The sequence below is a fragment of the Euphorbia lathyris genome, chromosome 1 (assembly GCF_963576675.1).
Source record: "Euphorbia lathyris chromosome 1, ddEupLath1.1, whole genome shotgun sequence".
NCBI classification, from domain to species: domain Eukaryota; kingdom Viridiplantae; phylum Streptophyta; class Magnoliopsida; order Malpighiales; family Euphorbiaceae; genus Euphorbia; species Euphorbia lathyris.
The window spans coordinates 93529182-93601270 of record NC_088910.1 but is presented as its reverse complement, the minus strand read 5'-3'; the positions used below and the strand labels follow the sequence as shown (position 1 = coordinate 93601270).

General features: G+C 37.0%; 3 protein-coding genes across 5 annotated transcripts; 1 reads left to right on the top strand and 2 right to left on the bottom strand.

The window, feature by feature from the left end:
• The first annotated feature begins 17414 nt into the window (after positions 1-17414).
• LOC136207059 (histone acetyltransferase HAC1-like) lies at positions 17415-27277 on the top strand. 3 transcript variants are annotated; one of them, XM_065998338.1, is made up of 16 exons: positions 17415-17536; positions 18514-18729; positions 18823-19092; positions 19916-20482; positions 20585-20841; positions 21336-21632; positions 21720-22001; positions 23471-23599; positions 23795-23995; positions 24086-24228; positions 24424-24727; positions 25432-25571; positions 25741-25819; positions 25907-26326; positions 26537-26763; positions 26870-27277. In XM_065998338.1, exons 1-16 carry the CDS (start codon positions 17473-17475, stop codon positions 26883-26885), a joined length of 3612 nt encoding a protein of 1203 aa, XP_065854410.1. In that variant the 5' UTR covers positions 17415-17472; the 3' UTR covers positions 26886-27277. The 3 variants fall into 3 exon arrangements, with proteins under 3 accessions (XP_065854410.1, XP_065854396.1, XP_065854402.1); XM_065998324.1 differs by having other exon boundaries at positions 19916-20841; XM_065998330.1 differs by lacking the exon at positions 17415-17536 and adding an exon at positions 17741-18041 and having other exon boundaries at positions 19916-20841.
• Positions 27278-28901: 1624 nt separating this feature from the next.
• On the bottom strand, positions 28902-35055 carry LOC136207052 (nuclear matrix constituent protein 1). Its single transcript, XM_065998314.1, has 8 exons — positions 34509-35055; positions 33257-33466; positions 32775-33028; positions 32390-32660; positions 32235-32318; positions 30041-32094; positions 29691-29814; positions 28902-29563 (listed from the first exon to the last, which is right to left on the bottom strand). The coding sequence occupies exons 1-8, from the start codon at positions 34743-34745 to the stop codon at positions 29324-29326; spliced, it is 3474 nt and encodes a 1157-aa protein (XP_065854386.1). The 5' UTR covers positions 34746-35055; the 3' UTR covers positions 28902-29323.
• Positions 35056-70182: 35127 nt separating this feature from the next.
• LOC136211497 (stress-induced protein KIN2-like) lies at positions 70183-70733 on the bottom strand. The gene is made up of 3 exons (XM_066002723.1): positions 70633-70733; positions 70480-70548; positions 70183-70392 (listed from the first exon to the last, which is right to left on the bottom strand). The coding sequence occupies exons 1-3, from the start codon at positions 70687-70689 to the stop codon at positions 70318-70320; spliced, it is 201 nt and encodes a 66-aa protein (XP_065858795.1). The 5' UTR covers positions 70690-70733; the 3' UTR covers positions 70183-70317.
• Between the last annotated feature and the right edge of the window lie 1356 nt (positions 70734-72089).

The window sequence follows — 72089 nt, the reverse complement described above, 5'->3', positions numbered from 1 at the left end:
TTCAATCACATTAAAGCTTCTAATTAATATTATCAGATAATTCTTTAATTTAATTTATAATCATAATCTAATTACAATTATTAAATCAAATTAATTATCCCTAATATAATTACAAATTTTGGCCCCCCTATGTTAGTGTCTCACTAATTACATTTTCGTCCTCTGGTTCCAAGTCTCATATGCGACCCATTAGGTTCTTTATTGCCACTAGCCATATATATCCTTTGAGATTAATTCAACAAATATATAACGGAATACCGTCGCGAGCTGTTACTAGCAGAACCTATGATATTCCCCCAGAGCAATTAAGAAGTCAGGTTGATAACTGACGTTAACCTTTCTGCATTAGGTATAGTATAATACGATCCTTCATCAACTATACCCTGTCGGTCAATTCCTTATAACCATAGAACGTGTCAAGGTTACATATAATGAAGTTCGGTTTTACTTGTACAGATTGAATTCACTCTGAAAGATAAGTTAAGTGAAATATTTATTTCTACTCTTAACTATATCACCTTCCAAGGATTTCAGTTAATTCACCACAAGCGGCCAGTTGGATATATCTCCCACTTATCGGGAGTGACGAATGCTCCATCCGACATTAACTATTCTGCAATTACTTTATGTGATACCCAACCCTGCTCTCACACACCATAGGCTATCACCTGTAGTGGATCGTGCTCGCACAGAATCAAAGCATCAGACTCCATAATCCAGAATCACTAATTAACGAATGTTTGAGTCTGATGATTAGTTATACCTACTAATACCAATGAGATAAACAGTTAACACATTAGATAAATCAATCCATGCTGTTATCTCAAGTCGGGTCCCAATCCTAATGAACTCCTTCACCGGATCCATGTAACTGTCTAGATATCTGAATATCTAAAGCTTGTGAGATCAGCTTTTTGTCTCGACAGAAAACAATGTCACATGCAAGTCTCAACAGTAATACGCCAACCCCTATAACATATTACTTGACTTGGGTTTACTTTAAGTTTATTGATCTTGTTATAAAGTATAGTCTCACTTCATGGTTGTATGAACACTCTATAACTGCTTAAACAAACTTAGGATTACTTTGTTTATGAAAAATTTGTGTCTTTATATATAGTTACATTTTAATGCAATATATCTGATTAAACAAATGATTAAATAAACAATTTATTCATTAATATTAATATCATAAAACAATTGTCTTTAGGACACTAAACTCCAACAGCGCCTAGCGTCTTTTACAATCTTAGATTTAAGTTAATAAAACTTGGTATTATTTCAAAAAAAAAAATCAATAGTAATACTAAAAATTATCTCTAACTTTAAAAGTGTATTAAAAGATTTTTTATAATATAAAAAACTATAAATATAATTTTGTCATAAGGGAGTGAAGAAGCAATATCAAATGCATTCGTTTTTCGAACTTTCCCTTAAAAAACTTGTAAGGTACACGTAGCAAACTGGATAACGGATCCCACCAAATTGTCTACTGCATAAGAGCAGCTCTACTAGTAGTAAAGAAGTTTGTTACTTTGCACCATTAAATGGTAAACAACCACTACATGTATTGTAACTTTTTGTGATAAGTTACTAATTTTAGTAGCAAACTTTTTCTCTGAACCATAATAATACATTGAGCCCAGCTTATTTAATAAGAATAAAATATTTCAAGCGTGAGTCCAATCCTTTTAATGAAAAAACTCTTAATTGTGAAAAAGCTTGAGGTTACAAGTCATGTACCCAAAATTGAGTTGTTTGATTTGATTATATGGGTGCAAATATTGGATCTGCCAGTAGGCTTTCAGACTGAAGCTACATGTAAAGTGCTGGGGAACCAAATTGGCAAGTACATAGAATCAAACCCAAAAATACTTGAAGGCTCAAGACGCAGCTATCTTCGAATTAAGGTCACTACGCGATGTACGCCACCCGATTAAAAGGGGGCAGAAGTTGAAGCGAAGTGGGGGAGACTGGTTGTGGATCAGTTTCCAATATGAAAAACTATCAGGGTTCTGTTTCTATTACGGTATCATCGGTCACTCAGACAAGTTCTATAGCTTGTTGTTTTATAATCTAGAGAATCTTACAGCAAGGTCATTTGGCAGCCATTTATGTGCAAAACTCCATAAATTCGGTCCCTGATTTGGTAGTAGATGGCTTCGTGAGTCGATAGAGCACAGTGATGGAGGCACGGTAGGAAATTCTCAACTTCATAAGGCATATGGAAAACCTCATACATCAGACACCAATAGTGCTCAGAACAAAGAGAACGTCAATATTAACTTTATGGGGACTCTGACCAGACTGGAAGATGGATTGGTCATGGATCCTAAAAGGCCACGGATTGAAGAGAGAAGTATAGAGGTTGATAGCAACATCACTTTAAAAAACGAATATGGGTGGGTCTTGGAAACCAGACCCACCTAGGATTATGAGTTTCCTCAGTTGGAATTGTCGTGGATTGGGCAATCCACGGACAGTTAATGTCCTATTAGACGTGGTCCAAGTTCATAAGCCCGATATAGTTTTCTTAATGGAAACTAAGATTGGTTCAGAAAGAGTTCGTAAAGTTAGCAAAGTTATAGGGTCGATAATGTATTTACAATGGACGGTGTTAGACGCGGGGGCGGTCTAACACTGCTTTGGAAGAGTTCTGTCGCCAGTTTGTTTCTTTTGCTGCCTCTCATATTGCTCGCAGCGGCTATTCGTGACCAGGCATTCTGGACTGTTAGCTCATCGTAAATGAGAAGAATCTCCCACTGGCGGAAACCTGCTCCTGGTCAATATGTTTGCAATATCGACGTCGGTCAGTTCGAGGTGAGAGGTTACAGCTCATATGGTTTTATTTTACGGGATCAGAAGGGCGAGTGCTTATTTGCATCACATGGTGCACTTCCGAGTCTCTTTGATCTTGCTCAATCCGAGGCTCTTGCATTCAAAGAGGCCCTTAGCTGGATCAAATCTACATGTCGAAGCGGTATCGAATTCCAATTAGACTGTTTATCACTTGTGCAAGCCATCTGACACCATGTGGTAACTAGTTCCTATCTCTCGAATACTATATCCGAATGTGTGAATTTATTTAGAGATTTAGCCAATTATTATATCTCCTTTGTTCGACGTTCAGCGAATATGGCAGCTCACTCTTTAGCGAGAGTAATCACATCTAAGTTTGTTCAGAGTGTGTGGGCATGTCCACCACCTTTCATTATTGACGTCCTTTCTTCTAATTCTTAATTCTTCTTAATAAAAGTTTGTTTAAGTAAAAAAAGAATGTTACTATATTGTATAATATAAAAAAAAACGTTATTTTGTATCAATTGATATATTAAGAGGGTGCTTGTTTCAGCTTTTCGGAGGAGCGTTTAGCGTTTCATTCCAAACTGCAGGAAATATAGTGTTTGGTTAGGTTTATATAACCGCAGCGTTTAGCATTTTCTCTGGAACCTGCAGCATTTTGGAGCTTTTCATAAACAGATGTTTGTAATTATTTGTTATTGACAAAATTATCCTTTTTATTTCCACAAAATATGTTTATTCTTTAACATTATTTATATTTCTACAACATAATTATATAATTACCGGAAGAACAAGGTTTTGTTGCGTTCAATAAATTTTTATTTCTTATATAGATTATTTTTATTAATTTGTGTAACACATTTTTTATTTTATAATAGGATAAGATACAAAAATACCCTTAATATTTATAATCATGAGCAATTTTATCCTTAACGTCTAAAATTGTGCAATTATACCCTTAATGTTGGCAGCCAAAAACAATTTTACCCCTAACAATTGCACCATTTTAGACGTTAAAAGTAAAATTATTCCTAGTTGTAAACGTTATGGACATTTTTTCACATTTTCCCTTTTATAATTTCATCATTGATTAATTTAAAACATGTCCATTTTAGACATTTTAAATCCGAACAACAACAGTTCAATATAATTTTACCAAACACTAGTAATTAAACTGCTAATAACAAACCGCTAATAGTTTACTGCAACTACAAACAGCTAACAGCAACCGCAACAGCTATTAGCGAACAGCTGAACCAAACAGGCCCTTAAAATTCTTTTAATATCAGAAATAATTAATTAATTTTCTTTAAAATTTATTTTAATAGTCATCTAGAATTTTAATTGAACAAAATTTTAAATTTATTTTGGAGAAATGAAGTTTCTATATAAAACTAGAAAGATGCCCTTGCTTCGCTTCGGGAAAGAAATAACGTATTAATTTTTATTAAATTGATTTGTATTTTAACCACTTGAACCACGTGATTGGTAGTAGTATAGTTATGTTTCTAGTTACAATAGATATATAATAACTAAAAATACAAAGGTTTTCTATACTGAAGGCCTACTTAACCAAATCAATATCCGAACTTAAAAACGTGACAGTCTAAAAATTAAAAACAGCTAGCGCAAAAATTAAATTACGTAAATAATTTTGTTTTTGGTTGAAGGATTGGGCTGGGTTGAGAAAACTTTTAAAGTATAAATTTTTAATAAGATCAGAAAACTCGAAGTAGTAATAATAATAAAAAAATCCAATTCGAGTTATAAAATTATGATAAAATTAAGGAATGCATTTATGTAAAAGTAAATTATTAATATTAGTAGTAGTGTTTATTGGATATTGCATAACCAAATAAATGATTTTGGTTATTCATCTTTATACTCTGACTTATTAAATCTAAGTCTTAGAATGCTTAGAATTTTCACCTTAAAATTTTAGTAAGTTTGGATCCAATAGTGAATATTCAAAAATAAGATAAAGGCTTAGAATGCGTAATGGTATGATTACTGAACTTTACACTTTTTAACATCGGGAGTCACTCAATTTTAACCAACTCCTCAAAATGACCGTTAATGACCTCAAAATGAAAATATTCAAGAATTAAAGTTGTTCAGAACGAAATTTACCATAAAAGCACATTTTTTATTTTCCGAAATCATATTTTTTTGAGCTTTCCTTTTCTAAAAATTTACTTTCTCTCCTAACCAAACAACACCTAAATGACTTCAAAACGAAAAATTTTAAGAGCTAAAGTTCCTTTGAATATCATTAACTCTTCAAATTATTTATTTTGAGACCATCAACAATCGTTTTGAGGTGTTGAGTGGCCACCAGTGTTAAAATAGTAAAGTTCGGTGGTCATACTGTTAAAAATTGAAGTTTAGTGGTCACAATATTAAAATGATAAAGTTCAGTGGCCATGGATGTAATTAACCCTTTTGCAAAGAAAAAAACGTCGTGGTTTTCTTGTAGGTGGGTGGATGTAATTAGGGGCAAAATTGGAAAGATGCCTGTCAAATTAAGTGGAAGGGTGAGATGGGAATAAATTAAAAAAAATGGATAAAATTGGAAAGTGAATTAAAGGGTACTATAAGAACAAATTGAAAAAAATTTGGAATTGGCTTCATGCCTTCCACTTTTTATAAGTATATATAATACTAGAAAGATACTCTTGCTTCGCTTCGTGAAAAAAATAATGTGTTAATTTTTATTATATTGATTTGTATTTTAACCACTTGAACCGCGTGATTGGTGGTAGTTTAGTTATTTTTCTAGTTACAATAGATATATAATAACTAAAAATACAAAGTTTTTCTCCACTAAACACCTACTTCACCAAATCAATATCCGAACTTAAAAACCTGATAGTCCAAAAATTAGAAGCAGCCAATTCAAAAATAATTCAAGTGGTCTAAGCTTTATATAATGAAATATTTTTATATTCTTATAGAATACTCCATCTGTTCCACAATACATCTCTTTTAAGATTAATGCATACTAATTAAGAAATGCAATTAATTTTAAGTAAAAGACTTTGTTACCATTGTATTAATTGCATCCACTGATAAATTTATATATTCTCAAGGTAAAAAGTCAATTTAAATATGATTATATTTGGTAAAAGTTAATTAATGTGCATAGATTGAAACAAAATGATATATATTATGGAACAAAAAATTCTCTAGAAAGAGATGTATTATGAAACGGAGGGAGTATGTGATTCCTTAAAGCATAAATAAGGTGTAAAAAATAAATTGGACTTAGAAATTCAATAAATAATAGTTGTCTTCAATCGTGAACTTTCTTGAAAAAAAAAAGGAACTGCTTATATATAAAAGGAGAACAAATATGAGAGCATGTAAGGGATTAATGAGGAAAGAAATGAAGTTTTTAACAGCCAAAAAAAAGATACTGCTAAATGGATAGAAAAAATGGAGATAGAATGGATAGAATCAGTTAAAATATCATAATTACCTTTCATAAAATTAGATTTTTCTTTATTTATTTTTAGTCCTGGGAACTTACAAATTAAAATAGCATTTAATGTATTCATAATATTGAATCATTAATGATTTGCCCTTCACCCTATGCATTCTGCAATTGTTGGACACGAATTCATCAAGTGAATTAGAAAAAAAATATTAATTATATCTTTTGAATTCTTAGAATTATATAAGTATTTAATCTGATGGCTCGTGTCTTGGGGATGGCAGAATTGCAGCTGGAGGGGTCATGAGAGATGCAGGGGGCAATTGGGTGTCTGGCTTTACTCAGAATCTGGGGATGGGATCTTCCTTTTCTGCAGAATTCTGGGGCGTCTTCTCTGGTCTTAGATTGGCCATTGACCTGGGGCTTAAAAGGATGCTCATGGAGTCTGACAATCTTGAAGCAGTTAATATGATTGCTAGCAACAAGGCTATGTGCTTGAGCAGCCAAAACCTTGTTAAAGAGATCAGAAGATTGTGTTCTTCTTTCGACACCATCTCTTTTTGTCATGTGTACAGGGAGCAAAATAGAGTGGCTGACCGCCTTGCTGCGGAGGGCCATGATAGGATGCCGGGAATTTCAACCTTCTCTTCTCCTCCGAACTTCCTTTGTTCGTTTCTGTCGGATGATCGGGTGGGGGTTAGCTTCCCTAGGCTAATCCCGAGTTAGGTGTTGTTTGTTGTTTTTTCTTTCCCTTTCCTACCAAAAAAAAAATATAAGTATTTAATAATTACTTAATTTTAATAAAAAAAACTACAAAAAATTATAGAAGCCACATCAATTAATTCGAGAACAATCAATAAAAACTCATTTATTTTAATCATATTTTCTAAGCATCAATTAACAATCAATAAAAACTCATTTGGTCTAATTTGACGATTCACACTAATAGAATGACTCTCAAGAGTAATTTATTCAATTGTACCGGATTTATATTTATATTATCGAGTAATGTTTAAGTATTTAAAATTAAGATTTAAAGCATTATGATGTAATTAGGATTGTCAACGAGGCATATATTCCATGTTATCGCTTTCTCTAGAGGATTCATCTTATATAGATGGATAATATATATTGTTTTGATAAAAGTTTGATTAGTTTTGGCTCAATTTATAAACAATATGATCTTCAACACGACGAATCTCGGCTCAAAAGCTTATAAGTAAGCTCGATTATAGAGTCATGAATAGACTTATGAGAAAACTAACGAGCTAGTGGTAACAAAGCTCGTGAACAAGCTCATTAAAAGTTTGTGATCAGCTCACAAACATAATGTTGAGCTCGAACTTGTCAATATTCTGATGAGTCGAACATGATCAGACCAAAGCTCGACATCATTACAGCTAGGGCTGTAATCGAGCCGATCCGAGCCAAGCCGAGTTTTGGCCTGCTCAAGCTCGGGCTCATCATAATATTAACAAGCTCAAGTCGAGCTTCGAGCTTTGATCGAGCTCAAATTTGTGTTTCAACTTAGTTCATTCAGAAGATCGTTTGTTCATGAGCTGCTCACGAGCCAACTCGTTTATCTTGTAAATGAGTTTAGCTCGCGAGCTGCTCATTTATTTTAATCACGACGCGAGCAGCTCGTTTCTTTTGTTCCCGAACGAAATGATATCAAATAAAATAATAGAATGTTTAGCAAATGAAATAATACAAATTTACATGAATAAACATTAAAACCCCATTTTAGTCATTAAATAAAAAATATTGCAAGGCGAGGGAGGCGAAAATGATAAGAGGTATGGGAGGAGGAGAAGTGAATATGATGAATATATGAAGTGATAGATGATTCACAAAAAAAAACCCCTAAAGCAATGTTGTTCGTGAACAATATAATCGAGTTTGCTTATGAACTTGTGCAAGAGCCTATAACCCAGCCTGCTCGTGAGCTATTGAGCCGAGTTTTGTCATGCTCAAGTTCGGTTCGTTTACGAATCGAGTCTCTAAACCATGTTCACGAGCGACTTGTTTATAAATCAAACCGAGTAGAGACGAGCTTTCATCGATCCGACCGCCGAGCTGATTATGAGAGGCTCGGCTCATTTAAAGCCCTAATTACAACACTATATAAAATATATAGAAAAGTACAAAACTGATTTGATAGATTTGCAAAGACAATATACATGGTTTAAAAGTTTGCAAGTAGGAGTATGTGCTTTTTATGGTTTATAAACTCAATCATTAATGTAAAAATTCTTGTCGTGACTATTTACCCCAAAAGAGAGAAATTTTAGGCAATTAGAAGACATGGGCTTTGCAAATTATCCGAAATTTAAGGTCTAACTTTGTAAATTAACTAAACCACAAGTATTATTTAGCCCAATTATATGATTTAACTGCAAAATTCATACAAATACAGATTATTATTTACAAACTTTTAAACCATGAGGACTGTCTTACAAATCGACTAAACCACAAAGTTTATTTTTATATTTTGTCCCAAAATATAATTGAAGGAGTAAAATTTTGATAAAGAATACAATATTAGAAAAAGAGATAGTCTTAAAATATTAAAGTCATAAAACTCATTTGAATCTTAAACTAAAATTTCAAAGTCAATTAGGATTTTAAACTATCAAAATCTTCAATTAGGTTCGTGAGTTAAGCAAAAATCATCAATTGAGTCTTCATCATATCCTAAAATAAAAAAAACTGTGATTATTTGATATTGATTATAATTATCTCTGTGTTGGCTCAAAATGGATTTGGGGAAAAAAGTCTAAAACTGTTCAACCGAATAATTTTCGATAAAAATTTAATTAATTATTTTTGCTTAGAATGAGAATTCAATTAATACATTTTTAATAATTTTAGGATTAGATTGATGATTTTGATAATTTGAAATACTTTAATTGGAAATCTTATTTTGCAAATACTATTTAATTTAATTCTATACGCATTTGTTTTCATAGAATTAAAGTTTGATAAAAGAAAATCTTCAAAAATGGAATTTAATCTTAAAAGATGAAAGTAGCAGTACAATTGCCACAATCCATTAGTTAAAACGAAAATCCAATCATTTAATAAAAAATAAAAAGATGCTAATAATTAATCACTATATATAAATAATACGATATTAACTCTTCTGTTCTCAATATACAAGTGATAGAATATAAAATAAAAGAAAATATAAATATTCAAAAGGGTATTTTGGTACGATTTTTTTTTCTTTTCATTTTATCCGGATAGCTTTTCCCAATCAAATAATTAGAATCTTTCCTTGATAATTGCAAATTAAAAGGATGATTAAATAGACACTGCTAAATGGCTAGAAAAATTGGGGATAAAATGGATAGAATCCATTGAAATATCATGATTGCCCTTTGCATAATCAGATTTTTTTTTTCTTTAGTCATTGGAACTTGAAGTTAAAATATATTTAATGTTTTATTGAAAATAATGTTGAATTAATCCTCATTTCCCATCATACTCTACATTGAATATAGGAATTTGTAAACTCCATTTACTTGTACCGGATTTCTAAGTGAATTACAAAAGAAAATGTATTAATTATTTTTTAATTATTGAAATTAGTAATAATTAGTTAATCATCTCTCTAAACAATCAATAAAAATTCATTTATTTCGTTCCGTTATCGAGGTATAAATTGGTATCATTTTTTAAATGTTAAGCCTATTTTAGTGCTATTTTGTACGACGAGCCTAAATTGATACTTTCCCAAAAATCGTAAGTCTATTTTAGTACCTTATCCCTTAAAATTATTATAAAAATATATTAAAAAATTGATGAGATGATAAAATTAGGAGATAAAATTTACATAAAATTATAAATGTAAATTAATGAAAGGACTAAAGAGTAATAATGTTATTTTAAATTTTATTTGGTCTATTTTGACAATTCACACTAACAGAATGACTCAAAAGCAATTTATTCAATTGTACATGACTTACATTTATATTATCGAGTAACGTTCAAGTTAGGGGTGCAAACGAGCCTGTCTAGTTCGCAAACTGTTCGAGTTAGGCTCGGTCAAAGTTCAGATCGATTAGGCTCGGTTCGAGTTCGAGATCGGCTCGAGCTTTAATGAGCCCAAGTTTGAGCTTCTTTAGGTTCGGCTCGAAAGCTCGTGAGTAGGCTCGAGAGTTTTTTTATTAATATTATTATTTTTTATTTTTTTTATTTAAATACATTTTAATTTTGTAATTTTTTATTAGTTATTTTAATTAGTAATTTTGAAATCTAGGAAAGCCTGGATCAAATATGGGGATCGGAATACCAGGTATTTTCATCTCTCTACCGTCATTAGAAGACAGAGCAATAGGATTGATGCTATTAAAGACTCTAATGGTGATTGGGTCTATGAGGATGAATATATTCGTCACTTGGCCCTAGACTTCTATAAAGACCTTTTTAAAGAGGAACCTGTTGATCTGGATAAGGCTCAAACCGTTGCTACCTTTCCCATGGTGGGAGAGGATAGAATTCTGGAAGCCTTCCACCCTATTTCTCTAAAAGAAATTGATCAAGCCATTTTTAGTATTGGGGCTACTAAAGCTCTTGGGGTTGATGGACTGCCTGCTGGTTTTACCATAAACAATGGGAGGTTGTGAAGGAAGGCATCTATAACTTTATCAAAGGTGTTTTTAATGGCTTTCATGATATTGGGCTTGTGAACAGAACTCTTCTAGTTCTGATTCCTAAAGTTGAGAAGCCTTCTTCTTTCCTACATATAAGGTCTATTAGTCTTTGTAATGTTCTCTATAAGACTATTACAAAGATTGTGGAAAATAGACTCTGTTGCATTCTTCCTGAGATCATTAGTCAGAATCAGGGAAGCTTTGTGCCTGGTAAACAAATGATGGATAATGTGGTTATTGCCCAAGAGATGGTCCACACAATGAAAATCAAAAAGAGAAAGAGAGGTATTGTGGCTCTTAAGTTGGATCTGGAGAAAGCCTATGATCGTATTAATTGGAGTTTTCTTCTTGAGAGTCTGGAGAGAGCAAGGATCCCGGACAATTGGAGGAGGTTAATTAAGGTTTGTATCTCTTCTCCTGTTTTTCAAGTTTTGATCAATTGGGATATATCGAAGGAATTTTCTCCTTACCGGGGTATCCGTCAAGGGGACCTAATGAGTCATTTCTTATTTGTTATTGCAATGGAAAGATTGTCTCACCTAATCCAAGATGTCGTTGATAATGGGAAATTCCACCCGGTGGCCATCAATAAGTTCTGTCCCCAGGTTACTCATTTGTTCTTTGCAGATGATGTTCTGATCTTTCTGGAAGGTAATGAGGAGCAGTTAAGTGTGATTATGGATATTCTTGAGTGTTTCTGTTCTGCCTCTGGTCAGAAGCTCAATATTCAGAAGTCCAGGATGATGTGCTCTAAGAATATGAACCAGAGAGCCTGCAAAAGGTTGAGTAATTTGTCTGGAATTCCTCTGACTATTTCTCTTGGGAAGTATCTGGGTATTCACCTCCATAGTGAGAGAGTGTCGAAAGTGTCTTTTAAGGATACTTTGGATAAAGCCAATAAGAAGTGTGCCACTTGGAAAGCTAAGACTCTCTCTCTCGCTGGCCGCCTTACTTTTGTTCAATCTGTCAATTGTGCAACTCCCAATCACATTATGTAGGCTTGTCTTCTTCCTGAGCCTGTTCTCAAGGATCTTGATAAAATTAATCGTCGGTTCCTGTGGGGAGAAGTTGAGGAAGGGAGGAAGATTCACCTTGTTCCTTGGAATGAGGTTTGTCAACCTAAGGATATAGGAGGGTTGGGCATTAGGAAAGCCAGAGATAATAATAAAGTTTTATTAATGAAACTTCTGTGGCGAATGTGGCAACTTCCTTCAGCCCTTTGGGTTCAACTGTTATGCGGGAAATATCGAAAGGATAAGGTCTTCGGGGGTCCTAAGGATAGAGTGGTTAATTGTTCCTTTCTTTAGAAAGGCATTAGTGCGGTTTTTGCTGAGTTTTGTTCAGGGATTGGGTGTGGGGAATGGTAGATCCATCAGCTTCTGGAATGATATTTGGATTGGTAAAAAGCCATTATTGGAAGTTTGTGAGTCTTTACCGCCTTTCGAAATTCAGAACTGGAGGATTGCAGATGTGGTGGATTCTAAGGGTGATTGGATTTGGTCTAAATTTGATTCTTACCTCAGTCTGGAATCGCTCCTGAGAATTAGAGGAGTTCAGATTAGTAGTAAAATGGAAGACAGTGATAGTTACTGTTGGTCTTTGACGAACAACGGGGCCTATTCTTGTAAATCGACTTTTCAGGCTTTCTATCAGGAGTTGGATACTTCGCACCCAGGGGTGTGGAAGACGATTTGGGCCTTAAAAGTGTTGTACCGTATTAGAAGCTTCCTATGGCTAGGGATTAAAGATAGGTTGCTTACTAATTCTGATAGGAAAATGAGGCATTTGGTGGAGTCTGGAGCTTGTGGCAGATGCAGAGGTCATGAAGAAACTTTGTGCCATGCTCTCAGAGACTGTGAGAAAAGCAAAGAGGTTTGGAGGAAAGTTCTCCCTATAAAGGTGCTATCTTCTTTTTTAGCCCACTTTGAGCATGATTGGTTTGTGGATGGGATTAATGGGAAACTTTTGGCTGAGTTGAATCAGGGTTTTCTCTTATTTGTGGTGGTATGCCATCAGATTTGGAGATGGAGAAATGAGGAGATTTTTGGAGGAGAAACGGTTGTTTTGCCTAATGTCTTGGATTTCTTTTCCAAAAAGATTTGCACCTTGGTTGATAGCTTCGTTGAGGATCCCTTGGCTAGGGCTATTCAGAGGAATGAGGTCCATCTCTTAGGCTGGTGTAAGCCTAGTGAAGGTGTGGTTAAGCTTAACACTGATGGCTCTTGTCTAAAGGACGGGAGAATTGTCGCAGGAGGGGGTTCTGAGAGATGATGGTGGCAGTTGGGTTTCTGGTTTCTCTCAGAATTTGGGAATAGGTTCGTCTTTTTCTGCAGAGCTTTGGGGGATTTTTTCTGGCCTTAAGCTAGCAAAGAATCTGGGGGTGAAGAAGCTTCTAGTGGAGTCTAATAACCTTGAAGCGGTCAAAATGATATCAGAAAACAATGTTATTTGCCTGAATAGCCAAAATTTAATTAAAGGCATTAGAAGGATTGGCTCCTCCTTTGATTTTCTTAGCTTCGCTCATATTTATAGGGAGCAAAATCGAGTAGCGGACCGTCTTGCGGTTGAAGGTCATTCAAGGATGTTGGGTCTCTCAACATTTTCTTCTCCTCCGTTGTTCATTTCGTCTCTAATCTTGGATGATTTGGTGGGGGTCAGTTTTCATAGGCTAATCCGGGGCTAAGCGGCTTTGTTTGTTTTTCTTTCCTTTCCTACCAAAAAAAAATTAGTAATTTTGAACCACACATAAATGTTTGGTCCAAAACTCAATTTGAAACTATATGGTTATAGACTACATATTAAATTAAAATTTGTTAGATTCTATATTTGTTTAATCTTATTACTTTGTTTATATTTGTTGTACATTGTATGTTATGTTTGTTTTTTGGAGTTTAAATTTGGTATTCCTTCAAGGCTGCTTTTGGATAATAAAATGTTAATAAAATACAATTAAGTATATTTAAAACTTAAAAAAAAATAAAAAACGAGCCATCCGACGAACTTCGAGCTCGAACCGAACCCAATATCGAGCTCGAGTCGAACCTATACCGAGCTTGAGTCGAGCTCCAAAATTCCAGGCTCGACGAGCTTCGAGCTCGAGCCGAGCCTACCCCTATTCGGTCTCCATTCGGCTCGTGTGCATCCCTAGTTCAAGTATTTGAAATTATGGTTTAAAGCAATATGATGTAATTAGGAGTGTCAACGAGACAGATATTCCATGCTATCGTTTTCTCTAGAAGATTCAATTTAATTTTTAAACAAGACGAGCTTGCGCATGACGAATCTCAACTCAAAAACTCATGAGTAAGCTCGATTACAAAGTCATGAATAAACTTATGAGAAAACTAACGAGCTAGTGGTAACAAAGCTCGTAAACAAGCTCGTTAAAAGTTTGTGATCAGCTCACAAATAGAATATTGAGCTCGAACTTGTCAATATTCTAATGACCTGAACATGGGTATGCCAAAGTTCGGCTCCATTACAACTAGGACTGTAATCGAGCCGATCCAAGCCGAGTTTTTTCCTTCTCAAGCTCGCCTCATCATAATGTTAACGAGCTCGAGCCGAGATTCGAGCTCAAATTTGTGTTTCAACTTAGCTCGTTTAAAAGATCGTTTGTTCACGAGATGCTCACGAGCCAGCTCGTTTACCTTGTCAACGAGTTTAGCTCGCGAGCTGCTCATTTATTTTAATCACGAGCTTTATTGCGAGCAGCTCTTTTCTTTTGTTCACAACGAAATAATATCAAATAAAATAATAGAATATTTAACAAATGAAATAATACAATTTTACATGAATAAACATTAAAAACCTCATTCTAGTCATTAAATAAAAAACATACTGCAAGACGAGGGAAATTTTGGGCAGTTAAAAAACACTGGCTTTGTAAATTATCCGAAATTTAAGGTCTAACTTTATAAATTAACGAGACCACATGTGTTTTTTGACTCAAATTGACTCATATATGATTTAACTGCAAAATTCATAAAAATACATATTATTATTTGCAAACTTTTAAACGGGGAGTACTATCTTACCAATGAACTAAACCACAAAGTTTATTTTTATATTTTGTCAAAAAATATAATTAAATGAATAACATTTTGATAAAGAATAAAATATTATAAAAAGAGATAGTCTTAAAATTTAAAGTCATAAAACTCATTTGACTCCTAAACTAAAATTTCAAAGTCAATTAGGACTTTAAACTATCAAAATCTTTAATTAGGTTCGTGAATTCAGTAAAAATCATCAATTGACTCTTCATCGTATCCTAAAATCAGAAATTATGACTATTTGATATTAATTGTGATGATTTTTTGTGTTGGCTCAAAATAGATTTGAAAAAAAAGGTCTAAAACTATTCAACCAAATGATTTTCGACGAGAATTCAATTAATGATTTTTTGCTTAGCATGAGGATTCAATTAATAATTTTTCAATAATTTAATGATCAAATTGATGATTTTGATAATTTAAACGACTTTAATTTGAAATCCTATTATGCAAATATTAAATAAGAGTTGTTGTACACATTTATTTTCATAGAATTAAAAGTGAAATTTGATACTTAAAAATTAGGCAAAAAGTATAATTAAGCCCATGAACTTTATTTGTTTTAAAGATCAAGCTCTGGATCAATTATTTTTCCAGAGCCCTTGGTCATTGATTCTGTTATGGATTTGGCCCTTATTGAACTTTTTCATTGAGTTTGGACGGCACGCATTGTTATGACGATTCGACCTATTGACGTGGACAAATAAAAAATAAGAATTTATTAACTATGATAGATAGAGAGTAAAAAGTAAAAGGAAATTACAGAAATCAATATCCAGTAGGTTATTCCAAACTCGATCTTCTCCTCTCTCATTTTGCGATTTTCAGCATTAGAATCGTCATATCGATCTTCTCTTTTCTCAAATTCGATGAAAAAGTTAAATAAGGGTCAAATCCATAATAAAATCAATAATAAAATGCTCAATGTGAAAAAATAATTGATCAAAGGCTTGATCCTTAAAAGTTTAGGTGCTTAATTATGTTTTCTTTTTTGTCTAAAAATTTAAAAAAAAAGATTCTAGTAAATATTATATTTAATAGTATACTGTTTCAAAAAAAATTATTATTTATTTAATAAAAGAAAAAAGATTACAATGCATAGTATTTATGGTGTTAATGAAAATCGAAAACCCACTAATTTGGTGTTTACAATGCATAGCATATAGGAGTAGATTACCATACATAGCATTTATGGTGTTAATGAAAATTGAAAATTTCATACCAAAAAATACCTTTATAAAATATAAATATTTTATAAGAGTATTTTGGTATGAAATATTTTTTTCTCTCATTTTATCCAGATAACTTTATTGAAAAAAAAGCATCGTTTTATTAAGAGGATGTGCAAATGAATTATATTATTATATATATAAGTGGAAGGGTAAGATTGTGTCAATTTGAAAAAATAAATTCGACAAATGGAAAGGAAATGGAAAGGAGTAGAAGGATAAGAGTGGAATGAATTGAAAAAAAATTAAAATTGGTACTGTTCACAACAATTTTATATGTATATATAATATATAATATATTAATTTTTTTTTTTTTAGTAAAAACATGAAAAGAAAAAACAACCAACAAAAGAAAACTTATCCTGGGATCAGCTTAGGAAAACTGATCCCAATCTTATCTTCTAAAAGAAGGGAAGAGAGAAAGGTATGAGGATCAGAAAGGGTAGTGACTCCCAGCATCCCCTCACGACCAGCCGCTGCCAAGCGATCAGCAACCCGGTTCTGCTCTCTGAAAATGTGGCTGAACTTTATGACCTCAAAGGAAGAGCAGAGTCTTTTAATAGCTTTGATAAGGTTTCGGCTATTAAGACAAATAGCATGATTATCAGAAATCATTTTGATAGCCTCCATGTTATCAGACTCCACAGATAACAACTTAAAACCCAGACTCTTAGCAAGCTTGATACCAGAGAGAATACCCCAAAGCTCCGCAGAAAAGGAAGAGTCTAACCCCAGATTCTGGGTGAACCCAGACAGCCAGGCGCTCCCCGTATCTCTAAGAACACCTCCGGCAGCAATCTTCCCATCATTGAGGCAGGAGCCATCCGTATTCAATTTCACCACCCCTTCTCTTGGCCTGCTCCAACCAAGGAGGTGGACATCTCTCTTCTGAGTAGACCTGGCAAGGGAATCCCCTTTGAAGCTCTCAGTAGTAATAAAGAGTTTTTTTCGAAAAGAACTCAGCTAAGTTAGGAATAAAGACAGTTTTATCACCAAAAATCTCCTCGTTCCTCCACTTCCAAATTTGGTGACAGATGATAGCAAAGAAGATATCGTCATGCTCCATGTTCGCCAGTAACTTTCCACTAACACCATCAGAGAACCAGTCACGCTCAGAGTGGGCAAGGAAGGAAGAAAGAATGTGGTGAAGGTTACCGTTACTAGTTAAAAAGTTTAAACATCCCAATTCCAACTCTATAAAAGATTAAAAAGTTCCCTCAAAAAAAAAAAGATTAAAAAGTTTACTCCTATATACACGTTTGTTAGATAAATTAAAATACGGAATAGTTTAAGGTAATATGTCTTACCGGAAACCCCCAAACGGCCAAAATTCTAATTCGAGGAGAGAAAAATTTTCCACAGGTAGATTTATTGTCTAAATCCCTTAGCTACTGTCATACCTTCTCTTATTTTTGTTGCTTTTCCCTCTTTCTTGGGTACGAATTTGGCGGTAATTTATGTCCGAGCTTATCTAGCAACCGCATTGTGATTTTATAATATCATGATTTTGAATTTGATGTGATTTTGTTCTGAATTTTACGTGTTTCTTCTTCTTCTTTTTTTGCTTTCTGTTTCCAGTTTTTGCGTGTCTTTTGTTATCTTTCTTCTTGTACTGATATTGTTAGGCCATCGGAATTTAGATTCGCTGAAACGATGCCGTTTTGTTTTGAGTACCCTAATGCGCACGTGCGTCTTGCTCCTATTTGTTTATTCTTCATTCTTAGAAAGATCTGCGCTTACCGTCTGAGATAAGATAAATTTTGGCGGGTCGATGATGGTGGTTGACTGGTTGCGCGATTTGGGTAATTTTTGTGAATACGATTTCGACAATAGGTTTCGAAGATTTTTTTGCAATTACAAAGAGAATGTAAGGATTTTTGTTATTATTATTATTTTTACGCAGTCATTTTTTGGTGTAATGACGAAATGGAAAGCGATTTCGAATATGTGTTTTACCAATTTTGGTACTTAAATGTGCTTGTTTATATATGTTGTAATGCCACTGTGTTCAGGTGACTTGTTTGGTGTTGTTTTGTATACCAATCCGGTTACAGTTGGTTTTAGTTTGACTGTAAAAATGTCGAGTGAACAATCAGTTACCATGCTGCTATTTCTTAGATGGGTATACAGTATTTGATGGTCACCAGTGTGTCAATTGATAGCTTTGACCTTTTATTGCATCTGTGAACTTATTCATTGCATAGAGAGGGGAATAGGCTTGATAATTTTATACCTAAACATTGAAGACCCATTGGTTTCACCTTACTAATTGTTCAGTTGAAGCTTCATTAAAGCATGTTTCAAGCATTTATTCCTTTTGTGTTCTGAATCTTTTTCAGGAGGAGTCAATAGAAATTTAATCCAAAAGAAGATGGCTGACTTTAACTGCAAGCAACTAATGTATAGTTACACTGGATCCACCTGCGAAGTGATGCCAACTTTGACTCAAGGTTATAATCCAGATACAACATATCCTTATAATCACTCCAATAATTCTACTGCTGAACATAAGCCTCTGGTTACTGACTATAGTGATCAATTTAGCTTCCTGAAAGGTGAGCGTTTGAACCATTTGAACTTGATTATCTTTTACATTTTTTACTCTCATCTCTTCTTACATTCTTATATTTGTATTTTGCTTTTCAAAGGATTACTTGATAATGGGAGCATGCCAGTTGGTTCAAGTTTGAACACTGATTCGCATACAAGGCAGGTTTCTTATGAGATGCTTCTTTCTCCTGAAAGGGGTTCAGCAACTGCATTTTCTGAAAGGGGTTCTACCATTACTTCAAATTCCAACAGTGATGGCTTTTCTGAATTTGGAGCTTTTGATAAAAGATCATTCTTTTCCAAAAGAGACTATCTATGTAATTTTGTCTCCGCTGAGAAAGATAGTTTTCAGCATCAGTTTAATCAGGGTAAATCAATTTAGATGTTGACTAGAGGCTCCCAATATTTTGAAATTTTCAGAATGTCATTTGTATGATTTGTTTTAACCAGCTTTATGCATAGCAACTCTATAATGCTCAATCTATTACTAAATTGCAAATATTGACTAATTGACAATTGATTGAAGCTTTGCATTTGTTTATTGTGGATTTAAGAAAAAAAATTATGTGTGCTTTCTTAATGAATCTAATGTGTAATGTTTATTTACATTTTGTTTTCTCTATCTCTTGTGTGCTTGGCCGATCATGGATAACTATTGATATTTGCAGAAGGAACATATTAGTTCCAAATTAGTGAGTAGTTACCAGTTGATTGTGGTATAATCTTCACTAATTTTCTTAATGTCCTTTACTAGTTTTGAATAGTGATTATGGCATAACCAACCATAATCTTATGGTTGATGATGCATTATGGTTTCCACATTGCTCTTGGTGGTAGACTAGTAGCAAATCTGTTATGAACTCTCACAGCGGTAGGCTAGTGTCAAGGTACTATATTTGTTGTGAATATTAACAAAATTTAGTGTCAACTACAGCAGTAGACTAGTGTCAAGGTACTATATTTGTTGTGAATACTAAAAAAGTTTAGTGTCAACTAGACATAATTTCACATGCCCTAATAGTGATGAACCGTGATATATAAGCAGCATCCATGCATGTTTCCTTCTTCCTATCACAGTAACTTTTTCTTTTTTTGCTTTTATGTGAATGGAGAGACATGCACAAAATGTTTTAGTTACTCTACTATCATGATACTAATTTGTCAAGAAATTTATTCTGTTCGCTTTTACAGGTGTTGCAAGTAATCAGAACTTTGCTGCAATGGATTTCTCATCTACATTGACAGAACACTCAGAGTTTGCTGATCCAACTTTGCAGATCTCAGAACATTTTCCCCAAATGGTTTTGGGCGACTCCAATTTTCCTGGAATTTCTGTACCAAAATCGCATATTTTTGAACAGAAGCAACAACCTTTGTTTGAGCAATTTTATAAGCCATTGATGGATTGTGGCACAGGGGATTGTTGCAGTGCTTGCACTCAGTGGTCTGGTTCTTGCTCTTTAGGAAATATGCTACCACCTGCAAAACGTTTGAAGCACAGTCCGCACTGTTCAGAAAAATTGTTGCCTTCTGGAAAGCATCTGAAGACGGAAAAGGCATGTAGTCTATTGTCATCTGAAAACAGCATTGCTTCTGAATTGGCTTCTTCAGTGGTTCAACCTTCTAATCCTGAAGGACTTCCATCCTTGTTGCAGTTTCCTGAATCTCCAATATCTATTAATTCTGAGGTTTTGGAGGGGGGAATTGATTTTCTACCACAATCTACTCAAAACCAAAGTTTTAATCAGGAAAATGCTGGTGATTATATTTATAGATTGAATGCTGATAGATTTTCTCCTTCTAAAGAACTAAATATTGGTCCAGATCAAGTTGACCATAGGAGTTTTTGTGAGTTTGCAGATGCTGTTAAAGATAAATCTAATGAATTGGGTTGTAATGCCACTGACATACTCCCCAAAGAGCTTGATACTGCTTCCAAAGAGGAGGTGACACCAGTCAGGTCTAACCTAGACCTTGCCAAGCCAGACGTAGAGGCTGAAAACGAAAAAAAGATAAAGCCAGAGAGTCCAGTAACAAGAGGTGTCTCCTTGATTGAATTTTTCTTGGCAGATGAAATAGAAGACCATATATCAAGTCTACAGCAAGGTATTGGTCAGGTCAGTGCATCCCCATTACAGCACTGCTTCTCGGTTAACATGTTATTAAAGCCTGCTGCTATGAGTAAAATATTTCGAATGCTGTTTTTTTTTTTCTCTGTTGCAATTTATGCCAGCATACTTCAGTGTATTACTATATAGGAAAATTGGGCTGCAAGACAAATGTACAGGGATGGATTCTTAAAAGTTTTGGTTTATCATTTTTGTCTATTAGTATATGAATACTATTTGTTCGTTATGATTTAAGTGGTTGCTAATAATTTTAAGTCAATAGCTAATGCATGAATTTGTGTGCTCATTTTTGTTGTTCAGTACTCGTCCATTTTCTCATCATCATACTGCAGTCATTCTTTGCTCCTTTCTATCATGTTGTGTGTGCAATTTCTATTATGATAGAATGATGCATGATTCACCTCATATTTTATGTTACCAATATTGCTCTAATCTGTTGCTTTTGCTTGCCTGCTAATTAAGCTTCAGCATTTTTATTTCAGAGAAAATCAAAGGAAGAAAATGAAAAACGATTACCATTGTCTGTCAGTGAGAATACATGCCAGTTGTGTGCAGCAGATAAGCTATTATTGGCCCCAGTTCCGATTTATTGTTCATATTGCGGCTCTCGTATCAAAAGCAGTGTGATTTATTATAGCACCTCAGAGGAAAATGGTATGCGGCATTGTTTTTGCACCTCATGCTATAAAGCTCGAGGCAGAAGTATCACATTCTACGGGATTACAATTCCCAAGGTAAAGCTGGAGAAGATGAAGAATGTCGAGGAAATTGAAGAACCGGTAAGCTAATGCAACAGTATGTTTTTCTTTGCTTGGTTGTAGGAAGTTACAGGGCACTCATTCTCCATTATTTTTGTGTTCATGCAGTGGGTCCAGTGTGACAAATGTCAAAGTTGGCAACATCAGATATGTGCTCTCTTTAATGATAAGAGGGATATGGAAGGCCAATCGCAGTACATATGTCCCAAATGTTGCTTGGAAGAGATCAGACACGGGAAATACATGACATTATCACCAAAAGCTTCTGTTTTCTTTGCAAAAGATTTGCCGAGGACGTTGCTCAGTGACTACATAGAGCAAAGACTCTTTCGTCGTCTGCAGCAAGAGAAAGAAGACACAGCAAATTTTATTGGAAAGAACCCGAATGAGGTTAGATACTGACTCAAATGGAATTTCTTTAATTTCAGTTACATGCGTAGATGAACATGTTTGTGGATTTTATGTCCATAAACAAAGTTGTTAAAGGTGCGCCTCACTCAAGGCTCAAGGTCTGAGCCTTGAATGCAGAAAGCGAGGCGCTGTACAAAAGGCTCTCGCCTTGTGCGCCTCATAGCCTGGATCAAGGCGCGCCTGAGGGTTTCACTAGGGCTTTTTTATTTTTTACTGTTTTCTGTAAAATAAATGTTTGATTAATCTCAACCACTAATCTAATTTAAATAAGATTAATCTTAACCCTTGATCTAAATAAGAATATCAAGAGTCATAACTAAATATAGAAAGAATAGAGAAGGATTAAGAGCAGTCGCGTAAAGAAAGAAGAGTCTCCTCCACTCCACGCAAAATAAACTGCGACAGACACACTGAAGAACAAACAGAGAATGGTTACTAGTTTAGTAGCATTAGTTATAGTTAGGTACTTAGCTTAAGACTTTAAGTATATGTTAATATCTCTATGAAGTATGAACTTAACTTGGTGTTTTTGACATTTATGATTTAGTATTATATTTTTATGTGGTTTTATGTTGTTTATGTGGTAATAATTGTGTTTTTTTGGTTTATGCTTAACTAGTAAAAGAGTACATGTGTATATTTATATATATATATATTTTGCTGCGCCTTGTGTTCCTAAGGGGCGCTCCTTGCCTTGAGCCTAAGCTCCAGGACCCCTTAGCGCCCTTGTGCTGTGCCTTTAACAATTATGTCCATAAAGCAGAACTATGTAGAAAAGAGTCAAAATAAATAAAATGACAAATCCATCTTTATGGTATGGTGTGTGTTACATGTACAGATACAAACAGTTATCAAGCTTATGCAAATAGTTCTCAGTGGTCACAAAAGATCTATTCGTGCCAAAAAAAGAAAAGTCAATTCTTTTATTCTAGTGCCAATGAAGTTGTGAACATCAAATTCTGGCCAGTAAGAGGTCGAAAATAGACCACTATCGAGTTTATCAATCTTAAATTTAATTTCTCACTTTTGAAAGAGAAATAAAAATAAATAAAAATATATAATTTTGAGTTGGGACCGTCTTAGGGATTTTGTTACTGTAGATAGAACAAGTTGTCTGTTTTAGAAATATTGTCTAATGTAATTGACTTATAGACAACATGATATTCTAAGTAATTTGTTATGGTTGGTGTGAGAGATGACATTCATAACAAAATTTTCAGTTTTTCATTGGGTGAAATGTAGAGCTTATGACTTCAATGACACTAAAATAAAAGAATCCTGACTTTTCTAGCATGGATTGATTGATCTTTTGTGAAAACAGTGAAACATTCATATAAGTATGACAATGCTTGTGCATTTAACCCTTTATAGCCTAGAGAGGAGAGTGAACTTGCTGCATTTTGAAAATTGAAAAACTTGTTTGATATATAATGTTCTTTACTTGCTAGGTGCCTGGAGCGGAAGATCTTGTTGTCAGAGTGGTTTTATCTGTTAACAAACAGTTGAAAGTGAAGGAGCAGTTTTTAGGGATTTTTCACAATGGCAATTACCCAGATGGATTTCCATATAGATCAAAGGTGTGAGGTTTTGCATCAAGATCTTGAGATTAATATTTTTTCTCTCTTGCTATGCTTTGTCCTTTGTGGACATTATGCATTCTAGAGCATCAAAAATTGAATATTATCTGGTTCTGGCTTGAGCATGTTACTTTGTGTCTGTTATAGTTCCTTGAGTTCTCCTTATGTTTAAACGTCAAAATTTGTTTTTGTTAGGTGATTCTTTTGTTCCAGAAAATCGAAGGAGCAGATGTATGCCTTTTTGGCATGTATGTACAGGAATTTGGATCGGAGTGCAGCCAGCCGAATCATCGCTGTGTTTATATATCATACTTAGATTCTGTTAAATATTTTAGGCCTGAAAGAGAAACTGCAACAGGCGAAGCTCTTCGTACATTTGTCTATCATGAAATATTGGTTAGTACCATTTGTTGTCATGTCTTTTTGTATTTTGATTAACACATTCACTCTTTATTTCTTTTCCTTATTGTCTTTTTCCATCATCAGATTGGATACCTCGAATACTGTAAGAAACGGGGTTTTGTGGCATGCTATTTATGGGCCTGCCCTCCTGTAAAAGGTGAAGATTATATCTTATATTGTCATCCGGAGATTCAGAAGACACCAAAATCTGACAAGTTGCGGCAATGGTTTGTCTCTCCCTCACCCTCTTTGATTGCCATCGTATGGAAACATAAGCTTATTTCTACCACCTCTGCATTTTATTTTGGCTGAGTTCCTGTAGTTATTATTATTCTTTTTCTTCCTTTTCTTTTCTTTCTAATGCCGTTTTGATTCTCGTCTGCTTGCGAGTGGCTCTTGACTTGTAACTGTTCCAAATGCAGGTATCATTCCATGCTAAGAAAAGCAGCCAAAGAAAATATAGTGGTCAATTTCACTAATTTATACGAACATTTCTTTGTTTCTACTGGGAAATATTACTCCAAGGTAACAGCTGCTCGTTTGCCATATTTTGATGGTGACTATTGGTCTTCTGCTGCTGAGATTACCATCAGGAATATTGAGAAGAAAAATGGAGAAGATTCAGGCCAGAAGGTGAAGAAAGTAATGACAAAGCGTACTCTTAGATCCATGGGTCATACAAACTTTTCTGATGATGCTACCAAAGATATTCTACTGATGCAAGAAGTAAACTCTCTCTCCCTCCCTCTCTCTCTCTCTCTCTCTCTCCTTCTTAGAGCAGCTATGTTTTCTATCAAGATTCCTCAGTTCTAAATGATGGAATTTTTGTCTATTTACTTTGACTGAAATTATAAAAAATTCTCGACTATTGAATGTATAGGTGAAATTTTATCTTTTGTGAAATAGAAATATGGATGAGCCCTATGAAGATTATGATGAATCTACGATAAAAGGTCAATCCCTTGAACTTGGCTTGTAGGATAAATTTGGTCCAACATCAACTTTAGGTATCAATTTTGCCCTTCAAGTAGGCAGTTGCGATTAAATCAGCCAAAAATAACGTGTCAGCATATGATCAGTAGTGTTTTACACGTGTTAATTCCCGATGCTAATAATACATGTAGTTTTTGACTAATTTGACCCCAAATGCCAAGCTAGAGGGTCAAACCGTACTTATAATTTGTTTTGGGGCAAAATGACTGCAAGCCAAGTTAATGGGCCAATTTCACCCTTTATCTGATGAATCTATCTCCAGTGTGGATGAACACTATGATGCATCTGTATCCTCAGTAGATCTTCGATGAGCCTAGAACTACTATAGCTGAACTTCTTAAATCATATGAAAAAGAGATTTCTTTTTGCATTATGTTTGATTTGACTAGCAATGAAGTCTTTGTTATTCTAACGTCCTTACTTTTTTTTTTTATCAGCTAGGGAAAACTATTTTATCAGTTAAGGAGGACTTCATTGTTGTCCATTTGCAATTTGTTTGCTCATACTGCCATGGAGTTATTCTGTCTGGATGCCGGTGGTTTTGCAGTCAATGCAAAAATTTTCAGCTTTGCGAAAGGTGAGTACATGCACCCAAATACTCATTGCTCTCCTTTTTTCTTATCCACAAAAGCAAACATTCTGCTCTATGCTGCTTGGTGTGAATGACTTAAATGATTGAAACCCTGCCCTTCATATTTTATGCAGTGTATTTTGGTTTTCATATTTACTCTATTATTCATTTGCAGATGCCATGACGAAGAGCAGGGCCCTGATGAGGGGCACACACATACTGTTAGTGGCAAAGAAAAGCATGCACTCTCTAAGGTGAACCACAAACTTAAAATTCAATGATTTGTCTCTAAATACAAAGTTGCATATGCGACATCCGTTTCCCTTTTGTTTCTTTTGAAGGTTGTGGTGGATGATGTTCGATCTGATACCAATGATGAGGATATCATAGTGGATAATTGGTTATTTGAAAATAGGCATGTCCTTTTGGGTTTTTGTCAGAAGAATTATTATCAGTTTGACACTCTTCGCCAAGCCAAGCATTCTTCAATGATGATCCTGCATTATCTTCACAATACAACAATGCCCACTTCCGATGAGACCAAATGCAACTTTTGTCAGCAAAATACTAATGACAACAATGGGAATGTTTGTGCCACATGCTATAGTAAAAAACTTGGTTCTTCGCGTATTCATAAGTTGGTATATCACTCTTCAGTAACTGATTGTGAAACTGAGACTCCACATGATGAAGAACCAAACTTGCAACATCCACATAATGAAGAACCAAACTTGCAACATCCACATAAGAAAAAGTTCAAAGTATGGAGAATCCTTCCTTGATGTTTCAGCTTTTTTAGATGATAAATTTTATTCTTTTGCTTCTTTCATCTGTCTGTAAGTTATTTATAGTTGATAATGATCAATTAGCGTAACTCTACTTACATAAACATGCATGCCCCTCAGAAGTCACAGTTAGTATGCTGAGTTACCACATTTTAGATATACTTAACAGTTTATTTGTTGGTGCAGCAAATGGAGCTGCTGAATGTCCTAGAACATGCCTCACAATGTAGAGCAACTAGTACCAACCCTTGCTCTTATCCAAACTGCCTTAAACTGAAGAGGCTGTTCTACCATTCATCTAAATGCAAAATCGGGGTCCATGGCAGTTGTATCCCCTGTAAGAAGGTGTGCTACATACTGAAGTTACATACAAGAGATTGTGATCAAATAGATTGCTGCATCCCACGTTGCAGGTTAGCATATCTCATGTTTGAACTGAAGTCATTTACTTTGATATGATGAGTTTGAAAATAAATGTACAAATTGAAGATATTTAAAGTATTGATGCTAATTTTGTAGGGCTTTGAAGAGTTGAAGAGGCCACCTACTGTTTTATTCTTTTTCTTTTTGAGGCAACTGAAGCACCCCCAAGCAAGTGTATAGTTGAGCCAGCATAAATGACATCAATAATCAAGTTTAAAGTTTTCCAGGACCCAATTGTACAGGAACACGCAAGGAGGGCCAATTTTTGATACCAACATCAACATGATAAGAAAAATAAATTAGATTTTTATAGGATTTGATTATAAGATAAGGTTGAAATTTAGTGGTTTAGGTTTAAGTGGAGGTGGTCATTGTCATTTATTGAATTGTAACTTGTAAGTAGAGATAGAAACTGAGATCATATATGATTGTTAGTTTTCCAGCTAAAAAAGCAGTATTGAAGGAGAAATAATTATGCAGATTTGTTTTCTTTTGTTGGTACTATTCACTCGTGCATTCAGAGAAGTAAAAGTAAATTGTGAAATTTTTGTAATTAGGTTCATATTGGAATAAAGATACATTTTGACAGAATATGATTTCTATTGGAAAATCATTGCTGGTCTTCAACGTTGTAAGCTGTAAAATTAGAGAAAATGTGCTCATTTCTCCCCTGTAAAAAACTTAGATCCTGTGGCACGAGGAAGCTCCTCTCTTGTGTAGATTTTAAAGAATACTAATTAAGGTTAATTTGAGTGGTTAAAGGTTTTAAATCGATTAAATTAGATCTCGAGTTCAAGTCTTAACATAAAGGATGCGAGAAATCCGGTAAGCTATAAAAACACCATTACTCACTATTAAATAAAACCAAATTTAAATGAAAAATACTAAAACATTGTATAAAAATGAATAAAGTATAAATTGGTAAATCTTTTTGTTTGTTTATAATAAACATAAATTTGCACTAAATAGAATTACAAGAAGAAGAAATACAAATAGCTAACCTTCCAACATGATAAAAGGAGAAAGTAGGTTAGGCTTTTTTTTGTTAAATTCAAACCAACTCATCTAAGAGAAAGAAGCAAAACTGGCCAAATTCTTTTGAGAAATTTACATAGAAATTATGTCAAACTAATAAAATTATTATTTTTAGAAATTAAAGTTTATAAATTAAGAGTCTAGAATATATTATCTAAAGTTTGAGATTTATAAATTGGGGTTTAAATTTTGTAAACTAAGTGTAAAAGCATATTCTATTTGGTATATATAGAAAAAAAAAATGACATACTGAAAATTAAATTTGATAATATAAATTAGTTATAATTTTGTAATCAATTATGATATTCATATTAAAAGCCCAATTCTTTTTGTGATAAAGGAGTTGAAAACTTGACTTGCCCATTCTATACCATTAGACCACTAATTTTTATAAGCTTTTGCAGATAACCCCAAAAATTTCCAGTGAGCTGTAGTCCTTCTGCACAGGGGTGGAGCCAGCCCAGGGCTCGGGGGCTCCGGCCACCGGCTCCTCCCTTGAGTAGTATATGTTTGGCATACGGTAGCCCCCCTAAATTTAGTTATATTGACGTGTGTGCAGTGTAAATCCAATATTTGAAGATGTTGAGTTGGTTAAAATATTTATTTTCTAATAAAAGATGTTGGATTCAACATACTCAAACAACGAAAATTTAGCATAACTTCAAGAGATAAAACAAGGAACCATCCAAACTGCCACAAGATGGCACAATAGGGAGCCGGGACTAACTTTGATACCGTGTAAGATACTGTCCATTTCCACTTTCTTTATCAGTCTTAATAACCTTCCAAATAGAGGAAAAATAAATAAGATGATAATGGCCTCCTCATCGGAGCCGGCAACTTAGTTTAACAAAACCTTTAAACACCCCTTTTATAAGACCAAAAAAAAAAAAAAAAACTGAGGAGCTATATCTGACGACAAACCAAAGGTGTTCCAGGAGCACATAGTTCTCTAACACATAACAAAATAAAAGGACTTCCAATGTGAAACAACCAATTTGGAAATCCTCAAATGTAGGAGACAGAAGGTTCTTCACATTAGGTTTTGACCCCTGGCGTCTTGCTCTGTATGAGGAAGCGTAGAAATGAAGAATTAAAGTTAATAAGCTTTTTATCTGACATTCAGAGAATATTTCATGTTTGTCGACATAAAATATTACAAACAATTTTCAAAATGTCAAGCAAGCATTTTACAAACCATGTGGAAGATGAGCCACCCCAGCGTTTAATATGTTGCACTGGTTGTTGCTCCATCAAATCATCATCTACTGGTATCATATCATGCTAAAACATTGGGGGGAAAAAGGATCCCCCTGAAATAACCCTAAATCCTAATCAAACAAAACAACATATCCCTCCAACTGGACTAACACTTTTATCATCTCATCATAACTACACTTGATTTGCTAATAAACACTTCTATTCCTCAAATACATCCCCTAACAACAATCCTAACCAAATGAAAATTCTTCTGAAAAACAATCAAGAATCCGTAAGAAACTGTGCGTGCATCCATTACGTTGTGAAGAAGGTCCATAGCTTCTTTCCAATTGAGACTTCACCCGGTTGCAGAGACTCATTCTCCTCTTCCTCCTCATCATCATCATTCCCACCTTCTGTAGCTGATTCAGTCTGGTAAGCATCAGCATCCCTAGCAACTTCTGGAGTGCAATTTACCTCCTCACTCAATGCTGCTGCAGCAGCAGGATTCTCCACCATGTTATCAGCATAATCATTCTCATTGTTTGATGCCTCCTGTTATAATAATATATAATATATCCCTCCATGAGTTGGTAATATGTGCTATGTATACTCGCTGCGACAAGCATAGCTACTGTTGTAATAGTTGGTATTATTCAGAGAACGGATTTACAGCACTTACTGGTGCAAAATGTGCGCTCCCACCATTCTGACTAGCATACTCTGTTGAAGTTGGAGCCCTAGCACCATCCTCTTCCTTGTTCTCACGATCCACGCCTGACTTCACTTTAGCAGTTGTAACTCCACTGGTAGAATTTGATTCAAATTTAGTGTCTTGTCAGTATAATTGCAGTTGCACTAACAAAAAATTACTGCCATTAATGTGAAAAGGTCAGCAGAAATAATTTCCTCAATAAAGATGCTAAAAATTTCAACAGAAACATCAGCAACCCCTTGGACTGGTCTTTATGCAACACCAAACCCATGGGTGTATGCAAGAGCTATAGAAAATGTTGGTTAGAGAGTACTTACACTTTCAGTCGTCGAAGATTATACCGCTTTTCACCTGGATTTTGCACAGGAGCAACTTTTGGCTGCCTCCTCCTACGCTTTCCAGCCGTGATACTATCAGACTGTCCCTCACTGTCACCACCATCATGTTCACTCACTGTATTTTGAGATGTTCGAGTACGTCGCTTCCGATTATTTCTTGGAATCCCTTTATCTGCAAGACTAGATTCATCACGGCTTTCTGCCCTCAGATGGCTTGAATCTTCAGTCTCATTTAGCTCCAACGAATCCCCAAGTATGAGCTTGGCATCTTCCATAACTGCTTTCACTGAGTGAGTTCTACTAACCCTGGGCTTGCCTCTCTTTCGTGTCTGGCGGCCATGCTTCAAACCAGAAGGTTGGATCGCTTCTTGAACATCTGCTATCTCATTGTTGAAATTGCTCTGATCATCAACAGACAGATCCTGCTCAGCTTCTCTAATGCTTGAATCTGACTGTATCCTCCGCACATCCGGCAAATCACTTCCATTTGCAAACGATGACTCTGGCTCATGTGCAGAAAAATCTAATCTTTTTGATGGTTCTCCCATGTTCTCAGTTGAGAGAGGTGCGACCTTGGTCAAATTCTCCACAGCAGTAGGCTCAGTTTTTTTACCGGGTGAAAACCTAAATATTTTCGATTTGCAACTCCTCAGGAAAGAAATAGGAGACAGCAAATGAGCTGAAGGAGATACATTAGTCTCTGGCTTTGCCACAGCCACCAGGTTTTGGTTATCATTTATATCAATAACCTGTCTTTGCTTGGAAAGAACATCTGCATTCTCAATTTCCCTGGAAGATATTAAATCAGAAAGCACAAACTCAGAGGTTAATTCACCACAACTCTTGCAACTCTTGTGCTGTTCAACAAATAAAATGAAACGTTCTCTCTCTTTCATAAATTCTTCTCTGTGGTCCTTCAGTTTCCTGCTAACGTCACCGAGCTTGTCAATGTCTTCCCGCATTTCAAGCTGTTGCTCTTGAAGATGCTTGTTATTTTCTTCAATTTCCTGTCGTTCTTTTTCTATCCTAAGTCTTTCCAATTTCATTTCTTCCATTTCTCTTCTAGCTAGATCTCTTAAGAAGTTGATGTTGTTCGATTCTCTCTCCTTCTCCTCATCAAACAATTTCTCCTTCTCTTGCAGAACCTTTTCTACATCATCCTTTCTTTTTTGTAGTTCATTCTCAAATTCACTTTTCTGTAGCTCAAGTTCATGCAGCATTTGCTGCCTCTCACTTCGAGCTTTCTCAGCTAGCACAGATCGCTCGTGCTCCATGTTGGCCTCAAAAGATTCTTTGGCCAATTCAAGAGCTTCCATCTCCATCTTCACAAGGCCTTCCACTGCTTGCTTTTCTTTTTTCACTCTTTCCTCTTCCGAGGCTCTCTGTTTTTCAAATTTCTCTTTCTGTTCACTGATGCTCTTCAGCTCCTTTTCAATCTCACCCCTTTTCTCATCCAGATCTTCCCACTCTCTCTCAAAATTCTGCTTTTGCTGCTTTAAGTCTTCAACCTCCTTCAAAAGCTGCTGCTCCTGAAGCCTGCACTTCTCTATCTCCTCTTTCAGTCCGGATTGCAAGCGAACATACTCAGCCCTCTCTTCTTCATTTACTTTGAGCCGATTCTTCTCTTCACGAATTTTTAAAAGTTGTTCTTCAGTGGCAGCTCTTATCTTCTCAAGTTCAGCCTTGAGATTCAAAAACTCCTCTTTATCAGCAGTCAGTTGACGTTTCTCAGTCTCCAAGTTCTTTTCCTCTGCTCTGATAGATTTCTCCCTTTCTTTTAGAGCTTTAGATTTTGAATCAAAATCTTTCTCTTTCTCCTTGATCTTATCCGTTCTTTTATCCAAAGCTTGCTCTCTTTTCACAATTTTCTCCTCCACATGCTTGATTTCAGCTTCCTTCTTCTCCAGTTCAGTAACTTTGCCTTTCAGTTCCTCATCTAGAGATTTCCTCTTTTGGTCAGCTTCCAGCTCAAATTCTTGTATTTTTCCATCCAAAACGGCATTGTGTTCATCAATTAGCTTCTGAATCTCACACTACACAATTGAACAGTAAATACAGATAACTTAAAAACTTAACAAACAAATTCCAATCCTCACTACGTGAATTGATGACATAATAATACACAATGAATTGCCAGTACAATTTACTATCACAAAGTATAGCAAGGACACACCTTTTCTCTGTCATTCAGCTTCTCTTCCAGAACACGTAATTCTTCCTCTTTTATTACTAATTTCTTTCTTGTGGCATCAAATTCCTGCAGAAACAAAAGACAAAAGTCAAGACATATATAAAGAATGTACAATGCAGCAAGAGGAAAAAACATGCCTTCTCTTTTAGAACTAGGTTAGCCTGTCTGCAGCTCATTTCATCTTCTTTCTTTTTCAACATGGAGTTTGCTTCATCAATTTTTCTTTGAGCCTCTTCAAGGTCTTTCTCTTTTTGCTTAAAGATCTTATCATTCTCATTGGACCTTTCCTCTCTTTGGTTAATAATTCTTTGTGCTTTTGACAGCCTCTCTTCTCCCTCTTGTAATTTCTGTTGCCATTCTCTCAAATCCTCCCTTTGTCTAGAGAATGCAGACTCATGTGCTTCTCTCCTGAGAAAATTCCAGATTAAATTGTCAAAAAACTTGAACAACAATAATAGAAAGATAATTTAGGAAGCAAATAGAACAAATATAAGCATTGGTTGTAAGGATCAATGAGAATACTCGGCAATGAAAGACAAACGCTCCCTTCGAAGAGAACTCTCTCGAGATTCCACCTCATGTGACTTCCTTTCTAGTTCTGAGCTCTTTCTACTCACTTCAGCAAGCTTGGCATCAGCAGCTCGTAATTTTGCCTCCACTTCTAGTGATTTCTCTTCAACATTGGTTATTAATGCATTTGCTTCAGCCAATTTGGAATCAGCAGTGAACTTAAGTTCCGCATTTTCACCACGCATCTCACGCACTGCCTTCTCTAACTGCAATGACAGATTTAGCATTGATTATTCAAAGAATCACGACATCTAAAAATTCATAGAAACAAAAATAGCTAAAGCCACAATAACAGATGCCTATCACTTTAGCAAAAGGGAAAATAATAAAAGGGTATTATTCAAAATCATCATAACCTATTCTGATATATATTAAAGAAACCTCACATGGACAAGTATTGCATATAATAACTGAAAAAAAAATACAACTCTTACATCAAGCACGCATTGTTTCTCCACACCCAATGCCTTCCTCAAATTTTCCTCACGCCTCTCAGCGTCAGATATTGCTAACAAATGTGCTGCTTGTTCTCGCTTCAGTGAATCCGTAGTTTGAGTAATTGCTTGCTTAAGTTCCTCATATCTAGAATCCCACTCTTTCTTCTCGATTAAGAGAAGGCCCATATTGTACTGATAGTCAAACAGCTGAGACAAAAGTGTAACAGATTACATTAGCCCCAATATAAACTCAACAAACCCATACTAAAAAGAATACTGATAAAGAAAATGCATGCAACAACTTCGAAGCAATGACAGTATTGCTGTATTTTATATAAAGGCAACTGAAGTTCATATTTCTCCCATAAAAATACAATGCTTGTGCATCCAGAGTATATATACGAGAATCATTTCTTGCAAACCGAACTTTGAGTACTTTTGGTTAAGAATTTATGACTAGACCACCTTCCAGATCTTCATCAATTCAGTTCAAGCAACAACCAATTTTTTTCAAATGGTTTTCCATTTTATGATCTGCAGTTGTATAAGAAAGGTTGAACATAATACTCACAAATCCTCCATATAGTATGCATCAGAAAAAGTAAAAATATATCTAGTTAAGCATAAAGCCTTCCAAAAAATTTAAGTTTATTGCAACTACAGGTTTAAGTCAACCTTCAATTGGCATACATTGTATAGCTCCTTTACTAAGAGTTTCCATTATCCAATGATAAGGAAAGAGAGATTTTTTTGGCTTCAATAATAAACCATGGAATACACCTCGAGTGCACGTACATAGTGTCAACTCTCATCTCCTTCTTGCCCTCTTTTTTATCTACTGTATTTTGCAACACTTCTAAAATTTTCTACAGTGAGAAATTCATCCTTTCCATAATAATGTCCTCCACTTGTTTAGAATCAAAAATCAATTTTGCAAACTATATATGCAATCATCGGTAATTTAAACAGCTAAATTATTAATAGATTTTGGAGCACTCATCTACAACTTTTCCAATGAATATTTCATATATTAAACATAGTCAACAGCTTATTCAAAAAAAAAATAAACATAGTAATTTAAAGGCAGTCAAAGAAACCAAATAGAGCAATCTGGTGATCTTAATATTGCTCATAAGGGTAATCATGCAAAATAGAAAACAACAAACAACTCTAGATTTTCAAACATCGATGCCCTATTGCAAAAACTAAGTCATGTGTCCAAGAATTGAACAGGGAAAAAAGTACGAACCTCATTCTCAAGCTTGGAAATCTTATTCACCAATCCTTCACCGTCCAAATCATGTCCCACTCCATTGGGAGTCACAGGGTCAGCCAAAGCCACACTTTTTCCCCTCAAAACACTACCATCTCCCGAATTGGGGTTATTTGGAGTGTTCCGATCCGCCCCTAACCCGGACTTCTGGACATCGGTCCGTGGCGTGCGCGTCCAGCCAGACCATGCCTTCTTTTGCGGCGTAAACATCATTAGACTATCCACAATTTAACTTCATAAGAATCAGAAAGTACACTAGAGAGCTTGAATTGACTATCCTCGATAGTTGGAACTGTCGTGAAGCACTCAACAGAAATGGGAATTAGAAGTTGAGAAACTCCAAAGCACCTGCAGTTTCGAATCGGAGAAATCAAGACTCTCCACAAATTTGAAAACCCTAGACCGGACACGAACGGGGTTCCCAAAATCCGGCGAAATGAGAATTTGGAGTCCGATAACGTCTCGAAACGAACTTTTTCTCTCTCTATCTATCTGTGCAGCCACTTCTTTTTCTTTCTTCCTTTCTGTGCTGTGTGCGCGGATTACTCACGTTACTTAGTCGGCCCCACAAGCATTCATCCTTTATGTGGAAAGACAATATGGCCCTTCATAGTTTAATTTGTATCGATTTTTTGAAGGGTAGTTTGGGAGTTGAAGGTGGGTTTCTGAATTTGGAACGTGGATATATGATGGACTGACAGAATTGTACCCCGTGGTGTAGTAGAGCGGGGGTGAGAGAAGGGTATTTTGGAGAATAGAGGTAGAAGTAGGAATATGAAGCATATGGTGTCAATGAAATGCCACGGTGTTGTTCTATAAATATAAAAATAAAAATAAAAAGTGCCACGGTGTTACGGGCAGAGAGAGCTGTTTTAATTTAAATCGGGATTTGGAGAAGATAAAGTGATGTTTGTCCCACCCACTAATTTAACTCCCCTCTTCTTCTCTCTAATAATCACTCTTTTCCTTTCTTTTTTTTTTTTTTGCTTGGAAATTAATTGACACATTTAAATCAAGGTAACTAAAGAGAAAGTAAAACATTGGGTTTTCACACGTGTCCATATAATAACTTAATAAGTTAAAGACAAAATAACATTTAATAAAAGGTTAAATTGTTAGGAGCAAAGTTGTTAAAATCTTACAGGATCGGTCGGTTTGATCCAATTTAACGAACCAGTTACGATTCCGGTTCAGAGAGTGCTACATTTTAATATAATTGAAAATCGATTAGAACTATTGGAATTGGTCCCGATTAAACGGTCTGATCAAATTACCTTTCAAAATTAATATTTAATTAAAAAAAGAATTTTTACAAAAAAAAAATGACTCAAACTTGAAACTTTTTAGGTGCAAATTTTCTCCGCAACCACTAAATTACTATGATGTATAAATTATGATATTTATTTAACAATTAATAAATATATAATAATATTTACAACTTAAATATTTAAAATATCATTTAACACTATTTTTTTCTATTTTATGTTTTGATAATTATTGTATAAATATTATTTTATTTTTCTAATATTAATAAAGTTTTTAAATTATACATATTTATATAAAATAAAATTTAAAATTTTAATAAATTATATAATTTAAGTTGAATTATAAAAATATATACTCTACTATTTTATTATATTTACATGTAAGTAATATTGCCATAACTATTTAGTTTAAAAAATATATATTTTATATTTTTAAATCGTTAGTTTATATTTTTAACTTATAAATTTGATATCTCTAAAAATTATTAATTGATATTAAAGAAATATTTTTATTAGTATATCTTTTTATAATAATATTAATATTTTACTATTTTCTTAAAAAATAACATATTTTACTATACCATAAAGTTAAATATGAATAAATATTGATTCGGAATATCACTTAGACCCTAGAGGCCCAGCGGAGCCCGACCAGCGAAAGGGTCAGGGTAACAGAAGGCCCACAGGCCCAGGACAACTCACTATAAATATACCAATGAAGGAAGGAAAGGGGATCGGGTAACTATTTTCTACCTCACTCTCATTTGATTAAGAATACACTCTCGAACTACTAACTGTCTTGACCGTCGGAGCTTCCGCAGGGACCGTTCCCCGCGCAGAGACGACCCCCGAAGAAGCCAGACCTCCCCGATGAGGATCCAGATCACTGTTCTGCATTCCCTAACTATTTGGTGCGGTGAACGTGGAGTACAAGTGACCTCGGAGCTTCAAACAAAATGCAAACACCGACTGAGTCTGTTCCGATGCTAGCGCCGGAAGTAGGAGCAACCAGATCCATGACTAACATCGAGCATTCCGTTCCGACAATTCCAATTTCCCCTAGAAACCTGGGACCACTGATGGAAGAGGTGAGCCCTGAAGAAGAAGAAACTTACAATACCACACAGCTCCTCTGTGCGATACAAGGTTTTCAGACCACCCAGGCTATTCATACGGCGGCTCAGATGAAGATCATAGATCAACAGAGAAGCTTGTAGGAGGAGAACGCCAAAATCTGGCAATACCTTAAAGAGTCAGCGGAAGTGCAAAGAGAGGGGGCGATGTCGGGGGAGCCCTCAGGACCCGGAGTCCCCGCAGGGAGAGGCACCGGAGCTGCCGCGGCCGGAGAGAGAGGTGCGCGGCGCGACGAGACAACGGCCGCGAGTAATGAAGACATGTTGGAGCTGAAGATCTAGCGTTTTCTCGGGTGCGTTATGGGAGGAAGCATCACCTCCAGTAAAACACCGCTAGTACAAAGGATCATAGAGACGAGGTTCCCACGAGACTGGAAGGCTCCGCGGCTATCGCAGTATTCGGGAACCGAGGACCCGAACGACCACGTGGCATCTTTCATGAGTACCATCAACTTGTACTCAAAAGACGAGGACATCATCTGCAAAGTTTTTCCGACCACACTCTCTTCCAGTGCGCAAGAGTGGTATCGAGGACTCGCTCCGGAATCAATTGACTCATTCGATCTCCTAAAGGACATTTTCCTCTCATGTTTCGCCGCGGCAGCGAAGGTAAGGAAGATCAGCTCGGACCTCAATGGGCTCAAACAGCGAGCAACTGAGCCACTACGCAACTTTCTTTCCAGGTTTCACCATATGGCCTCTAAAATCAAAGGCCTCAACCTCGAAGTGGCTCACGATGCCTTAGCAAAAGGGACCTCGTGTGAACCCCTGAAGCAGAAGTGCTTTAGAAAGATGTCATGATCCTTCGAAGAGCTCATGACAATGGCACAAACCTTCATCCGGTATGACGACTGCGACCGGCCTGCAGGGTACGAGGAGTCCGAAAGAGACAAGGCTAGAGGCGACATGCACAAACAGGAAAGGAGCAGACCGACCGCAGAGGCACGTGACGAAGGCCGTGTGCGCAAGGAGGCCCCGATGCCTTTCCCAGCTCGAGTCGAGCGAACTAACATTGAGCGCAGAGGGGACCGATCCCGTGGGAAGGAGGTGCATTATGCTGCTCAGAGCCAGCCTCGCCGATTTGCACACCCGGCTCCGCCGGTCGATAAAGGAAAAGCTCGTGTAGAAAAGGAGTACTGCAAGTATCACAAATCCTCCGGACACTCCACGGAGAACTGCTACCAACTCTAGAAAGAGATTGAGCGGATAACTGAGCAAGGCGCGCTACCAAAAGTAGTTAGGCAGAGGGAGCAGAGCCCGAAGCAGCGGGACGCCGGCCGAGCAAATGAACCAAAGTGACCTAGGTACCACGGGGAGATCCACGTCATAAGGGATGGAGCTCCGGCACTCTACACGCTTCTGGAGAGTTCCCGAAAGAGAAAAGCAGTCGATCAGACCCTGACATTGCAGCCGCCACTCCGGACCAGCCATTCTGTCACGGGCACAATTTCACTCGGCAACTGAACCCCGTGCAGCACTAGCAATGCTAACTCGGAATGCTAGTCAGCCTACCCAAAACCTTGCTAAGTAATGTGGCAAAGCAAGATTAAATGCACAGCGGAATACTTTTAGTGACAATGACAGAATGTAGCAAGAAGATAAGCAAGTGAGGAAGAGAGATTCTTATTGATACAAAGAATAGCTTTACAGCAATAAGAGATACAATTTCTGTGTGTTTGTACAATGAGCCTAGTCCCCTATTTATACTAGAAATATGCTGATGGTGTGGCTGACATCAACAAGTCAGGCTGCCCATGTGTGCCTGCCACCCCCTGCCTAATTCAGAATGCCTAAGTGGTGATGATGTCACTTCTGTTTGCCCATGTCTTCTGGAGCAATGCTTGTAATTCACAACCCTTGGGAGTAGCTACAGCAAGTGGCCAAGTTGTAGGAAGCAACTTGGCTGAGTTGGCTGCTGGTGGACCCACTGGCCATGCTGGCTGGTTCCTACGGGCCCGCCCACTTGGCACCTTGCCAATTCTCCTAATCAGCAATACTTCTTCCGTGTCAAAAGAGAACCATAAGCTCATACAGCCCCCTTGAATGTTCCTAGACCATTGGCTCGTTGGTTGGATGGTCTAGTTGTGCTCGGTGACCCTGTGTCAAAATTTGTGGTGAGTGGGACAGGACAGTGTCTGCCGCAGGAGGGTCCCGAGTTGGTATAAGACACACTATAGGGGGGAAGACACTCTCTGCTCAGAGTGTCGCGCCGTGTTGCCTGCTGCTACAGTAGCATTGCCTAGCCTCATGTTGGAGTGATTTGACCCGGACGTCACATTCTCCCCCAATCCAACGAGCAACGACCCCGTTGCTTCTCGGTGGTAATTGTCCAAAATACCCCTACTGTCCCACAAGCTGAGTTCGTGCTCCCAGCTTGCCTCACTATCCGGAAGTCCCTTCCACTTAACGAAATACTCGGTATAACTAGGATGGCTGCCCCTAGCTTTGATTTTCCGATGTCCCAATATTTCCGCCACCTCATGGTCGTGCTGAGTCGTGATGGCTGTTGGCTGTCGGTTTCACTCATTCCTGCTCGGATCTTCCTGATCTTTGTAGTAGGGTTTGAGATAGCTCACATGGAACACTGGGTGTAGTTCCAAATGAGACGGTAATTGGACCCTATAGGCTAGCTTGCCTACCCGTCTTTCCACTGGAAACGGCCCCTCGTAGCGTCGCACTAACCCCTTGTGCAACTTGGCAATCCGTCGGCTCTGATGGGGAAGTAGCTTCACCATCACCATATCTCCTTCCTCAAACTCCCGATGCCGTCTCTTGGCATCTGCCCACTTTTTCATCTTCTTTGCTGCTTTGGCCAAAGAAGATCGGGCCAGCTCTCGGCTCTCTTGCCAACTTTTGGCAAACTTGAATGCTGCTGGATTAGGACTTTTGACACCAACACTGATGTCTTGAGGCGTAGTTGGCTGTTGCTCTGTCACGATCTCAAATGGACTAGCCCCTGTTGATTCACTCCTCTGCAAATTATACGAGAATTGGGCAATGTCTAACAACTTCGCCCAATTTTTCTGATTGGCACTTACATAGTGCCGCAAGTATAACTCCAGCAATGCATTCAACTCCGATCCCAACAATTTGAACAGCTCCGTCCAAAAACGACTCGTGAATCTGGTGTCCCGATCACTCACGATCGTCCTCGGAATGCCCCAATACTTCACAACGTACTTGAAGAACAATCTAGCTGCATCTTCAGCGTTGAATTTGGTCTGTACCGGAATAAAAACCCCGTACTTGCTAAACCGGTCCACTACTACCATGATGTTACTACATGCCTCTGATTTTGGCAGGCAAGTAATAAAATCCATTGAGATGCTCTCCCACGGCCTCTCTGGTATCGGTAACGGTTGCAACAACTCGGCTGGCTTGTTATGTTCGATTTTGTCCTGTTGACATACAAGACATGTTTTCACATACAACTCTATGTCGTCCCGCATCTGCGGCCAGTAGAACGTTCGCTCAATGAGAGCTTCTGTTCGATGAACTCCTGGATGTCCTGCCCAGTGAGAATCGTGACACTCCTTGATCACCATCTTCCTCAGCCCCTGCCATCTCGGAACATAGACCATGTTGCCTTTGGTGCGAAGCATCCCATCTTCCACCCAAAACCTGCGAGTCTTACCACTCTCGGCCAATATTTTCAAACTTTTGGCCTGTGGATCATGTTCTAGGCCCTCACGGATCGTTGGCATCCACGGAAACTCTGGTTGGGAAAGCGCTGCAAGCTCCCCCTTTCTGCTCAAAGCATCGGCCACCAGATTGGCCTTACTCGGTTTGTGCTCCAAGGTGAAGTCGAACTCGGCCAAAAATGCTTGCCATCTGGCCTGCTTCGGTGTGAGCTTCTTCTGATTTAGGAAGTAGCTCGTTGCCACGTTGTCCGTCTTTACTACGAACTTGGAACCCAATAGATAGTGCCTCCAAAGGCGTAAACAATGGACCACTGCTGTCATCTCCTTTTCGTGGACGGTGTACCTTCTTTCGGCTTCATTCAACTTTCGGCTTTCATAGGCAATTGGGTGGCCATCCTGCATGATAACTCCCCCAATGGCGAAATCGGAAGCGTCGGTGTGTACTTCGTACGCCTTCCGGTGATCGGGCAGCGCCAGGACCGGTTCTTCCATCATGGCCTGCTTCAGTTTATCGAAAGCTGATTGGCACCTATCACTCCAGTTCCACGTTCGGTCTTTCTTCAGCAAATCGGTCAGTGGGGCGGCTACTGCTGAGTACCCCTTTACGAATCTCCGGTAGTAATTGGCTAGGCCCAGGAAAGATCGGACCTCCGTCACCTTCTTCGGCGGCTGCCACTCAAGGATCGCCTGCACTTTTGCTCGATCCATCCGGAGCTTGCCTCCTCCAACTATGTGCCCCAAGAATGGTACTTCTGGCTGGGCAAATGCACATTTCTCCTTCTTGACATACAGCTCGTGCTCCCCGAGCACCCTGAAAACTTATCTCAAGTGCTCCGTGTGTTCCTTCAATGAGCGGCTGTAAATCACGATATCGTCGAGATAGACGACTACGAACTTGTCCAGGAATGGCCGTAATACCTGGTTCATCAATGTGCAAAAAGTGGCAGGAGCATTTGTGAGGCCGAACGGTATCACTAAAAATTCATACGACCCGTACCTCGTGACACAGGCTGTCTTCGGCACGTCTTGTTCGGCTACCCGCACCTGGTAGTAACCTGATCTCAAATCCAGCTTGGTGAACCATCTTGCGTCTCCAAGTTGGTCGAACAAGTCCGCTATTAGTGGGATTGGGTACTTGTTCTTTACGGTCACCTTGTTGAGAGCTCTGTAGTCTATACACATCCTCAACGACCCGTCGTGCTTTTTCTGAAATAGCACCGGTGCTCTATAAGGTGACTTTGACGGCTGAATCTGACCAGCCTCTAGCATCTCGTCCAACTGCTTCCGCAACTCAGCAAGTTCCGGCGGTGCCATCCTGTATGGTACTGCCGCAATTGGCGCACTCCCCGGCACCAGCTCAATTCTATGATCCATGTCCCTCTTCGGTGGTAGCTGCATTGGAAGCTTCGGTGGCATGATGTCCGCAAACTCGTCTAGAACATCTGCTACAACGGCGGGAATCTCCTTCTCCAAGACCCCCTCTGATTCTTCCTTGATCGCAACAAGGAATGTTGGTTCGTCCTTTTTCAGCCCCTTGGTTACCTGCATCGCAGACAAATGTTTGGATTTTGGAACATTTTCTCGTGCTAATGGAACCATACATGCGTTGCCTCTCTCCAGGATACACATAGCATCAGCGGACGGGAATGTCGCTGCTTAGGCTTTATCGAAGAATTCTATCCCAAGGACAACCTTGTATTCGTCCATCGGAACCATGGAGAAGTCTAGCTGGCCCTTCCACGTGCCGAGCTTTACATCGACCCCTCTTGCTACGCCAAAAATTGCTTTTGGCCTTGAATTGATGGCCTTGAGCCATCCCTTCTCCTGAGCATACTTCACACCCAGGCGCTCTGCTTCTTTCACCTCCAGGAAGTTGTTCGATGCCCCTGTGTCCACAAGAGCTTTGATATTGCTGCCCCTGATGCCTACTTCTACAAACAGGCGTCCTGGCCTTACTGCCTTGGCTACTTCAACCTTGGTTTGAATGGCTCCTAGGATCTGCAATGACCCCATGTGGGTCTCTGGCTCGTCACCTGTCTGCCTCTGCTCGTCGCAATTGTCCATGGCAGCTATCTTCTTTGTCGGGCACTCCCTCGCCTTGTGAGGACCTTTACAAAAGAAGCACTTTATCGGAAAGTACTTACCCTCCTCTTTCGGCTTGGAGGTGGAACTGTCGTCTTTCCCCTGCGGCTGTTTGGTTCCGTTGGTTTTGAAAGAGTCTGACTTCTGTCTGTCTCCCCAACTCTTTCCCTTGCCTTTGTCGTTGCTTGTCTTAGGCTTGTCCTTCTCCTGATGGAACCCATCTCAATGGATGTCTCCCAAAGAGTCAGCAACGCTCATTGCCGATGACAAGTCCTTACTACCCCGAAGCTGGATCTTCTCCCTGGCCCAATTCTGCAATCCCTCTATGAAGAGATAAAAGGCCTCTTCCTGTGGGTAGTTTGGCAACTCCAAAAGAATATCCGAAAACTCTTTGATGTAGTCTCGGATCGAACCTCGCTGCTTGAGATGCCTGAGCCGTGCTCGCTTCTCGTACTCCCGAGATTCCGAATAAAACTGGTCCCGAAGTTCCTTCTGAAATTCGGCCCACGTGTTGATGGTGCAAGTTCCTCGCTGGATCTCTTGCTCCTTTCGACGCCACCATACCATGGTCGTCTTATTGAGGTAGAGCGGTACAACATCTAACCTCCGGGCATCCTCCACGATGCCAAGCGCTCGGAAATACTTCTCCAAGCTCCACAAGAAATTATCAATATCCTTAGCGCTTCTGGCTCCTCCATACGGCTTCGGCTTGGGAACATCTAGTTTTTGCATTGTCGAAATAGATGATCCACTGGAAATACCACTGAGAGCGAGCTTAACCACGCCCAACTCACTCTTTGTTTCAGCAAGCTCCCTGTTCGTTGTGACTAGCGCACCAAGAATACTCTCCACTTCTTGACGCAAGGAAACAACTTCGCCCTGCAGCATCCTGGTCCGCTCCTCGCTTTCAGCAGCTGCCCTGTTCACCTGAACAAGCACTTCTTCCTGCAACTCCCCTTCGTCGAGTTGCTTAAGTCGTTGTTCTGTTTCGACGAACTTCTCCAGACCATCGGCTAAAGACATTTCTATATTGTCCAGCCTACTGTTGAAATCGGCAAAGACATCCCTGGACCGGGATCGACTCCTGGTCTTCTTTGTCCCCTTTGGCTCGGTCTGAGCCACAGTCACGTTCGTCTCCTCATTGTTTCCAGACATTCTCAATTGGCTGGATGAATTCGGATCCGTCGCTAAATATGTCGGTAAAATGGCTCTGATACCAACTGTCACGGGCATAATTTCACTCGGCAACTGAACCCCGTGCGGTACTAGCAATGCTAACTCGGAATGCTAGTCAGCCTACCCAAAACCTTGCTAAGTAATGTGGCAAAGCAAGATTAAATGCACAGCGGAATACTTTTAGTGACAATGACAGAATGTAGCAAGAAGATAAGCAAGTGAGGAAGAGAGATTCTTATTGATACAAAGAATAGCTTTACAGCAATAAGAGATACAATTTCTGTGTGTTTGTACAATGAGCCTAGTCCCCTATTTATACTAGAAATATGCTGATGGTGTGGCTGACATCAGCAAGTCAGGCTGCCCATGTGTGCCTGCCACCCCCTGCCTAATTCAGAATGCCTAGGTGGTGATGATGTCACTTCTGTTTGCCCATGTCTTCTGGAGCAATGCTTGTAATTCACAACCCTTGGGAGTAGCTACAGCAAGTGGCCAAGTTGTAGGAAGCAACTTGGCTGAGTTGGCTGCTGGTGGACCCACTGGCCATGCTGGCTGGTTCCTACGGGCCCGCCCACTTGGCACCTTGCTAATTCTCCTAATCAGCAATACTTCTTCCGTGTTAAAAGAGAACCATAAGCTCATACAGCCCCCTTGAATATTCCTAGACCATTGGCTCGTTGGTTGGATGGTCTAGTTGTGCTCGGTGACCCTGTGTCAAAATTTGTGGTGAGTGGGGCAGGACAGTGTCTGCCGCAGGAGGGTCCCGAGTTGGTATAAGACACACTATAGGGGGGAAGACACTCTCTGCTCAGAGTGTCGCGTCGGGTTGCCTGCTGCTACAGTAGCGTTGCCTAGCCTCATGTTGGAGTGATGATGGACGAAATATGTATCGTGCAAAACTAAGGGCAAGTGCACCCTATCGTTATCAAGTAATAAATAGTAAGTAGAGTATCGTTCCCACGAGGATTGTGTTTATATCTATTGATTTCTGTGAATTTCTATTATCTAAGCAATCAAAACTTGAATTGGTTGTGGTATTAAACTAATAATTTAAAACAATTAAATGAAGTAAGCAAGGAAATAAATTGAGTTTAAATATGATGTAAATCACTAGAGCAAGGCTTCACCTAACCTAATGTATATAATCCACACTCAATCCTATCCAAGTTCTTAAGTTTTAATCTAGAGACGGTGATTATTTCCTAAAGTAATTAACCAAGCTTTGGTCTAGTCAAGATTAATCCTATTTCACATACAATTATCCTAGCTTTGGCCCAGTCAAGAATAAAGGTATAATGAAAGCATTAAGTTCTCTGAAATAACCCCAAAGTTAAGTCGTGAAACTAAACCCTGAAAAACCGCACCGCATAGACACAGGTCTAAACTATGTAGTTCCATTAATTATCTTAGTGTCGGTCAACCAAAATCATTAATTGTAATTTAGCTAAATATTGATCAGATATCTAACTAGGAAATTAAGCTCCATAGTTTAATTCTCTATTTAATAAATTATGAACTTGAAATTGGATTGCAAGTAAATCATCTACTTCGATTAGGATCCGCCATAGCTCTAGCTATGGAGGACTTAGCTCATGGTAGATGGAAAGAAAACAAGAAATTTAATAGAAAACAAACTAGAAAACATAATTAAATAAAAGAAAAGAAAAGATGAAGGAGAATAAACTTTGAAATAGAACTAGAATCAGTTACAAAGGTAGAACGAAAATGAACAAAAAGAAAACTACAAAAAGTCTAAAAGAGAGCTAAAAAAAGATGTGGTGAGGCCTGTTCCATGTTTGTTCCAGGTCTGCTTTCATACTTCCAAATGTAGGTATTTATAGTTGCACATGTCTTCATGCATTCCTTGAAACTTCCAACTTTAATGCCATTAAAGAGAAGATTAATGGAGGATTGAATTCTTTGCTCTAACTTCCTAACTTTGATGTAGTTAAAAAGAAGATTAATGGAGAGTTAAATTCTTCTTTGTAACTTTTTAACTTTCATAGAATTAAAGAGAGCATTAAGTAGTGTAACTCCTTCTTGAGCATTCAAAAAAACTCTTCAAATAGTCATAACATTCCTTGGATGGTTATTGAGGAATTTATGACAATAAAGACTTATTTAAAGAGTCATGGATTCTTCATTCTTGAACTGCTACGAGGTCGTGACTGGAGGGAGTTCTGACTGGGCAACTTTATTTACTTCAGTAATGATTCCATAATTGCATTTTTGCCTCAAATAATACCTAAAAACATATGGAACAAGCATTATTTCGTAAAACACAAAACTAAACATAAAACAATTATAATATATTAAAAACTATCTTAAAATGTATGATTACTATAATTAAAATATATTAAAAACTATATGAAAATGCAAGATAACAACTTCCTCACACTTTGAACCTTGCTTGTCCTCAAGCAAGCCTTGGACTCAAAACAAACTCTAGAATACTCACTATAAATAATTCACATAATAACACGATTTACTTCACTTGGCATTCATAGATCTCAATTTCACAAGTTTGGATGAAAAACAAAAGGTTTGGACGCTAAAAGATTCTAATAGTTTCTCCGCAAACCAACACAAGTAAACATATCTTCAATCATATCACAAAATCAAAAGGCAAACTATTTTGGTACCTCACTAGTGGTCACTCATTTCACTCAAGTGTTTAGGTGTAAACTTTGTCTCTCAAGCTCTATACTAGCTTTGGCTACGGTGAATTTGCATTGTCATCCAGTCGTTACCATTATGCTTATCAAGTCAGAAACAAGATCCCAAGGTCTTTTACGGGTTGTAATGTTGGTTTAGGGACAGGTTTGGATAAGGAAAATATGTGGAAAGTGAATAAACAACTAGTTGTGCAAAATAAATACAATAAGACTCAGAGCTCTTTAAAGATTAACCGGGAAACATAAGATGTGCTACTGATGAGAAAACAATTTTTTTTTCTTTTCTTACCAACTTCTATCTCCGAGACTGCAACCAATCTCATAATGTTGAGTATTCATCCGCTTATCCTTATTCTTAACTTATGATTACATATTAGAGTTCCTTGCTTCAAATGCATTTTTTTAGATCGATTGTGCATGAATCTCCACCTCGAACTAAATGACTCAACTAATGCTTTCTCTTTTTTCTTCTTCTTTTTTTTACTTTTTTTTTAATTTCTTTCTTTTCTTGAGCTTTTTTTTATTTTTTTATTATTTTTTCTTCTTTTTTTTCTTTTGAGATTTTTTTATTTTTTTTCTTCTTTTTTTTTCTTTGCAAAAGCACATAAAGTAACAAAAATAATTCTCGGCTTCCTATTTTCCACAAATCTTGAGCTCCCTAAAACATTCCTATTTGTGCACAATAATTGTAAATTCACGGGTGAGAAAAGGGTATTTAAGACGTTAGGGGTTTGTAATGTGGTGAAACAAAGAAAATGGTATACGTAGGCTTCAACGGGGCTTAACTAAACACGATGTAAAAGGGTTTTGGGTTTGAACAAGAAAAAATAAGTTCTAACATTAACAAAGGGCTACACTTAGTTGCCTTGATCACGCCAAGTTCCAACTAGATGCACAGGGTTTTGACTAGCATTTGATTCAAATTCTATAGACAATGGCAAGTATGAGCACACTCAAACAAAAAATAAACCGAGCAATGTGTAATAAAATGCTCAAATAGTTGGTCTCAAAATCTCACATATGTTCGGGTTAATATTTGTACCAAAAAGTTTAACCAAATGACAAGTTCAATGCTTATTTTCAGTCCACAAGTGTAGTCTCCGGAACTCCCATTTTAATCCAAAGTTCCTCAGTTTCGTAATTCTATAAAAAAATGTAATTTCAAAATTTATGACTGCCATGGTGAAGTTTCATCCTATTAAGGGTCAATTGTTTACGAGTTTTCTTCCTAAGTCCATCTCAAATTTTTGAAAAAGCGAAGACAATGATTTTAACATGTAAGGAAGCATGCAACTAAATGATATTATCCTTAAAAAAAATAAACACAAAAATAGACAATAAATAATAAAAACCTAAACTAAGATAGATAAAACCCTTTTTACCTTTCCTCACACTTTAGAGCATGCATTTACTCCCAAAAATGCGATAAAAAGTAAAGTGAAAAAGTAAAAGGGTTAAAGAAAAACTCCCTTAAACCAAAGTCCGATAATCAGGTATCTTCAAGATGGAACACTGCCGGAAGATCGGACGCAGGCATCCCTCGTGGTTTGGCATTCCTGGCGATATGCGATGCATGATGGCTTACTCTATCGGAAGTCCGCCACACACCCTTGGTTGCGCTGTATATCCGAAGAGGAAGGGGATCACTGTCTAAAGGAGATACATCAGGGCGTTTGTAGCTCGCATCAGGGCGCTCGAACGATTGCGAAGAAAGCCCGGCTCCAGGGGCTTTATTGGCAGACCATGGATTCTGACGCGATGCGTCTGGTTCGCAGTTGTCAGGCGTGTCAACTACATGCCAATACTCATCACGCACCGGCAGCTCCACTCAAAGGTATTATCACACCTTGGCCATTTGCAGTATGGGGCATTGACCTGCTCGGCCCGTTTCCGATGGCTTTAGCATAGAAGCGATTTGTAGTGGTCGCAGTCGATCACTTTACCAAATGGATCGAGGCGGAAGCAATCGCCAAGATAACCGCCGACAACGTAATCAGTTTCCTTAAACGAACAGTCATATACCGATTCGGAGTCCCTCACTCTTTCATCACCGATAATGGGAGGAAGTTCGACTGCATTCAATTCCGCGAATTTTGCGCAGAGTGGGGCATCAAAGGGCGATACACCTCGGTGGCACACCCTCAAAGCAACGGCCTCACTGAAGTAAGCAACCGAACAATCCTATGAGGAATTAAAACGCGCCTATCCGACCAGGGTCGGGCATGGCCTGACCATATCACAGCAATATTGTGGTCATATCGCACAACCCCCCACTCCGGCACAGGGCGCACTCCTTTTTTCCTCACCTATGGGGCAGAAGCAATGGCACCATCGGAGGTTATCCTTCGCTCTCCTCGGCATACCACCTTCGAGGAGACCGACAACAACGCGGAGCTTGCAGAAGCAAGTGAACGGTTAGAGGAAGAGCGCTTCAATGCTTTATTGTACATCACGGCCCATAAGCAGAGTATAGCGCGTTACCACGATAGGCGAGTTTATCCCCGCACTTTTCAAGTCGGGGATCTTGTGCTCCGAGGCGCCGCTGCCGCCCAGTCCCCGCTAGCTCACGGCAAGCTCGGACAATCATGGGAGGGGCTGTACAAGATCGACACTGTCCTCCACAACGGAGCCTACAAAATCGCCTCTTTAGACGGTTTGGTCTATGACAATAGCTGGAACATCCAAACATTGAAGAAGTATTATCAATAGGCTCCTGTAATGTGAATCATGAATAAGAATTTGTTTTTTTTTACGAACAACCCCATGTTGTTATCGATTAAACAAGAAGCGAGCTACCCGACACGGTCTTCGCACTGAATAACTCAAAACGTTATTCTCCAGGCTTCTCGGTCATCTCGAAACGCCCGTTGAATCGCATAAACAACCCCGTGTTGTTACCGATTAAACAAGAAGCGAGCTACTCGACACGGTCCTCGCACTGAATAACTCAAAACGTTATTCTCCAGGCTTCTCGATCATCTCGAAACGCCCGTTAAATCGCATAAACAACCCCATGTTGTCACCGATTAAACAAGAAGCGAGCTACCCGACACGGTCCTCACACTGAATAACTCAAAACATTATTCTCCAGACTTCTCAATCATCTCGAAACGTCCGTTAAATCGCATAAACAACCCCATGTTGTTACCGATTAAACAAGAAGCAAGCTACCCGACACGGTCCTCGCACTGAATAACTCAAAACGTTATTCTCTAGGCTTCTCGATCATCTCGAAACGCCCGTTAAATCGCATAAACAACCCCATGTTGTTACCGATTAAACAAGAAGCGAGCTACCCGACACGGTCCTCGCACTGAATAACTCAAAACGTTATTCTCCAGGCTTCTCGATCATCTCGAAACGCCTGTTAAATCGCATAAACAACCCCATGTTGTTATCGATTAAACAAGAAACGAGCTACCCGACACGGTCCTCGCACTGAATAACTCAAAATGTTATTCTCCAGGCTTCTCGATCATCTCGAAACGCCCGTTAAATCGCACAAACAACCCCATGTTGTTACCGATTAACTAACCAGCGAGCTGCTTTATACGGTCCTCGCACGGATTGACCAAAAAACGGTTTTCCTAAGCTTCTCAAAGAAGCACCTAACCAATAAACCAAGGGCGGCGTCAAACGCAATCCTCGCTCACACAGCGTCGTGTAAATTTTGAGCACTTTAACTACGTGCCCATGAGGAGGCAATGGGCGATCAAATATCAAACAGGATCGATTTTGTTGGGAGTACTAACAAAGGAAATCCGAAATTGCAAATTTTCATTAGGCATAATAAACCACATAAAGTTGGGAAGCTTAAGCAAAAGGTCCTTAATACAGACACTGGAGCATAAATGCTCGACACAAGATAAATCCAATCTCTTACAACATTCCGTTAGCACTATTAGGATTAGGAATGGCCTCAGCATCCATTAAAGCCTGGTGCACTGCCCGCCAGTCGACACATTCATCGGTATTATGCCCATTTTGCCTATGATACATGCATGCTTTCCCAACATGCGTCACTCGATGCGCCGGATCAGCTGGGATAGGCCCCAAAAACCCCTGTCTAGAAAATTCAAGAAAAACCACGCTACGAGGTTTCAGCGGGTCGACAAAGGTCGCCCCATGAGGTCGACTCGGCGAAGCATGGCGTCCAGAACGATGGCTTTCCATCTCAGGAGGAAGATTCATAACTCTATCAAGCTCGTCGGTAAGAAGCCTCCTTACCCAGGCAGGATGCAGATTCGTCACGGGCACCACTGACTCGTCGGGATTCAGAAACCCAATCCCGTCCTGCGACCAAACTTTCTTCTCAGTAGAAGACAAGGCGGTGATAACTACATCGCACGAATCCGTCGCAGATCCAGTATAAGGCGCGGAACTCTCACTCTCCCCGTTTCGGCTTCTCCGCGAAAAACCTCGGTTCATCCACACAGGGGAAGCATATCGCACTTTCCTATCCAGCTCATGATCATCTCTCGGGGGGCAGTACACATAAGGATAAGGCATCGCTGAAACGGCCTTCTGCACCTCAAGCACCTTAGCGGAATCCACAACATCCCGAAGCGACATCACACGAAAACAGGAGTAAACAAACAACTAAGAATACGAGCACTCGAAGCAAGAACGCCACATGAACGAGAAACACAAACAAAAACTGACTCCTATTTATAGCAAGAATGGACAAGACATGACAAACACATCATGAAGGCTCAAATCAAATGAAGGTGCAAAATGATGATCAAAGTAAACTGCCAAAAGATCCCAAAAGATACCAACCGTACAGCCAAATTATTACATCTTTGAAATCAGAAAACAAAAACACATGATATCTTCAGTTACATTTATTTCTTCTTAAAACGACCGCAGAACTCTACGGCTTTCGCCTGGGCCGCCTTATCGTACACATTCGGAGAGAATATGACCTCTAGAGGAACCTCATACCCGACAGAGTGAGCAGCAGCAATGAGCATCATTCGATCCATTTTGATCAGCTTCTCCTCGCGCTGGCCCGCAAGGGCACGCAACTCGCTAGCCTCTTTTCGAGCCACCTCTAGCTCTCGCTTAAGTCTCTCGTTCTCAAGGGACAGCGCGTCGGCTTGCTTGGCTCTCTCGTCGAACTTCTCCTTCACTCGGTGGGTCCATAGGGTGGCAAACTTGAGCATAACTTTGTAAGAGCGAAGCTCCTCCGCATCATTTTCCAATTTCTTCGCCAGCTCCACTCGGCCTCCCATCTCCACTCTCAGCTGCTCGGTCAGCATGGCAATCTCGCCCTCACGGTGTTCCAACAACTCTCCAGCGGTAGCTAGCTTTCTAGTCACCGTTTCCAGCTCTTTCACCGCATTCCGCAGACCTTGCTCCATATCACGAAACAGATTCTCATCATTCACACACATGTCGAAGACAGTGTTAACATTTTGAATGGCCTGCATAAAAATTGCACAACTCAGGACACGGTTGTTAGAAGCAAACCTAAGCGAGAAGGTCAAGAGAGCTTACCACACCAAGCGCCGATAGAGTCTCCACGCCAAGATTCATCTTGGTCACACCATCCATTCGGGCAACTTCTCCGGGCACCTTAGCGACGCGAGCCATCGCCCGCGCAAGGTCAGACGTCATCATATCGGAGTGAACCGACAAGCCCATAACGTATTCCCGGAACTTAGCAATCTTGACATCCATTCTTTTCATCATCTCCGGGTGATCACCTACCCGATCCATCATCCCCACTTCAAGCTCGGACCCGCCGTCAGTACACGCTCGTTTAGAGCCGTCGTTTGCCCCGACGGTATCATCACCAGCACGTATCTTTTCGCCTTCCATCCCAGCAATGGCCTTACCCTTGTCCTTCTTATTTTTTCGGGTAAGGGGCCCCTGAATCTGATTCTCGACCTTTTCCTCTTCGACAGCCATCACCTCCGCAGTTTCCTTTGCCTCCTTCTCTACCACGGGCATCCCTTGCGGTATGTCACCAGTAGCATCAATGTCCTCATGCGTCGCCAGCATGCCCCCCATGCTCTGAACCACTTGGTTCGCATCTTCAAGCGAAGAAAACAACGCCAGGGATCCGGAGGCAACAGCAAATGCTTCCTCCGTAGTGTCGAGGCCGACACCGAACTCATTCGAATCGAAATCCATGCTGACATGGGGATCTCCTGGACCTGCAAAGCAAGAAAGAGCGGAAAATTAAAACCACGCATAAAATATATAGTAACAACAACACACAGGATGAAATAAACGAAACCTACAACCCCGATCCCTCACCTACAACAGCGATGTTCACAGAGATCGCCTCTAGTTCCGCCAACTCTCCGGCTTTGAAGTTGTACCCACGTTTCCACTTCTCAAAGTCCGCTGCCGTCCAGCCGGATAGCTGAGCCATTCGCCATTGGTTCCAGATATAGTACCCGGCGGCCAGGAAGTGACGCACAAGCTCATCCACATCTTGCTTACGATCTTTATCTGTCGGAAGCCCCTTTAAATGTTTCATGAGCTGCTCCTCAAAAGGCAACTTTTCTCGCGGTTTCAGCCAACGACTGGAATCCATGGGCTCCTCGTTCCACACTACTCGAAAAGGGAAGTCGCCGTCCAGCTTTCGCACCAAGAAGTAACGATGCCTATATTTATGAACCTTATCCTTCAACCCGCCAATCACCTTGAACTTTTGATGCGAGAAGGTCACATGTTGCGATCGGGGTCCCTTGTTTGGGCGAAAGAACTCACGGAATACCAACCCAGTTGCCCAGTATCCAGCTGATCGACATAACGAGTAGAATGCCACCATCATCCTCCATCCATTCGGATGGATCTGACCAGGGCACAGGTCATACTCCTTTAAAACCTCCACAAAACAGGGAAGCAGGGGCAACCACATCCCCGATTCCAACTGCTCCTCGTAAACCACGAGCTCGTTCGCACCACCCGCATGATGAGCACGGATTTCTTCTCCAAGTGCAACTAGCTCATATGGCTTCCCAAGTCGATACACCGAGGAGATAGCAGCTAAATCCGCGGAGACAATGATACTGTGCGCGTCATCCACCGAGAAAGATTCCGGTATTTTTGGCCTCTCTACTCCCTCAAACCGCCTACCATCAACACTAGTGACCTCCGCGGAACGCGTCCATACCCTCTGGCGCATTTCCTCGTAAATCGAGGCCAGTGGACGCTCTTCGGTAATCAAACCCTCCGGTACTACAACCGCTACCTCAAGAACGACAGCAGTAACTCCTCCTACCGGCCGCTCGACACTAGGCGGCGCACGCTCTACGATTTTCTTTTTCTTTCTCGCAGCAGCAACACTCTCCTCTCCCGTCTTCGCCCGCCTTTTTCGTTTTATGATCTGTGTTCGCGAAGCGTAAAATCACCCGGCGTCACTGGCGGCAGTCTTCTTAGGGCTCCCCGTGAAGAACCCTCTGACATACTCCCCCTCCCCGGCAAAAACTAAACAAAAGAACTAAAGACAGGAGAAATAAGAGGAACGACTGACCTCGCAAAGGTTACGACAAGTGTCGTAGAGAAACTTCATCAGAACGCCGTCAATCAATATGCCCGATGCCCAGCAAGCGCGAGCAAATGACAAAGCACCGACGGAAAGATCGACAGAAAACAGCGGCTCCACAAGGAAAAGGAGATGGTCAAATCGCACAAGGAGATGAAAAATTTGACGAAATAAGACAGAAATGGAGCCTCCCCCCGCATTTTATATCAAACAAAAAATGGAGGCGCCGACAACGCACGACATTCAATGTCTTTTTACGGCGCGTGCAGAAGCATTTAATGAAGGGGAATTCAATTGCACGCTAAAACCCAAAAGCGCATGCAACGATCTGAAGGGTCTCTATGAGGAAATCGGGCACCTTTCATACAACTGTCAACCACTCGTAGAGAAGAGCACGATCCGCTGAAATTCTCGTCTCCTCGCATGAAATACTCGGCTAATCTAGCCGGGGGGGACTACTTGATTCGGAATATCATTTAGGCCCAAGAGGCCCAGCGGAGCCCGACCAGCGAAAGGGCCAGGGTAACAGAAGGCCCACAAGCCCAGGACAACTCACTATAAATATACCAATGAAGGAAGGAAACGGGATCGGGTAACTATTTTCTACCTCACTCTCATTTGATTAAGAATACACTTTCGAACTACTAACTGTCTTGACCGTCGGAGCTTCCGCAGGGACCGTTCCCCGCGCAGAGACGACCCCCGAAGAAGCTAGACCTCCCCGACGAGGATCCAGATCATTGTTCCGCATTCCCTAATTATATATTATATCTTAAAGGATTTTGTGAATCCTGGTTAAACCTCAGTTGAACTTTTAACCTTTGACCCTTTATTTTTTCCAGTTTTGTGACTGGTCATGTTTTGAAAACCATGATGAAGAGTAATTTAGTGCAAATTAATCTTCAGTTCCAAAATTTATTCATTTTTTTTATAAATTAGCTAAGATCAAACTAGTCCAAAAAATTGTTTTTTTTATAAATTAGCTAAAGATCAAATTAGTCCCTAATAAAATTGTTGATAGTAAATTTTATCATGTTTACATTTTGATATCTAAAATTTAAATTTATATTTAAATACTATTACATTAAATAATAAAATGTAATCTTATATTTTTAATTTATATATTTTTTAATTTTTTTCTCGACATCTCTTTCTCACTTGTCTCATTTCTGTACTATATATATATATATATATATATATAGATTCTTTATTTCTTAATTTGTTGTAAGTAATTTCAGAAGGAGAATTCTAACAAGAAATTTAATTTCAAATATTAAAAATATACTTTTAAATATTAGATATATGAAAATATATTTGAAGGAATTATCCATTAAATAATCATAATACAAATATGGGACTTAAGGCTTATCTTTTGTAAAGCATAACCCATTGAGTTTATTAGCAGTGGAAGAGTGCAATCTGTCGTGATTTCGTATCACTGGTCACGAATCACCTAATATTTTACTAGCCTTCTCATTAGTTGGGGAGAAGAGTGGAATTGATTGATATTTTCAAATGTTCTTTGACACTCCTCGGTCCATTTAAACTATTTAGCCTTCTTAATAGCCCTGTAGAAAGGCATGCATATTCTTATTAACCATTTATATACATCATTCAGGTTTTGAGGATGTTTCATCCCTAAAACTGCATTTATCTTCTCAGGTTAGCCTTTATCCCCTTTTGAGTAATCATGTAAAGGAAGAAAATTTCCCGCGCTAACCCCGAATGTGCAAATGATTCTTACACATCTTTCGAATGATTCACATCACATTTGCTTTTATTGACCATATCGTTAACATATACTTGCACATTCTTGCCAATTTGATCTGCAAAACCTTGTTTTCTAATCTTTAATATGTTGCCCCTGTTTTTTTAAGACTAAATGGCATGACTTTATATAAATATGTGACATGGTGCGTGATGAAGGCTGTTTTCTCCTCATAAGTCGGATCCATCTTAATTTGATGATAGCCCCTCCTAACGCCCATACATGAATATACCTTATGTCGAGCTGTTGAATCAAACATCTGATCTATATCTTACTTGTCTTTAGGGTATGCCTTATTCAAATAACTAAGTCCATTGTTGTGCATATATTATATATACCAAATTATGCCTATATTAATCTAAATTCGATTATTTTTAGCATTAATACCAAATTTGCCGCAAATGCTTAAATAGGAGATCAGAAGTGGCCAATTATGGAACTACAAAAATTACAAGGATGAATTGGAGAATTGGGCGGAATGCCATGACATTTTGCTAGGTATGCAAAAGAAGAAGAAAAATTATGTTGCCACCTTTATGGTGGTTTTGTAATAAATTTAGAAAGTACAATGCCCTTGTGGAAACTTTCGGTAGCTTTAAAGTACAATTTTATCCCTTATTTAGGGGGTCTTTTGGGGCCCTAAAGAAGGTATTTATATCTGGGTTTTTTTTGCGCATATATTTTTTCGCAACAGCTAAAAACTCACATTTTGATATTCTAGTATAATTTTTAGCATTTTCTTCGTAGTTTTCAAAAAGTTCATTTTTCTACAACTTTCATGGTAGTAAGCATAGGAAATACATTATTCATGGCTTCAATCAATAAAATCATATGTGAGTAGTCGTTTATGTACGAGTTGAAGTGCTAGAATGTGCAGAGAAACTGTGCGACGTAAGCTTAACATATGGGCAAATCTCTACATTAATGTTTTTTTTAATCTGAATAATATGATGATCTTGGTTGCAAAAAAGATTTAAATATTGTATGTTAGACTTAAAACTGAGCATACATATGGAAAATATTTGAGATGCATACGAGTGCAAGTAAGAACTTTCCACATCTCGATTGTTGGTTTACCCTTAGAGCATGAAAATGCTTAAGGGTAATATGCTAAGCTTCATTTTGTTACTAATATATTGATGTAAACAACTTCGATTAATATTATTGGTAACTATTATCCCCGAGTGGAACTAACCAATGGATTAACTATAAGGTGAAAGATGATCGATTCATGTGTGCATGTCCTAACTTCAACATGTGCAGTTTTAATATAGTTTTTACCGCAATTGCGACATAATGTTAGATCTAACTATTAAACTTTAATATGTTTTAGAAATAGAATTCGCACGTTAAAAACCATTTTACTCGATTAAACTCCTTTAAAATAGTAATTTTGTGTGTTTTAGTTCCAGTATATCCTTGTGGAGACGATACTCGATATTTACTAAACACTTTATTACTTTTGAGATCGGTGCACTTGCAAATAGTGTATTTGATATGCAACATCCACACACATCTGATACGAGCCATTCCATTTCTTCACTAACACTACATTATTTAGCCATTTCGGGTAATCTACCTCTCTTACAAAATCGATATCCAACAGTTTCTTCTCCTTTTCCACTATGGAACTTTGCCTTTCTAACACATGATTCTTTTTTTCTGTGCCACTAGCTTGGTTAATGGGTTGTGGAATTCAGACTGGTCCTTTTTACCTATTATACATGCCACAAAATATGTCATGCTCCTTAACTAGAAGCCTATTAAGTTCTTCCTTCGCATTCAACTATAGGCTATTTGTAACTTGTAATTCCTTGTTAGGTGATATAACTACCATTTTTACTTCCCACACACGGTCAATGTTGGCCTCGTCTTCTGCCTCATTTTTTGCCATATTCTGTAATAAGGCGAATTATGCTTCTTGCACAATATTTTGACTGCTGTTTGCCATAGTTAGCATATTACTTGTGGGAATCTATAAGGCCAAATGCCTTATCAAAATATCCTCTTCCAATTTAGATAAGAATGGTCAGCCTATAATGATTTTATATATTGATAGCCTATTTATTACAGTGAACTCACAATCAACTTTTTAGATTGTGTCCCTATTGCCAAACCAACACTCTGATACCACCTAGCGGCGCACCAGGGGCCGAAAGGAATATAGATCTATGAATGAGACCTCTACTAGCTCAAATATGACTATATCTATCTATAAATTATTGAAAGTACTATGAGTAATTGTATTCATAAAGCTTTTTTATGTCTAACATGATCCATTTAACCGTGTATCCTTCCACTACTACGTAAGGACTAAGGTGCCTACATAAGGATAAGGTATGAGTGGTTCCAAACATCATACCTCATGGTGGTAGAAGTGTTGGATCTCAAGCTACAAGTCATATTATGGGGAGGATCATAATATCGCCCCTCCCTCTCGCTATCACGTTGATCACTCTTTGTGACCACCTAGGATCTTATTGATCTTTTTTTAACAAAGTGATTCTGTTTGCCTTTTCCAATCATCTTCTCATCTTTCTCGCTCGGTATACCAAAATGGTGATTCACTAAATCATTAGCCGCAGTAAATATGTGCATTACATCAAAAGTTTCCCTTTCGTCCCCAATAGAGGCAATGAATAGGATTTTAGGGTGTAACCCTAATCCCAGTGCATCACCACCCATTGAGATATGTGTTCCCGATGTCAGACTGGTGGTGATATGAGGGATTTTTGCCTCTCTTTCCAACTAGTGGTGATACACCCCCCACTACCACGTTGATGACCACACATGATCTAGATGATCTTCCATTGTTTTTTTAAGTAAAATGAATCTATTTGCCTTTTCCAATAAAGTTGTCAACTTTCTTGCTGGATACACTAAAACAACGATTCAAAAAACCATCACCCGCAATAAATGTGTTACATATGGAGTTCCCCATTCGTCCCACTAAAGGCAATGTGTAACATCCCTAAAACCCTAACATATACATCTTCCCACATTCATATATGTTTTCATGATTGAATACATACATTTTAGATTCATCGCATTGTCATTAGAAGTTTCATATGCATAATGCGATTACCGTGCGATTAGTAGACGATTAGTGTATCGTTAAGATGTAACGATTGGTTAATTGAGTTAGGACTTAAATGAATGAATGAATGAATTCATATGTCCTAAATTGATTAAGTTACACTTTAGGAGGGCTGAATTTGAGGTTTGTGAGCAAGCACGAGGTGTCACCCCAATATTAAGACAAAATACACCTTTACATTTAGTGGTATCAGAGCGGGTCTACTTTCCTAGGGATTTGGTTGTGTATGACTTGTTTTGGATTCCTAGGTTAAGACCACATAATCATATTTTCTTATGCTAAAGCATGTTGACATGGTCATATTTCATGTAGGGTTATGGAGTCTGATGGTGAGAATGGACAATCCGGTAATGTGTCTAGTCATGGTTCAGTTGGTCATGTTCATGAGTCTGTAAAGTTTATATGAGATTGAAGTTTATATGATTGAGAATTGAAAGCATGTCTATAACTGATATTGTGTGAGATATCATGTGATCCAAGTGAGGGGGTTACACAATGAGTAGGATTTAGTGTGTAACCCTAATCATAGTGCGTCACCACGCATTGAGATATATGTTCCTACCGTCAGGCTGGTGGCGATATGGGGGGTTTCCACCTCCCTTTTCAGTTGGGACATTACTTTGGCTAGCATCGTATAAAAGGTGTTTACATCTTCTGGCCTATTGTTAAATTTGGTTTTCTGGAGGGATTTGTCTATACATTCCGGCTACCCAATGTAGCCACTCCAATGATAAAGTCAGTATTACTCTTAAGAATGGTGAAAACAATGAAGGCTATAGGGTGTGGAGTATACTTGAAGGATCCCCTAAAACCTTTTATTTATTGGCATCTTACCGTCCTATTAACGTTTTAAGGTGGATCTCCTTATTGGTGGATAATCATTTTAGTAGGAAGCTTCCACATGTACCGCCATTCTAAAAACTTATTTGTGCTAGATCTTTCTAGACATATGTCTGATGACCATCACTTACTACCTTTCACTCAAATCCCAAATGTACGGTCTTAAGGCATTCGAGTAGACTTGCATCAACTATAATGTCTAGATCCTTGACATATGATCACAAGACATATGAATGACCTTTTGTTATCCCTTATTTGAATCCTCATTGGACATTTCATGGAGATTCGGCTCAAGCATCTCTCAAAATCCTTGAAGATATCATTCATATATTATTGCTCTTTATTGTGTTTTTTCATATTATAATTTAAAATATAGTAAATAAATAAAAATATAGAATTCCAAGTTAGAGCCAAAATCTACCGTCTTTTTCTTAAAAAGTACATTTTTAGTAGGAAAAGAAAGTCATTTGTAAAATAATAATGCGTTAGTTTTAATTTAAATAACATTTAATCAATAGGTAAATTACATAAAAAGTACTTGAATTATACCTCAGTTTACACTTTGGTACCTAGATTATATCTTGTCCAAAAAGTATACCTGAAGGGTCTGTTTGGTACGTTGTAATGCAATGTAATGTAATCAAGGTTGTAATGCAATCAAATGTGTCATGTAATGGAATGGAATAATGATTTCATTACCATGTTTAGTTGATAAATTTTAATAAAATTAATAAAATACAATTATCATTACAATACGTATGTTAATTTTTATTTTTTTGAAGAAAGAATAGAGTTTATTGGCTGATATTAGCAAAAAGAATAGGAAACAAAAATGGAGGGGCACTAGACCATTCTCCATGAACAGACACAGAACCGACCGCTCTAGCTAAGTTATGAGTCGTGCAGTTTGTTGAACGTTTTACAAATGAGATAGACATATTAACTAACTCGTTTAATAACTCAATGCAGTAAAAAATAATATCATAAAGGTAAGACAAGGTGTTACTTTGATACTTGATTGCTTGGACTACATACATGCAGTCAGTTTGCACATCCACATTCTTGTAACCACAAGCTTTGAGCCAAGAGAGCGCTTCTTTCACTGACATTGCTTCCACAACAATTGGATCAAAACAGCCAAGCATAGCGGTATGGCTAGCAAACACGCATGTACCATCGTGGTCACATAGCAAGAAATCATAAAAACAGTAGCCCTCCTCGTGGAAGAGCCCTACATCCACATTACAAACCAACAATTCTCCCAACGATCGAACCCATTTGGTAATCTCCGATGCTACAAACGCCTTAGTAGAGAGATGCACCTGTTGGTTCCTTATAACGTGACAAGGTTAGTTCCAAGGGGGGGGATAGGAACTATTTAAAATTTTGTCCGTTAAGGCTGACTTCTTTTCTTAAGAAAAGGTTTACACAGCGGCGCTAAGTAATTCTAAGACACAAGCTTAGTCAACTTGTGACTAAGTCTGTTTCTTTCCTTGAGTCAGGAGATAGCACTTAGAGTCTATTCCTGAACTCAGCTTCTTAGTGCACTCAGCTCAGCGTGAGTTCGTTACTTAGTCAGTTTTATAGCAAGCAATATATAAGGAGTTTAAGGGTTAGAAATATGTTACTCAGCAGACATATCCTGGTTCGGCCTCTCCGCCTACGTCCAGTCCCCGAAACGCGTTCCGAGCTTTTTGAATTCTCTACTGAGCTCTTTAAAGGTAAAGCACGAAACCTTTTACAATAGAAGCTGAGTATACAAGAGTACCTTCCTCTATACCTCTACTCACTCCTATAACTACCGCTGAGTACTATAACCGAGTACTCAGCCTCTCCTTTCTATTCTTCTAGAAATGATAAAGTGTTTGTCCTAAACAACAATTGCTAAGACACTTTAGATGATTGAAAATCACTCTAGACTTTTACACAATGATTGGAAATTGGTGTAAGATTTTGCTTTTGCTTTTCTCACAGAACTTCAAATATGTATTTGTACAGCGTTTCGACTAATTGAAGATCTGCATCGAATGAAGCAATTGAGAGGCCTATTTATAGTGACACTTGAGGCACCGGTAATTTTGAATTTCGAAATAACCGTTGGAGGGAAACGGCTTCCTGTCGTTGTCACTCAGGACGTGCTCAGTGTCGTTGGCCAATGAGATTCTTGCATCTTTTGTTTGCGACAGTGCTCAGCAGCTTTTCGTTAGATGAATAGAATGTTTCGACATTTACGGCAAAGTCTTCCAGACAGCTTCTTGCGCCTTCTGAACTTTACCTAAAGTAGAAATACTTTGTCTAGAAGTTGATTCTATTCTGCCGCTGACCTGACCACATTGTCGCTCAACTCAGCAGCTTCCTCTTGAAGCTTTTGTTAGAAGGCTTCTCGATCATTCTTCATGCTGAGTCGTCGTTTTACTTGATACGACTGCGTTTTACTGCTTGGGCCGTGAGGTCTTGATGTGTTGACTTGGGCTTGACTTTCACTTATGGGCCTTTAGACTTTTTATCTTTATGTCTTACAAGTCAATAAACTCAACATTGAACAAACACATTAGTGTGAATAAATCAAAGCATTTAAATTTAATGTGTTAGAATATTTTTTATCAATTACTTAAATAATTTTGTCAAATCAAAATCATGTGGAAAGGTGTTTCAACAGCACCTCCCTAGCAGTTTGCTAATCCGAAGCCTCACGAAAAGCAAGACAGACTAGATTATGTGGTTGTTCCTTTTTTTGATTCCATACTTGGTTGTTTCTATTTTTCCACAACCACCATACAAGAAAAGGGATCTTATAATCCAGGCCCAGCCCGTGAGAAGTTAGCTACTGTACAACCCAATCCTTGAAGTCCAAAACCAAGAACATCCGATTATCGCTAAAAAATGCCTCCCAAACCTGCTGAGCGTAAGCACACCTAAGGAAGACATGGTTCTCGTCCTCGTCAAAGGTAGTACAAATCGGACAAAGAGGAGATAAGGTGCTATATCGGTACTGAAGATTGCATAAAACTGGAATGCATCCGGAAAAGAAATGCTAGAGAAATTTTTTGATCTTTGGTGCTGATTGCAACTGCCATGCCAGTTTCCATTGAAAATTATCAGCTACTTGTGGGGGATGATGCATACTGCTTAGACATCTATACTTAGACTTTACAGAGTACTGACCATATTTATCGAAGCCCCAAGACCAGCTGTCTTCCGCTTGAATTCTGCTCCGCATGATGGAGAGAATAAGCTGTTCGTCCCTATTATTAAATGTCGAAGTAATCAGATTCTGATTCCATTGACCGTTGTACAACAAAAATTATTAAATGTCAAAGTAATCAGATTCTGATTCCATTGACCGTTGTACAACAAAAAATTATTGACCCTGCCAGTAGGCATATCGACATTAGATGGGCTGGTGATGTCTGGGTTGGTCTGGTTTAGCAACCAAGAGTCGCCCCAAATCTGAGTCATAGAGCCATTACCAATCTTCCTATACAGGCCTTACAACAGTAGGGGACGACTAGCCAGAATGCTACACCATACGAAGGACGGGTTATGACCAACCTCAGTGTGTAAAAATTCTGTGGAGGGACGTACGTTTATTTAGTTAAATGCAATTTTTTGTGTTTTTCTCGTTTTCTTTTTTTTCGTGTTTTCATGTTTTTCCCTTTTTTTTCATTTTTCGCTTTTTCCGTTGTTTTCTCGTTTCTAGTCATTTCTGTTTTTTTTTCAGTTTTCGTGCTTTTTCTCATTTTTTCGTGATTTTCATGTTTTTTCTCTTTTTTTATGTTTGTTCACTTTTTCTCGTTTTCTGATTTTCACTTTTTGCATTTTTTCTAGTTTTCGGTTTTTACATTTTCATGTTTTTTTCGTATTTTGATATTAGTAATAAAAATACAAAGGTTAATTGTAGTAGGAATTCATGCCTCTTTTGTTCGTAATGCCCATTACATAAATTTGCAAATAAAAATTAAGTGATGTATTTTTTATTCTATTACGATAAAAATGATATTACTAACCAAACATGGCAATGAACCTTCATTGTAATGGGCATTCCATTATAACGTACCAAACATGACCTAAGTATGAGTGATTGGACATTTAAGTACCTTTAACAGGTAAGTGACCGATCAACACGAGTTTGAACTCTTTTGCACAAATAATTGGGACTCACTATACACTTAGTAATCTATAAAGACTACCATACCCTTAAATGAAAATTTCTCTCTCCTTTGAATATGTCTCTTTCTTTCTGTCTCTCTCATTAAATTTGTTTCTCTCTCTTTCTCATCCATGGCTACCGTCGATTTAGAATTCCACTTATCAAGCACCAAAATCAGGTGTCTGTTGACACAATTTTCTCCCTCAAATTTCCTTCCTTTTGTTGTTTTATCTACTCTCTCTTACTCATTTTCACTCAGATCTCTGCAACTTCATTATTTCCATTCACTCAATTACTTGAATGATTCATTCAGTATATCAAGATACTTCCCCCTAGCAGAGCACATCATTTCCCCTTCAATCATTTCAGAAGTCTTGCAAAACATAATTTCAATACATTGAAATTTGATGAGTTTCTGATTTCTCTTAAAGAATCTCAACAATTCAATGTTGTTCATCCTTCTTTGTCGTCGTCTTCTTCCTCTGCAGAAACAAGCTTTCAATTCCGTGGATCCCCAATCTCTATTACAACAACAAATCGGAGAAACTTAACAGCCACATGTCTATCACAAGCAATTGAATACAAAACTTATTAGATTCATGTTCTTCCTATATTTTATAGCAACATGTCTATCACGGTAGCCATAGATGAAAAAGAGAGAGAAACAAATTTGAGGAGAGAGACAGAAAGAGAGAGAGACATATTCAAAGGAGAGAGAAATAGAACATTTTTTTTAATTCATTTAAGGGTACGATAGTCTTTTTAGATTGGTAAGTGTATAGTGGATTCCAATTATTTGTGTAAAAGTGGTCAAACAATCGTTGACTGGTCACTAACTGAAAAACGCATTTAAATGTCCAATCACCCATATTTAGAGTATATTTTTAAGACAAAATGTAATACGTTTACCAAAGTGTGAATAATTTAGGTACCTTTGATATAACTTACTCTTTAATCAATATAGAAAAAAAAGTTTAATCAAAGGTTTATCACTCGTATGAAAACAGATATTAAGAACATGTTTGAAAAGCTTATATAGTGAATTTGGTGTAATAGAGCCCATATATTATATATACTTATAAAAGTGAAGCATGGTGAACCGTACGAATTTCAATTTTTTTTTTTAATTTTTTCCAATCTTACCCTTTTATTCTTCACTTTCCAATTGTGCCTTCAACAGTCCATTTTTCACTCATTTATTTCTCCCAGCTTTGTGACACCCACCTAGATGTGAGCAAAACGGCACCATTTTCTCCGTAGCCTTTAAAGGGTTCATTTTCACCCTCAATAGTTCCTGCTTCTTTTTTCTCTTTTTTTGTCCAATTTATTTTTGTACATCTTGTTAAGAACATTCATTATGTAAAACTTAAAAACACTTGAATTATAATATTTTTTTTATTGAAACTTGAATTATAATATTTGTTCATATGGCCTTATTTGACGAAATAAATTTAGTTATTCATTGTTAGATCTAAACTTAATAAAATTTTAGGGTGAAGATTCTAAACATTCTAAGATTTAAATTTAATAATTTTAGATCTAACGGTAGATGACCAAATCCATTTATTTAGTCATTCCGGATACATGTAAACACTATTGATAATATTAATAGTCTACTTTTACATGAATGCGTTCCTTAATTTCATCATAATTTTATAACTCGAATTGGAAAAAGATTAATTATTATTACTACCTCTAATTCTTTGGTCTTATTAGAATTTTTCTACTTTAAAAACTTTCTCAACCCAGCCTCAATCCCTCGACCAAGAACAACATTATTTACAGAATTTTAATTTTGTGTTGACTGCTTTTAATTTTTAGATTGTCAAATTTTTAAGTTCGAATATTGATTTGGTTGAGTAGACATTTAATAGAGAAAAACCTTTGTATTTTTAGTTACTATAATCTATTATAACTAGAATATAACTACCACCAAACATATGTTCAAGTGGTTAAAGTACAAATTAATTTAATAAAAATTGGAAGTTATTTTTTTTTCCGAAAAAGCAAGAGTATCTTTTTAGTATATTTGAGAAAGAGATTTTTTTTTTAATTTCCATTTTTTTTGGAGCTGTCGAGCTGAGTAAGAATAACAGAATGAAATCAGGAATGTCAAAGAAAACAATATTTATTTGGGAGAGTAAGGTGTCGTTTGATAAAACTGAAAATTAAGTGCTGAAAAAATAAGTACTGAATTTTAAGTGTTGAATATTATAAGTGCTGAAATTATTAAATGATATAAGTGTTTGATAAATATTAAAAATAAGTGCTGAATATTAAAATATTAGTTGATAATGTTTAACTTAAAATTTTAAGTTAAATGTTTTGACTTAACAGAATAATGTATTGTTTGATAAAACTGAAAATTAAGTGCTGAAAAAATAAGTACTGAATTTTAAGTGCTGAATATTATAAGTGCTGAAAGTATTGAATGATATAAATTTTATAAAAATATTAGTTGATAATGTTTAACTTAAAATATTAAGTTAAATATTTTGACTTATCAAAATAAGTGATTTTTAACTTAATTAACTAATTTAAGTGGTGGAGAAACAAACGTTATCAAATACACTTAAATTAAATAAGTGCTTAATATTTTAATTTAAGCAATTAAGTGCTTTATCAAACAAGTATGTAGCTTAATTGAATAATTTAAGTGGTTAATAAAAAACCATTATCAAACATACTTAAACTAAAAAAGTGCTTAATCTATTAATTTAAATGATTTTTATTGTTATCAAACAGCCTGACTGTGAATGAAATGGACATATTATATTAATTATTAGTTTCATATCTTATCCGATTAGGAACATGAACCAATGTCACCATTTTTTAGAATTTATCTTCTATCACTGTCTCATGCTGCATGTATGTATAAGTCTCCTTTTAAAATAAGATTTGAGTTCAATTCAATTATATCTACCACCTGCTTCAAATTCTTTTGTTTTCTTACCTACGATATTATAAATTTTTCTACAACAATCTTAATACGAAATATTTAAGAAGATATAAAATTATAGACTTAATGCTTCTCCAGCCCTCTTAACTTGTTTAAATTGGTCATTTTATCCCCTCAACTCATCGAATGTTCTATTTATCCACTTAACTCCATAAAAGTGGTATTCCTCACCCCCTCAACTTGTCCATTTATCCCCCCAACTCATAAAATGTTCTATTTACCCGCTTAACTCCATAAAAGTGGTATTTTTCACCCTCTTACAATCCGTTATCGAAGCCTAAATTGATAATTTTTTTTAACCGTTAAACCTATATTTATGCTATTTTGTAAGTGGAACTTAAATTGATACTTCTCTTAAAATCATAGGCATATTTTGGTACATTATCCCTACATATAATGTATTTAACTTGTTTATATTAATGTTCTTGTTATTTGTATTTTTTATTCGTTCTTTCTCTTTTCAACTTTTTTGACTATTATAAAGGGATAAGAAATACAATTTTTATGGAGTTAAGTGGGTAAATATGATCATAAATGGTGAGAAATACCATTTTTATGGAGTTAAGGGGGTAAATAGGATATTCGATGAGTTGAGAATGGGTAAAATGACAAATTTGGACAAGTTAAAGGGGTGAGAAATACCATTTTTATGGAGTTAAGGGGGTAAATAGGACATTCGATGAGTTGGAGGGATAAAATGACCAATTTGGACAAGTTAAGAGGGCTGCAGAAGCATTAAGCCAAAATTATAATGATTTTTTTTGGGCCTTTACTTACTGTCCCTTATTTTCATGGACTTTCTGAAAGAATATGAAAATTTGTTGACGTTCGGATTTAAAAAATTATTTATAATTATGTTAAGTATCAATTTAAATAATATTAAAATAAAAAAATTATTATTTTTCATATATTTTAAAAACTATGTTTTATAAATTAGGGGTCTAAGATATATTTTTTAGGGTTTAGGATTTATAAATTGACGTCTAAAATTTATAAATTAGAGCATAAAATTATATTTTATTTGTGATATACAGAAAATAATAATATATTGAAAATTAAGTTTTGTAATATAATTTAATTATAATTTTATAATCAGATATGGTTTTGATGTAAATAGCGGAAAGGATATATGTGGCAAGAAGGAGAATTGTGATGGGGGATTCCATCTTTACACTCTTTTAACATCCCTATGCTTCAAAATAGGAAAAAAATTTAATGTAAGAAACTAAAAGGAAACTATTTAAATTTAATGTAAGAAAAACGTAAGGTCACACAAGTACATGTAAATAGGATAAACGAAATAAAAAAAATAAAAACTAAACTAGATATTATAAATGGGTTTTTCTATCATGTGTCCAAAGGGCACGTGATAGTAAAAGATTTTGCACACATTAAGTCTTTATTAGTCTTCTTATTTTCAAGATCCTACTTAATTAGTGGGATTATCAATAAATATTTAATTAAAGAATATATATTCTCTCTCCTCTCTTTTCTCCTTACCAAAATACTATCAAACTCCTAACGTTTCTCCTTCTCGTTCAATCTGTTTGCTATTCTATCTGAAATTCTGGGGAACTCTTGAAAACGAATCTCTTATTTTCTGAAAATTAATGGAAGGTGATATAATTTTTTCAAGTGCACAAAAAGACTCCCATGAAAGGTATATATTCCTTCACTTCTCGTTACATGATTATCGTATCTATTTTAACTCCTTTTTTCATTACATGATTTTTTTTTATGATTTTTATGGTAAAAAGGAAAAAAATAAAATTGTAGGCGTAGAATTTTTAGGAGTTTGATAGCATTTTGGTAAGGAGAAAAGAGAGGAGAGAGAATATATATTCTTTAATTAAACATTTATTGATAATCCCACTAATTAAGTAGGATCTTGAAAATAGGAAGGCTAATAAATGCTTAATGTGTGCAAAATCTTTTACTATCATGTGCCATTTGGGCACATGATAGAAAAAAACCCATTATAAATATAGAAATAGAAAGAAAAGAGTTATAGTATCTTTGTATTGTATCAATGTGGAAAAGTCGAAAGAATATCACCAAAGTAATAAAGTTATTGAATTATTGGAGTGTATAATTCTCAATTTTCCATCAAACTTATTTAATAATTAATTAATTATGAGTTATTGACAATTAATAAAGTAAACTTAATTTTAGATTTTCTTAACAAAAGACTGAAATTTTGACTCATGAAACCGGCTAACCCATAACCGGTTTTCGGTTTAATAGTTCAACGGATTTTAAGCGGGTTTCACTGGTGTTAATTTTTTAGTATCTTCGAATCAGTTACCTATCAGGTTCGGTTCAACTGGATTGAACCGGCCAGACCGGATCGGTCTTACAACCTTAGTAATGACCTATAAAGATTCAATGGCGAATCCAGAATGGTTGAAGATAAAAAAAAACAAGCAAAAAGTTTAAAAGACCATTAGTCAAAGGTGAGATTCCAACCATGACCAACTTAATTATTTTATACGTCCTGTTTGGCAAAGAGTTTTCTAGGATAAAATTAGAGGTTTGAACCACTTTAAAGGTTTTGACTAGTCAAACCTTTAATAGTGGTGTTTGGTGAAGAAGTATTTGAAAGGGCTTAATACCTTCCAATACTGCAACTGACCCCCCGAACTTAGACTTGTTACAACTAACCCCATCAACTTGTTTATTTGAAACAAATAACCCATTAAATAAGTTATTTCGGGAGTGTTTTTTGCTCTTTAATTAATATATCAGTAGATTAGTTAGATGTAGGAACCGATATTTTGAAATCTTTTATTTATGATGTAATATTATGTTGAATGTTTTTTTAGGTTTAGGAGTTATTTGTTCTAAATAAACAACTTGAGGAGTTATTTGTTTCAATTGAGCAATTTAAGGGGTTATTTGTTCCAAATAAGCAAATTGAAGAGATTAGTTGTCACAAGTCTAAGTCGGGAGGTCTTGAGACAACTTAAGGGGCTGGAAAGATATTAAACCTAAAAAAACTAATTTTGAAAAAGCTGATTTTACGAGATGAATTTAATAGAAACACTTTTTTTTTTTTTTTTTTTTATGTTTTGAAAGGGGATGAATTTGAACTCATAATATTTCCGTACCAATTGAATTATATTCTTTTAAAATTAAAAACTCATTTATGATCAATCCCTCATAATATTTCAGTACTATTTAATGTTAATATGATTTACTTTCATTTCCATCTGTCAATATCAATATCTATGATTAATCCCTTATAATTTTTTTTTTTTTGCAAAAGTAAATATTAAATCACTAACTTCGTTATTATCTAGACCTTAAACATGTTGTAGCATAATATATGTGAAGTAAACAAGGCTAGTAGTTTGGTCCACAAATTCAAAATTGGGATAAATATAAAATTGATAAAAAAAAAAGTTACAATGCAAAAACTAGTATTTTTCTTAATTTGAAGGGAAGCCCTCCGTTATGAGAGAAAGTAGAAAATATGAAAACATGACATCTTGGATCAATTCAATTGTTAATTCCAACTTTGTCCTTTACAGTTTCAGTAGCACTTTGTGCCTTTTCCTTAATTTGTTGCCCAGCCTGCATTTTAATTTTCATATGTTAGAAACATTAAAAAGATTAAATGATATTTTCTTTTAAAAAATGAAAAATAGAAAGAGAAAGAACCTCTTGGCATGATTCTTTGGCAGATTGAGCTGCATTGCTGGCCTTGTCTATAAGCTGCCCAGATTTCTCCTGAAAATCATAAATATATTTATATAATTATTATGACATTTCCATGTAAAAAATAAAATGAAAAATGTTAAAATAAATAAAAACCTGAGCTTGGCCTTTGGCCTGTCCAGCTTGGTAGCTAGCATCCTGAGAATTGTTCATTTTCTTCTTCTTTTCTTTTTTAACTGTAATTAATTACTTCTTATGTTTAATGTATTGATGAAAAATCCTTATGCTTTCATGAATATTTATATTTCTCTCTAACCAATCCTTACTTGCCATGTTTCATCCTATTTTTTATGTATTATGTTTAAGCCTTTTGACCAGGGCTGTACTTAAAATCTTTGAAATCTTCTTCTCTTCTATTCATTTTGTTTCTATTTTTTAGCTTTATTCAAAATGATTTCGGATTTTATGGGATTAATAATATATGCCATTCATTTATTATAGATAAGGGAATTCCGTTATCAATTCAAATAACAGGAGGCACTATTACACTCATAACCACTGAACTTTATTTCAACAAATATTATGGTCATTAAACTCTAAAATGTAACTTAAAAATCACTCAGTCTTACACTTTCTAAAACTATGACCACTAAATTTTAATTAACGTGTCAAAATATCTATTGATAAAAAAATAAAAAATAAATTCACGAATTGACGATATTTTAAGCAACTTTAGTTAATTTGTTTGCTTGTTGGAAATGAATGTTTAAAGAGATAAAGTTTTAGATTGGTGATTTTAGAAAATAAAAAACGTGGTTTCATGGTTAATGTGTTTCTAGACAATTTTAATTCTTGAAGGTTTTTATTTTGAGACCGCCGAGGATTATTTTAAGACGTTAATTGAAATTTAGTGGTCATAATATTAGAAAATATAAAATTAAGTGACTTTTATATGATGTTTTGAAAATTTGTGACCATATCATAAAATAAGTGAAATTCGGTGACAATGAGTGTAGTTTACCCCACTTTCAAAACACATAGATGGAGAACTAGGCGTGGATACTGAATATATTTAATTATACCAAATATCCGAGAAAAAACATCCAAAATTGTATATAACTATTGGCTTTTTTAGAGAACTAAACCAAATTGAAAACGGTTAACTTTTTATTTAAGAATTGGACCAAAATTTATCAGAATCGAATTGAATTGGACCGAATTAAATAAAAAAATACAAAATTGATTAGTATTAACTTTGCATTTAATGCAGTGATATTTTCTCCTCTGCATATATAATCTTATAAGTTTAAGTAAATAAAATTAAGGGTAAATAATTATAAGGTCTCTGTGTTTTTACTTAATACACTACTTAGTCCTTGTGTTTTTAGAAATAATTATATAGTCCCTCAGGGTTTTTTATTAACTCCTTAGTCCTTATGCTTGGGTCAATGATCAAACTATACTAAATAAATTTTATAATATCAAAATTACCCTTTACTTTATGTTTTAATAATAAAACATCTATTTTTTCTATTTTATATTTTTTTTCTCTTTTTTTCTACATAATCACAATCTCTCCAATGTAAAGTAATTGATTTATTAATTTTTATATA

What these genes read in the sequence shown, in the direction of transcription:
- LOC136207059 (XM_065998324.1), top strand. Translation starts at nt 17,473, where the DNA reads ATGTCTTACCGGAAACCCCCAAACGGCCAAAATTCTAATTCGAGGAGA. An exon ending in TCAATTTAGCTTCCTGAAAG is followed by an intron (nt 18,730 to 18,822) that starts GTGAGCGTTTGA and finishes TGCTTTTCAAAG; the next exon opens with GATTACTTGATAATGGGAGC. An exon ending in ATATTCTACTGATGCAAGAA is followed by an intron (nt 24,728 to 25,431) that starts GTAAACTCTCTC and finishes TTTTTTTATCAG; the next exon opens with CTAGGGAAAACTATTTTATC.
- LOC136211497 (XM_066002723.1), bottom strand. Translation starts at nt 70,689, where the DNA reads ATGAACAATTCTCAGGATGCTAGCTACCAAGCTGGACAGGCCAAAGGC. An exon ending in AGGCCAAAGGCCAAGCTCAG is followed by an intron (nt 70,549 to 70,632) that starts GTTTTTATTTAT and finishes TATGATTTTCAG; the next exon opens with GAGAAATCTGGGCAGCTTAT. An exon ending in CCAAAGAATCATGCCAAGAG is followed by an intron (nt 70,393 to 70,479) that starts GTTCTTTCTCTT and finishes ATTAAAATGCAG; the next exon opens with GCTGGGCAACAAATTAAGGA.
- LOC136207052 (XM_065998314.1), bottom strand. Translation starts at nt 34,745, where the DNA reads ATGATGTTTACGCCGCAAAAGAAGGCATGGTCTGGCTGGACGCGCACG. An exon ending in TTTCCAAGCTTGAGAATGAG is followed by an intron (nt 33,467 to 34,508) that starts GTTCGTACTTTT and finishes CTTTTGTCTCAG; the next exon opens with CTGTTTGACTATCAGTACAA. An exon ending in CGTTTGTCTTTCATTGCCGA is followed by an intron (nt 32,661 to 32,774) that starts GTATTCTCATTG and finishes GAATTTTCTCAG; the next exon opens with GAGAGAAGCACATGAGTCTG.